Raw genomic sequence first — 72,089 nt, 5'->3', positions numbered from 1 at the left:
TCAAATTCCAGGGGTGCAACTCCCTAAAATAGCCCTTGTTTAATTTATTCATGACGTTGAATTTTTTTATGCAATTCAAATATCATAATCTTCATGTATTTCTTTGTTTCCTTCCCAAGAGCCACAACTTCTAACTAGCAGGGCATTCCAACATTTCACAATTTTATGAAAGCAAAATAGTAATCATTAACCAATGTTATGATTGAAGACTTGATAAACATCCATAATTTATCGCTTATTCTTAAAATAGTAATAAACTTTTTTTTATAAATTTTGGTTGTGTTTGGCAAGATGATGATTGAATCTCACATATATGGAATGTTTCCATCCTGCTTCAATTGAGAAATAAATTAGTGTACGTATTCTTTAACACATTCTTTTCTTAATTAAATACAACTATACTACTACAATAAAACAAGACATCTCTGCACATTATGTGTTTTTCAAAAACTTTATTGTGAAAAACTTCTTGCCATTTATTTTTTGGGGTTAGCTTAGTATCAACTCCAGATTGTAGTTCAGTGTTTCAATCACATGCTTGCCATGCTTTGTAACATCAGCTTTGAAGCAAATTGCATTATTAGGTGCATAGTTATGTGAATAATATATTGTGTTAAATATTATTATCAGGAAAATTGTTAGGTAAAACACCAAAAGCTCTTGTGTTTATGTGTGAAAAGTTCATCTTTCGATGCAAAAGGAGGAGTAAGTGAGGGATGGTCAGAAGTTGGGAGAGTACTTCCTGGAGCATGGCACTAGTGACTCCTTGAGCATACAGGCCTTAAGTAATGACTTGGCTGGTTGGAATAGGTTTGAGCCTATTTGGATACAAGGCTAAAAGTCCTTTTGAGAGTTTCTCTACTGGAAAAAGCTTTATATTTTTAGTAGAGAAACTCTCAAAAGCACTTATACCTTATATCCAAACACGCAATATAACTATTAAGTTCACCAAGACATTAAAGCTTATTTTTCAATGAGGATTCATCTAAAATTGATATGGATTTAGATATTCCTATTAATACCAAAGACTCACGAACCAACTTAATAGCGAAATTTACCAAAGAATCACACCTTAGATTATTTTATATAATAAAAAAATAGGTGTCTAATTATAGTTCCTATCTAGTATCTCTAGGAAATTTGCCAAAATATTACTTAACAAAGAAAAAAATAAAACAATTTTCTTTCTTCTTAATCTTATTTTGTATTGTTCCTCTTATGCCTTACATCAAGTTTGTAACCTATATGAAACTTGTATAATTTAAAACATAAAAACAAAAACAATGGACAACCAATAGAGAATAAAGGGTTATGGGTAGGAGATTGTGGTCTGTCTGAGATGGGAAGTCCAAATTTCACTCTTTATGTAGAATGCTTCTAGGTTTAAGCTTATCATTATCTATGGTAATTTGTTTACTTTTTGTTGTTTCTTATTTTTCTTTAGATTTGAAAGAGAGTTGGTTTGCATACATATATCCTATCAGTTGTACGCTTGTTTAGTTTACGAGCATCAGAATGAAGCTTGATCCTTCATATACTACTCTATGGGCAGGTCATCACTTATGTGTTTGATGTCATGATGGATTTAAATTAAGTGGAGAACTATTTTCAAAAGGTAAATCCCAGTATGTGGAGGCTGGATTTCCCATGCTGCTTGAATCCTTGAATTTCTGCAAGGTTGAGCAGTATTTGAAATGCCCAAAGTGGCCTATACATGTTAAGAGAATGTCATTTCACACTGCTAATTTGAACTTGACCCTAAGGCAATGAATAGGAAAGAACTAGAAGAAAAAGGAACCTTGTGTTAAAAGCTTTTAGTGCACAGTACTAAAGTAGAGGTGGTGGTTTCATCAATGTGGAAGGGTTTCATGATATTTTGAGACAAATATCAAGCATCCATAAGAGAAGATTGAGCAGCTTTGTGGTATAGGCTTAATTTTATGGAATGAGTTCTGGCAAGTCATTTTGAATCCAAACAAGAACTCGAGAAGTTTGAAGGTTGTATGATGACTTATAGGTAAGGTCTTTTGATCTGTTACCATTTTAATGGGACTACTAGATCACAAATATTTACAAAAGTTAAATAAATTTCAAGGGTGAAACTCCACTACAATAGCCCAAATTTAATTTATTCATCACCATGATTTTTTTCATTAGTTTTCTTATATTCTTTTTTTTCTTCCTTCTTAGGATTCACAACTTCAGACCAGTTGGATTCCAACATTGTACAATCTTATGTTGGAAAAATAGTAAGCATTAAGGAATGTTTTGATTTATCACTTGGGAAAATCCACAATTTACCTTTTATTTTTAAAACGATTATAAGATTACTATATATTTTGTGTTTGCAAGATGGAGACTAAATCTTATATATATGAAATGTGTTCATCCTGCTTCAATTGAAAAGTGCATCAAGGTATTGATGCTCTAACACAATCTTTTAGTCGTTCAATACAAACAAACACATTATTATAAATAAGGCCTTTGATGATGCTCCTTTAGGGTAACCGTCATGAAATCTGTAGAATGTGGACAACTTTCCATGATGGTTTTAAAACCGTCATAGAATATGTTGTGTTTTTACAATAAAAGTTTTTTTACGTGAGTTTTATGACGATTTTTTGAAAAATCGTCATAGGTTCCCAAAAAATTGCTTAGAAAGATCAACATCAATGACAATTTTTCTCAAAATCATTGTAGAAGATGGACTTTCTATGACAATTTTTTAGAAAATCATCATTAATGTTGAGTTTCCTATGACGATTTTCTGAGATGGTTTTAACCACCAACTCAACCTGTAATTTAACAAAAAATAAATTCATGTAGTTTAGACCAAAACAAATATAGAAAACAAACCCAAACAGTGCAGAACCAAATTATAAATTAATTAATATCAATAAATATGTCATAAATTATATGTATAATATGAAACATTATCAAACATTGATCAATGCATTATTTTGACATTTTAAAAAGTATCTTGCCCATTTCTTGTGAATTATTGTAATATTCTCCAATTCCAATGATGTTTCATCACTAAACCACTGCAATATATAGTAAACACAATTTAATCACATTAAATAATGAAGTGTAATAATTAAAAGATCAATGTAAACTAGTATATTAATGAGAACAAGCTAATGACATTTTATAATTAAAAGTCTAATAATTGAAACTTGTTAAAGCAAACTAGTATACTATGTTCCATTCATTCTTAAACTGGTCCACATCCAGTGCATGACATAATAACCACACTCATAGCCTCTCGATTGAATATGACTCTAAATTCAATATGAAATACAGTTAAAGGTCATAATTGCATAGTTACAAAATGTCACCCATCAAATTAAAGCATTGATTAAATTACTTGTCTTTACTTCAATCTAGTGAGGTGCAAGTAAACACAATGTATATTGTAAGATCAAAAGATTGATATGTATCCATACTAAGAATTAATAGAGTAAAAGTTTTACAAATTCAAACTTAATTTGGGTCAAAAATAACTAATGTAAATGACAATTTGAAAAGAGTATTATAAAAATGGACAAACAAAATTGAAAAAAACTAGAGTCTTATATTTAGAAATGGAGGGAGTTGAGTGTAACAGAGTGAAAATTAAGATTTTTTGGTTGAAGTGGAATAGAGGATAAATATTTGAATTAATTTGTTTGGCATGTAAGAAAAGAAAAAAAAATAATGAGTAAAAATTCTATATTATTATTTTTATTATATATTGTTAGTATTTATTATTATTATTTTAATTATTTATTTCTATTACATAAATAACATAATTAATATTACGTAATTACTTTTTAATCAACCAATCAAGAGAAGGGGGAAACTAGGAGTGTTAAGAACCGAACCAATAAAAAAATGAGAACCGGCCCAATATGTAAATATTGCTCTAGTTCTTTGTTGATTCAAACATCCACCTTTTTGCACCGTAATATCTCACCTAGAGATAATAAGTTAATAACGTAAACTAAAAAATACATCTACATAACATTCTATTTTAATCTATTCCTTGATTAGCTTATACAATGTGGCAACTTCTTGGAAAACATTTATGGTCACAATGAAGGAGCATAGGCTAACATAATGCTTGAATTCAAGTAATGCAAAAGTCAGATAGCAAGAACATTAATGGTTTTGAGCTATGAAGCACCGACACTGACATGGACACCGGACACCGGACACGACACAGACACGTAAACACCTGTAATGTTGAAAATGTAGGACATAGACACGACTATATATATATATATATAATTAAATAAAATAAAATTACATAAAATTAAATATGAGCAATATGCATAAAAGATCTAAATTGAAAATCAAGATTTATATATTCATCATCATCTCAAAAGAACTTTTCCTATGATAATGAGTTACAAAAAATACTAAGAGACCTCATTATACAATTTGTACGCTTTGTTTTTTTACAAAAAAAAAAATATAAATCAAGATGATGAATTAGCAACTTCAAGTCTTCAAGAATTCCACAAATTAGCAATCATCATTGAAAAATACACCCTCTAACTCTGGTTCATCTAAAGACAAACTAGCAATTTCAAGAATACCACAATCATCAAGTGACCCAAAATCATCTCCTGCTACATCCCACATTTTAGTTTCCTCTTGATGATATTGTGGAGTATTCCTTGAGAGAAGTCGTAGGTTGCTATGAACAAATACTAAATCTTCAGCTCTATGTGGTGCCATCTTGTTTCTCTTTAAAGAATGGATAAATGAATATGTACTCCAATTCCTTTCACAACAAGAAGATGAACAAGGTTGCGCAAGTAGCTTAAGGGCAATCTTTTGAAGTATTGGAGCATTAATGCCATGAACTAGCCACCAAGCTTTTGGATCCATTTGACCTCTATCATTTAAAGAATCAAGATCATCAAAACCTTCTCTTCCATCTGAGAAGTTGGCAAACTTAATATTCACTTTCCTCATTACATCCACATCAAGAAAGAACCTCTTGAAGCATTTTAATCTTTCACGAGTGAGTTCCATGTCTTGATGTGGAGGAACTCGATTAGAATCTTCACTTAACCATTCATGACTATAATATCTACAATTAAAAAGAAATATATACATGATTAAAATATATGTAATTCTAAAAAAATGTAAGTAAAAAAGTATAGAGTCAATTACCTAGGATTTAAAGAACTCTTAGTCCAACGTCAATTAATATGGAGTGCACTATCTCATAAAAGGTTGATCATTCACTCTCCTCTTTTCTCTCATATTGATATATGGCATTCTTCACCTTTTCAATCATTGAATCCCACATCTCATATACTAGATGGAGAGATGAAGCTTTTGTATCCATTCTTCTAAGAACATCATAGATAGGGCTAGTGAAAGAAAGAATATAATCAACCTTATCCCACCATTTATCATCCAACAAAGTATCTTTCACAAATTTAGCCTTTGCAACATCATCTTCCATATAAGAAGACCATTGGTCACTAATGACCATCTCTTGGAGTCCTTTCTTCAATTGCTTGAATCTCTTGAGTATTACAATAGTGGAGGCAAATCTTGTTGGAGAAATGGATAGCAATTTCAATGAATTGAAAATTGATAGTCTCATAGAGTGACTCATGACAAAGTTTTTCACAAACATTGCATCATCCGCAATTTGGGTGATCCAAGAACATTCTTCATAAGCAACATTATTTTTTTCTGTATTCTTGGCTGCACATATGTTCTTCAAAGCAAGATTTAATGTATGGACAACACATGGAGTCCAATATATGGAAGGAAACTCAGCCTCAATTATTAAACCTGCTGCTTTACAAACGGCTGCATTATCCGTCACTATTTGCACAACATTTGAGTGTCCAACCTCCATAATTACCTCCCTCATATGTTTGGCAATGAAATCCTTGTCTTTGATCTCATTTGAACAATCAATGGCCTTTAAAAACATAGGTCCACTCTCCGTGACAGTCATGAAATTAATAAGAGATCTTCTTTGCGGGTCACTCCATCCATCACTAACAATGCTCACACCCTTTTGGCTCCATGCATTTTTAATTGGTTGTAACAAATTCTCCACATGTCTTCTCTCGTTTTGAAGTAATGTTGTCCTTAATTTATTATAACCTGGAGGTTGGTAACCACTTATCTGATTGTTGGCAGCATAAGCAAATGTCTTCCTATAATGAGGATTTCTTGCTAAATGAAAAGACAGTCCCGAAGAGTAAAACATCCTAGCAATTTCATGATCAAGTGTCTCTCTAGCTTGCAAATTAAAGACATTTTCTACAAATGATGTCTTTCTCTTTTTTGGATCAACACCAAGAGTGTTTGTATCCATTTGGTGTTGAGTAGAAATGGAGGCAATGACACAGATTTTGTTTTTGACCTCTTCACCCTCAATGTAGCCTCATTGTCTATCTTCTTCAAATCTATAAGTTTGGCAACTGTTACCTTTTGACAAACTCTAACTCCCTTTCCTGTCATCTTCAAAAAGTGTGTCATCACTCTAGTGTAAGACCCATTAAAGGTAAAATCACAAATATTGCATTTTATCTCATAATTTCCACCTCCAACTACACTTTTTATCTTTGTAACATAGATCCATAAAGGTTTGGTATCATCATCTTGTTCTTTAGCTTGACTAGGACTAGAAGCACTCATCTCTACAACAATTTAAAAAAAAAAATAAAAAATTAATGTAAACAATTTCTAAGTAAAAAACAAACTACAAAAAGCAATTTCAAATCAATGTTGTTCTTGTCTTATTGGCCATGTTGTAGCTTAATTTTATTCAAAACAGGACTATTCAAAATAATTTTAGTTTTTGTAAATTATTTGTTTTATTTTTTATTTTTTAAACAATTTAGATACTTTTTTAGCAAATAATTTTTTTAAGAATAAATAGGAAAATAAAGAAACATTCAAATTCATAGGCATGTGTGAAATGTTTATGAACTGAAACATTCAAAATTTGAATTTACAAAAAAAAGTTAATGTAAAAGTGATCTATTATAATTTTTTCCTCTGTAATATGTATGTTGTTATTTCTTTAATTACTTAGCAAATAATTTTTTTAAGAATAAATAAGAAAATAAAAAAAATTACAAGAAAGGTAAGTTTTTAATGGCATTTGCATAAAAATATTATCACAAGATTTACAATAAAATAAAGAAAAAACTTAGTTTTTAAATTTTTTAGCTCTTGACACAATGTTGCATATTTTCCAACTTCCTAGAATAGTAGCATGACCAACACACTCTGCTTCCCTTCTTGAGAAATCTAGTTACATAATAAACTCATTGGCGATGCATGCAACACTGAAGCCTCGTTTTTGGTCATTTAGGTTAAATTGCAAATAAATCATATTTTGTGCAGCCTGATTAACAAGGCACGCAAAATTGACAAGTATTTAAACTTTCTGCTATTCATTTATTCTCTCTTACATGGCTCTTAAAATATGTAGCATAGTTTAGACATCTAGAAAAGAATAATTAGGAATAGAATAAGCCTATGCAATTATAGGGGCATTTGATTTGGTAGAGCTTCTAGAGAGCTTTGTTGAGCTTATAAATGTGCCTTATGATATGAACGTCTTATAAACTCAATTTATCTTTATTAATAATCTCATTTTATTAAATAAGTGTTTAATCAATTTTTTTTATTAATTTAAACGTCTCCTAAAATCAGTTAATATGGTGTGAGTTTATGTTGATGATGAAGTGAACACAAAAACTGCTGAAATTTGCTTTTTACAATAAAATAAAGAAGCAGTAGAAAAAGAAAGAAAGAGAAACTTGCTTTTTACAATAAAATAAAGAAGTGGGGTACATTCAATGGCCTACCTGCTTTTTACAATAAAATAAAGAGAAACTTGCTTTTTACAATAAAATAAAGAAGTGGAGAAACATGCAACACCCAGCACCCAACGGATAACAGTCAATGGATAACAACAAGAAAGAGAGAGAATGTGTAAAAATTTAAAGAACAAAGTGTAACCACACAGTCCACACTAAACACGGAAGGAAAACGAGAGGCAACAAGAAAAACTAGAGGCAACGAGAAAAAACTAGAGAAGAAATAGGAAGAAAGGGCCTACCTGCACGGGGAAGGAAATGGACACGGCACTGTGCAGCAATGGAGGCGCTTGCGGGAACAACAAGGAGAAAACGCAGAAGAGTTATTCTTTTGGTAAGCATTTTTAAATAAATAATAAAAAAAACCTAAGGCTTAATGGGTTGCGACACACGTGTCTACGTGGTGGGCCGCGTCCAATCGCGCGTGTCTTACTGTTCAACCGTGCCCAGTGACGACAGAGGCGACGGACACCGCGTCGCACCGGAGTCGTATCTGCATGCGTGTCTGGTGCGAGTTCGACGCGGGACACGCCGGTGATGAGCCGCGTCCGTGCTTCTTAGGTTTTGAGTTATACTTTAAAAAATGCTTCAATTTTATGCTAAGAAAAAAAAAAGGAATGAATGAATTGGATTAGAACTCCTAAACACATGCATGCCATAGTTTGGCCTTACACTACTACAAAAAAGACATGTCAATTGGCATATACATATTAGAAAGTAGAAATAGTTTTTAAACACGTGTCTGCCAAAGGTGTAGTAGAAATTTTTTAAAGCTAGTCCAAAAATGTAATAGTTTAATGCCAATTGCCAAGAAATGACTAACCTTTGTTGTGAGTTCTTCTTCAATTAAATGAACAATTATTACTTTGGTTAACTGAATACACGTCAGAAATTTATAATAGAAACAGAAAATAACAAATATGAACATGAGTGATACCTAGTTACAATCCTCACCTTAGGATATGATAATCTTAAAGCAAAATACAGTGGAACCCAATTTCATTAAGTGCTAAATAAGGATCTAGTGATATGGCAAAGTGACATGCAAAACTAACCCTCTTTCCCATCATTTTCTGACAAAAGATACCTTCCTTCTTCTCTAGCAGTTGACAGATTCAGTAGCCACATCTCTCTTGCCTAGACCAAGCAAGAAGAAAAGTTAGGTGACTTAGGTCTATGTAAGAACCATTATCAAGATATCAAAAATATCTACATGTCATCATATATATCAAGTGATCCACAAACTCTGAGAAACCTCATTTTTCTTCTTATGTTTTTATAATACATTAATACTTCCTTCACCATATTTATAACAGAAAAAAGAGATCTTTTTACAAGCATTTTATCCCAATTAAAAACTTGATATTTTTATTATATATTGTTTGGAGCCATTTGACATCTTTAAATAAGATTTACCTCAATTCCTAACTACTTATTCAATGCTTCATTCCACACATATTTGCTGAATAGGCTACAAACTAGTCCACATAGACATGACAGAAGTTACATGCATAGAGAACATGACATTCAGAACCAGACTTCCATTGCACTCAAAATCTACCCCTACGAGCTTAATAAATAAAACATTTTAATTTGGTGCCTCCTTTGTATTTGAGAAATGTTAGGGCGGAGGTCGTGTAGAGATTTATTGCCTCAAGCACTGTTAGGCTCATTACACAAATACAGGCAATAAAAAAAGAACCATTTCTCTAGTAAAAGTAAAAGAAAACATGCATTATATTGCCGCAAAGCAATAAGTGTAGCATCACTAAAATTCTTGATGGCAACATTGTCCTTCCATCCCATTGTCATCTTACCCGTGTCTCCACTGGTAAGTTGTTTTCTAAAGCCATAAGCACTAAACTAACTATTCTTTGCTAGGTTGTTTCCCATTTAAGATTTAAATTACCTTTAAGCAACCAGTTCAAAATTAAACCATCTCATAAAATATATAGTAGTCTACTGGAAAAATAACATGTTGTTCACAACAAAATTTGTTGGTTCAATTGTATAGTTATTAATTATGATACAGTTAACTAATAAGAAATAAGAAAAAGTTTTCTACTAAGTGAGCATCAAGAGGTGGAGGATAGTTGTTAGCAACAGTGTCAATCCAACTAAATATCATATTGTGATAATCATATGGCTTGCCAGCCATGCTTCGAGCATACTCCCATGCTGCAGTGGAGTTAAATTTTGCACGTATTTCTGGATTCAAGGGAAGCAATGCTATCTGTGGATTGGAATCATCCTTAAGAGGCAATTCCCATCATTCTTCCCATGGAACTACCACTATTATTTCTTCACCCTGCACAAAGACACATTATGGTGCTATGATCAATTAAAATAGAACATAGCTTAGTCACCACCCCCAACAACAATGAAACAATTACTTAACTCCCTTTCAACCGGCATTTACATGATTAATGGATAATGTTAAGAGTAAAAAGAAAGAAGATTTATAAAAAAAAAAAAATAATTAATCAGTTCAGTACCTTTTCATTCTCGTACCCTGATTCACCAACCCATAAATTGCCCAATTCATCCTTCAAGCAAATAGCAGTATAACTAGCAAATGAACCAGTCACCCACTTTTTTAACGTCTCAAACCCTCTCCACCTACCCTGAATCTTCGACACGGCTAAGAAGTCCCCTGAATGCCTAACAATTTATAATCCCTAATCTCTCCTACCTAATCCATAATCTTTTTCTTCCTAAACCCCAAAAGACCAAAAAGTAATAATTCGTACTTACCTTGTTTCGTCGTTTGACAGAGAATGTGAGTTCCAGTGAAGCAGAGTGAAGTCACCGCGAGGGCACGCACAAAGGAGAGTGAAGCACCATCACAAGGAACAAGATTGAAGCATCGTCGCAGTGAACAGACTAAAGCGTCGTCGTCGTTGGTGAGTGAGTAAGGGCACGAGCACGAGCAGAGGGTGAGTGAGTGAAGGCACGAGCGTGATGACAATTACTGGAAGATGAGTAAGTAAGATGAGTGCGCCAACCATGAGTTTTTCAAATAACCATCGTTGAACACAGTATTTGACTACAATTTTTAAAACCGTTGATGTCCTTATTTACAAAATTTTCACCGTGTTTTGTTTCTAAGACGGTTTCTAAAAATCGTCGTCAATTTGACGTCATAAAATACACTTTTTGTAGTAGTGATAACTGCAATAAAACTATACATCTCTAAACCTGCTGTCATTTTCTCCAAAGAACAAATAAACTTCAATTCTAATTGGAGAACACTATCAATAGAACCTAAGGAACTATGTTTAAGTTTTTTCCTTCTTAATATTTATGGTAAAAAACTTCTTTTACCATTTTCCCCTAGGTTGGCTTATTTGTGTCAACAAAATGCAATTCAATATGTTTCAATCACATGCTTGATATGCTTCGTAACATGAGAGCATTGAATCAAAATCGCATTAGGAAATGCAAAGTTATACAAATAATATATTGAGGGAAACATTATTGTCAAGGAAACTGTTATTAAAAACACCCAAAGCTCATGTGTTTAGGGGTGCAAAGCTAATCTTCTAGGGCAAAAGGAGAAGGATGTGTAAGGGCAAGGTCTAAATAATGCAGAGTGCTTCGGACTAGAAGAGAGGGAAACTACGCAAAAATCAAGAGAATAAGATTGATCCATGGTGCTGTATGGAGGATAGCACCAACAATTCCCTGAGCTTACGGGCCTTAAGCCAAGACTTGGCTGGTTGGGATATAGGTAATAACTATTAAGTGGACTAAGACATTAAAGCTTCTTATTCTATGAGGATTCATCTAACATTGACAAGGATTTAGACATTACTATTAATACCAAAGGTTCACGAACCAACTTAACCATCACACCATACATGATTTGCAATAATAACAAAAAGTTGTCTAGTTACAGTTCCTGTCTTGTTTCTTTTGGAAAATTGCCAATTAAATTTATCAGGGATGTTGTTATCTTCTTAAATCTTATATTTTATTGTTCCTCCCACGCCCTTCATCAATTTTGTAATCTTTGTAAAACTTGTATGATTTAAAACACAACAACAATGGACAATGAATGGAAAATAGAGGTTATGGGAAGGAGATCGTGGTCAAGGAAAGTACCAATTTCAGTCTTTACCAAGAAACCATTGTTCTTATCATTCTCTATGCTGATTCGGTCAATTGTCTTTGGTCTTACTCTTTTTATTCTCATTTTTCTTTTAATTATGTTCAGAGCTTTGTTATTACTTGTTCTTTCTTCTTTTTTTCTTCTGATTTGTGTTTTATTATATTTTCATTAGTTTCTCATGTCAATGCTTTCACCCAGGATTTGTCCAAATTGAAAGGGATGATCCCAATTCCTAGCCTATACCTCTGTTTTACAGCTCCTATTGAGCATGTCAGCAAGGTATCCTGACACATAATTAAAAAATGCTGACATGCCTCTAACTACTGCTTATTATTTTATTATTGCTCCCATTTGAAATTTTGTTCTTTTTTTATTTTTACTTTTTTGCTGAAAATTTTGCTGCAGGAAACTACAAACTTACTGCACTGTGAGCATCTCTAATGTGTACAGGGAGTGGATTCCATTACACCCATACTGGTTTATCGGGTCTTGTCACTACTGTTCAAAAATTAAAATGAGAATGAACTGGAAGAAAGGGAATCACCAATTCACAAAACTTTTCATGCTTAAGATCAGAGTGGAGGCAGTGTTTTCATCACTAGGGAAGAGTTTCATCGAGTTCAAGAAACAAACATCAAACTTCCGCGAGAGAAGCTTGAACACCTTTGTAGTTTGAGCTTTCAGGCAAATCAATTTTGGATGCAGACAAGATGGAGGGAGGTTTGAAGAATTCACCAGGACTATGGAATTGCTTTATCGGATCTAAATGGCTATCAAGTACATTCAATTCACCCAATGTGGAAGCCTGACGAATTTATGGCCGATGAGACATTTTCCTTGATTCTAGTTCAAATTAATATTCTGGGGAAGACACTGAAGTATCTAAACTTGAGCATTTTCAGTATGCACCATTGGTAGAATGAACAAGGACTTGCAGGCCCACACTTTCTTCCAGGGATCTGAAAGATTTATGAGGGGTGTTCCTTTGTGGTTTTTTTAATGTAACAGGAGAAGTAAAAACCAATGATCAGGAATTTCAAAACAAATAAGAGATGAAATTTTCATGTTTTACTTTGGTGTGGTTCTTCATGTTCTGGTGCTGAAGTTTTCTGGAACCATATCTGCAAGAGAATGTTGCTTTGTCCACGCAACCCTTGTGAACCACTTTGCCGTAAACTGTAGCTGTATGGAATTTCTAATGAAGGGACTCATGGGTATGGTGTTTTTGTTAAGGGGGAAACCATGTGCTTGATCTTTGATGATTTAAGGGTGGGGTTCGCAAAGCTCTCCTGGTAACTCTGTTCAGCAACTTGGCCACAGAAACTTCCACAAGCTGACAGAAAAGTCCCTAAATGTTTCCACTGTTAGTCAATTAAAAATCATTGTTGCTAAGACTTTTTGCAAAAGTTAATAAATTTATCATACATAATGATTTATGATTGAATGATAGTGTAATACTATTTTACACCATCAATCCTTAACTATTTTCTCTTAATTCATTTAGCTAGGCAGTTGCAAACTACCACATAAAAGTTTGTTGATAAATTTGCAATTTTGTATACGTGTAAGTTAATTAGAAATTAGAACATACTTCAATTGAAATGAGCATTTTGTGAAGGAAAGTTCATATTTTACTGAAAATCATTTTTAGGACTTGCATTTCTCTCGTTTATGTTAGCATGTTGAAGCTGATAGGAATGGATTATTCTGTGGTACAACTCTCTGGTAACAGAGTCAGAGATGAATTAAACTAATACCCAGGATATTAGAGAGATCCTAGCCTCTCCCCACTCTCTAGGAGGCCAAACCTTTCCAAATTGATCAAATTCCCTCTTCTCTCAATCCCTGTACTTATTTCTAGACAACATACCTTATCCAAACTATCTCACATAACTAACTAACGCATGTAACTGACAAAAGGCTAACTAATCTATTATGATTAATTACTAACGGGAGTTACCTAACAGAAGCTGATAATCTTCCATAAGCTCCTAATTAGCTAGTAAACTTGGGCATGGGAAAGATCTGCAAAACAAGTGCTAAAAAATGGCGGAAATAGTTTAGGGATGCCTATTCTATCAATGATTAAGGATACCAAATTACAGGAATGAGCACGACAAACATTATAAAAATTTAATATCTCAACCATTTGACTTGTCAATCAACAAGTATTACTCTACACTCAATCTTTTAACATATATCGCAGCATTTAGATTATTCTAAGTCCATGAAATTTTGTTATGTTATGAATATTGTGCTTATACCTGTTTTTATATATAGAGAGAGAGAGAGAGAGACTATGGACATACTAAAGCGGACAGTAACCTCCAAATCTCCTCTCAGCAACGTATTCTAAGGAAATGGAGAATCTAAGCGGGTGTTCACTTTCTCACCAAAACTTAGACCAGAAAATCAAGGCTGGACAAATTACAAATTCCAGTATAAACCTTAAGGTAACAGTGAGAAAATCAAATAAAAAAAAAATACTGTATGCCGAAGCTGAGAGAGATGTTGTTGCTTTTCTATTCAGCTTCCTCACAACACCCCTTGGATCTATCTATTCTAAAGCTTTTAGATGGAATCTTTACTTTGGAGAGTTTGAATAACTTGTACCAAAGTGTGAAGGATCTCAATCCATCATGGTTCACGGGGTCATCATGCACCACTCCGTTTTAAGAAGCAGCCAAGACAGCTTTGTGAAGAAGACACTCCTCGTTACTGGTATAGCAAATCAGTAATTATAAACAATATCTGCTATTCCATTTTCGGATGAAGTGATTCCAATGGAACCTTTAGAGGTAAGATTCAGTCATTCCATGTTGGTTGAAATGATTTCAAAGGAACCAAGTTTGTGAGGAGGCCATCACTATCTGTTGCAAGTGACACCATTGGCAAAAGCTGAATGTTTCATTCGATGATTTGGAGGAGCATGAGCTGAGACTTGGGGAGACAGAGGTAACACTCCATTTCCATTTTTTGCTAATTTTATCTTGTGTTGCAAATCTTCTTTTAAGATTTTAATTATTGTTAACTATTGACTCTGAAGAACTCTGTGCAATGCTTTTACATCAGAAGCAATGACTTTCATTATCTATGCATGATTAGGAACTAAACCTGCTGGGAGCTTCTTTGACTTCCAAAGCTGCTTTGACAGATGACCTGTTCTATATCCTGAAGAAGCAAAAGCTTGACCTTTTTTCAGTTGTTATTAAGAAGCTGAATAATAGAACAGCCATGCATATATTTTTTACTTCTGAAGCACATGCCATCTGATAAGTATATGAGTTATATTACACGAATGGATTGAATGGGGAAGTGAATTTTAAACTCCTTTGCTCTAAGCTAGAAATGATCTCTCTTAGTAAACTGTCAAGGTCAGCAATGCCGAAAAAACCCGCCAAATAGAAATGAACACTGCGATTTCACTATATTAATTAATAAAACTGTACAATAGTGAAAAGAGTACAAGAGAAAACGTGCCACAAAATGCATGTTTCTTTTCATCCTGGTTCATAGTTTTAGTGAACATTATTGCCTTAATATGGACTAAAGCAATAATTACCAACAAGGCCAATTAATTTGAATTGGGAAATAAGTAATAAAACAAAATTATAAAAAGAAAGAAAATTCAAAATAACAGTAATTAGATTTAGATATTAAATTTCGAGAATTTTTTGAACCACTAAACCTAGTGGTGGGAGGGAGTGATGGCCTTCAGCACTATTAAGGTGGGCGATCGCCTAAGGCCTTATATTTAGAGAGACACCAAATTTTTTATTTAATCTATGTAAGTATTAAAAGTTTATATAATATTATAGTTTAATAATGTCTACATGAGCTTCAAGAAATGTTTATATTCAATTGGATTGTAAAATATAAAGAGGGATAAATCATGAATATAAAAGAAAATAATAAAAATTGAAACTTCTCTAAAATATCATATTTCTCGAGATCGATCTTAAGATTGATCTTTGGCGTCTTAAACAAACCAAAAAAATTATGCATTCATAATTATTCAAATATTGTTCATCTTGAATATTTTTTTTAAAAACTCATTAATAATCCATTTATGATCAAGATTTTTTAAAATAATGATAACATGAATAGATAATATTAAAAATTGTTATTAATGATAACGTGAATATTTAATAATTCGTACAATATCATTTAAAATAAAACAAAATTAATTAATCTACCTTGTAATATAGTAGATCGGATTGCAAATAAAATTTTAACATTTAATAAACTCTTTTAAAATAAGTGAAAATGTGACATTTTTTATATTGATTATACACATAATTGATGTAAAATGTAATATTTTTTATATTAGTTATGCATATAATTGATTTAAAAAAGTAATACATGTAAGTTTAGGTGTCTAAACCTAATTCTGAGTAAAAAAATGATACATTTTAACTTTATGAATACAAATAATTTTATATAATCAAATTTTAAATATTTTTATATATATTTAAGGACTAAAAACATATTTTACTTTAATAATTTAGGATTTGATTAATCATGATTTGCTCCATCTCCCGTTTAAAATCAGATTTCATATTACACAAAAGTCGTTACGTAACGCCGTTAATCAGTATCTTTCCATTCATCGACACATGTTGCACTATTACTAATTGGGATCATGACTGACATGGAAATACCAGATCACCTAATAATTTCTCGCCTCAAAGGACAAACTTTTATAAAACAGAAACGTACTCGCGGGAGACAAACATTTTCAAATGTGCTTAAAGAACAAAAAATTTTAGAAAGTAAAAAATTGTTTTTGAAAATATTAAAAAATCAAGGCCTAACTTTCTACTTTTTAATTGCTCCTCTCAACATCAAAATTATAAAAATGCAATGCAAAACAACTTTATAACAAACTCATATTAACAATTAAATTCATCAGTTGTTAAAGTTAAGTCATAATTTGTTTTTTCTTTAACATAAAGAATCGAATTTATGAAGACCATTATTGTCAAAGAGTACTTTCAAACACTTACAATCAAAAGTACTGAATAAAAATATCAATTATTTTCCTTCAAAAAAAATATCAATTATTCCATTCATGATTCATTGATTCTTGGTTTTATCATTGTATATTTTGGTGGATGCTGTTGGTCAGGTGTGGAGGCAATAACACCAAGGGAATGAAGAGAACGTGCGTGCTGGCAATAGCATATTAACAGTAACACTCCTATCTGATTCTCCGCGTTCAACTTTTATTTTCGTTTGGTCCCCACCAAATTCCTATTGGCACCGCCACGCCACCGCATAAGTTATACAATTTTCCACTACAGCGCCGGCACATCACAATGGATACACCCCCAGCATCTTGTTCGATGTTTCAATTAAATGAGAAAAGAAAAAGAATAATTGCATAGGCATGAACATATTATTATACTAGCATATTTTTAGTTTGGAAAATTATACTCGTTCTTTTATTTTTAACATTGTTCTTGTATTTCAAAATTATTTTTTGATTGGGAATTACATAGATCTGATAGCATAGAAATTTGATCAAAATCAATTTATTAAGTATAAATTGGGTAGCCGGATTAATCTTCAGGTATTAATTATTCCGCCTATCAATTTTTTAATAGTGAAAACTGAATTAATCCAATTATTTTATTTTTTTTAGCATATTTTATGAGTAGAGCAATGTTATACTTTATTAGTAAATAAGCAAGTGATTTCTAAGTAAGTAATTAATATGTTAAAATTAAGATTGAATTGTGTGGGTACTATCTGAGTTTGATCCATGACGTAAATAATTTTTTATCAAATTTTATTTATTTTTCGATTGAATTCCATATTAGTCAAAATTCATTTATCCTGCTCAATTCAAGGATTAAGACAAATAATACTTTATTAGTAAATAATAAATGCATAAGCAATGTAAAATAAATTTATACACAATCACAAATTAACATGTATGGTAAATTTACTAACTTTAAAAATACAAAAAAAAAAATTGGGTTAATTATGTGTTATTTGTTGAACTTTTCCTAATTTTCACTCTTAGTCTCCGAATAGAAAATAGGTCACTCTTTGATTGGATTAAGATTTTAAAAGATTATTTTAGCATAAAAAACATTTTGGGAATTTTAAAGATTATGTAAGAATACTATGACTTATCATATTTCTTTACAAGACTTTTATGATAATTTGAATTTTAATGAATTTATATCATAAAAATTTAAAGGATTTAAAAAAAATTTATAGATTTATAAGATTGGAAAGGATTATGTGAATTTTTAAAAATATATTCAAAATTACAAGAGTTAGAAAATAAATAATAAGAACTGGGGAGATTTGGATAAAAAAAAGTAAAATCAATATAATTTTTTAATTTTTTAATAGTTATATTGATTCTAGTTTTATTTCCTCTTATACTAACATTTCTAGCAATAAAATCTTCTCATTCTCATTCTTGGATTTGAATAATAGATTTAAAATTATACGTTGGTTTTCTGATTTTTTTTTTTTTAATTACTACAATTATTTCATGATAAATTTAATGAGATGCTTAAATGGGATGCAATAATAAGCATATACTATAAGAGAATAGTGAGGGTAGAAAATTGGTATAAGGGTTATTAAGTTATGTGAATAATGAAATTGAGGGTGAAAGTCACCAAAATATTGCGATGATAGACAAAGTTATTATAAGGAAAGCATGGTTAGTCTTAATACATAAGACAAACATTAATTTAATTTAAAAAAATAAAGGAAAAAGTGCATAGGGGAGGAGTATATGAACATATATTTTTTATTCTAAGAGAATATGAGAAATATATATATTAGACACCCATGTTGAAGAATATTAAAGAGAGAAGAAGGTATGTGTCATGAGAGAAAAGAAAGTCTAGTAACCAATAAAAAATAATCTAGCAAAATCTTAAGGGTTTTTGTGAGATTGTTTGCTAGATGTTTTATACCAAAAAGTCTGATTAAATCCATCAGAATCTTTCTTAAATAATAATTCATAGAAATTTTTATATTTTTTAATACCAAAGACTTTTTATAAGTTATAAAAAAATCTTAATTAAATACTACCGAATTTTGATATCTTCCTTAAAAAGTCTTAAAAGTCTTAATTAAATATCACAAGACTTATTTATACAATTTTAAAATTCTGATTGAATATCACAAAACATTTTATAAAAAAAATCTTTTGAAATCCTAATCAAATACACCTGCCTTAGTCTCTCATCTTTTTGTTTGTCAATATTTTTAATTCTTACCATCAAATCTTGCGGTTAAATGATGATATTGCATTGGTTTTATTATTCCATTAATCTTAAAATAATTGTACGTTGTTTTACACATAAAAAAATTAATAAATAAATGAAAGAGAAAAGTAATTTTATAAAACTAACTTTATTAAATAGATGAAAGAGAGTAATATTAATATTAGATTAAAAACTAAAATAACATTTATTAGGGATATTGTTGGGAAAAAACAATTAATGTTACATAAAAAATTAAATACAACACTTATTTTTGAATATTTTTTTTTCAAATACGACACTTTATTTTGGGAGAAAATAAGTGTTATTTAATTAAATTTTCTGAGACTTAATTTTTTGGTTGTTAAAAAATTTCATAAATTATTTACCTAAAATGTATATTATGTACTAATAATAACGACATTTATAAATAATTTATTCTAATATTTTCTTGTATGGAAGAGGGGGTTTTAAAAAAGTAGTTTAAAAAAATTATAGATTTAATAATTTTTTGTAAAAAAATATTTTTTCATACAATTAATATTTTATTAAGTGTATTGTACAAGATAAATATTTTTTATAACTGTAATTTTAATTTATAATAAATAAATATTTTTTAAATTTATAAATTATATTTAATTAAAAATTATAATAAATAAAATTTAAATGTATAAGTTATATTTATATTTAAAATAATTAATTTAAATTGTAATAATATAAGGTTATTTATATTTAAAAAATCTACAGTTAAATAAATCAAGTATACAAATAAAGAAAAAAAATAATACTAATTTTATATGATATTGGCATCGTTGTTTCAGCTTTACTGATTGTTGTTTCCGGTATATAATTACATTATATACCTTGAGAGAGAGTTTATCTCTCATAGTAATCATACCTAATTTGAGTGGGAATCATGTTCTTATGAGAATTCCCAATTTCAGAAAATATCATGTAATATGCTCTAAACAAGAAAAAAGAAGGTTGAACGTCTCTTATTGAAAGAGTGATGAAAATGAGAATTTTCGCTCTTCAACTTAGAGATTCTAATTAATAACATAAGAATAAGAATAGATTAAAAATTTCCTCCCAATCGAAAAAAATTAAGTTTTTACCTCCTTTCTTATAAATAATTTTTTTAGGAAACAAGTGCGAAAAGTATTCATAAAATCATGTGTTTTATAAATATTTCGCTTAAATATATTTATAGTCCTCAATTAAGATTTCATGATTGTATAATTTTAATCCTATAAAAAATTAAATATAGATGATAAATATTTTTTTAATTTTTTATTTAATTAAGAAATTAAAAGAATAAAATTTTGTATTAGATATACAAAATTATATTGATGATAAATATTTTTTTAATTTCTTATTTAATATTTTAATAGTGTTTATGAGTAAGACTCATGTTAAAATTAAAAATATATATATCAGTAGTACTACGTGAGAAACATGATAAGGGCACCATTATATGTCAAACAATAAAAAAATATTAATTTATGTTATAATTCACATATTGTAAGATACTGATTATTATCCTAAAAAACAATGTACTGCTCTATGACGGGCGCGAGAGACGTGTGAGTTCAGAGTCCCAAGGAAGATGCCACGCGTCCCACTGGATCTGTCTTGTGTTGTATAGTCTGAACAGTATGCGTGTGTATGTGAGACCCACTACCTTTCTCAAAGGCCTTACTTTTTTGGGTCAATTGTGGGGAGACAGGTACATGTAATCTCTCAATCTCACTCTGAGGATACAATCATCGAGGAACGTTCCAATTTTGCATTGCATTTCTCAAAATAAGAGCATCTCTAATGCGTGCTTATTTCTTAAGTTTAAGGAATGATTTTTTTGAATTTTTCTGCATTAAAACATATGACTTGATAAAATAGGTTCTTTTGTTGTTAAGAATAATTTTTTATATAAAAAATTCTAATATTTGGATTTTTTACAATTTTTTTATTGGAGTAAAATTCTCTATAAATTTTTCATAAATAACGTAATACTGTCGAAATCATAAAAAATGATACGAGAATAAAAAAAGATAATTATAAAAACTCATAAATTTCTGACATTGGGATGCTTTAAACTAAGCTGTAAAGTACGCCAATTCCCGTAACTACCCCGAATCATTTCTCACTCGTTTCGTTTTTGTCGGAGAAATCAATAGTAGTACCAGTATTTCTTTTCTTATTATGAAAGATATCTAAAACATGAATTAAGGAAGAGATTTGATGTGCAGATTAAACAAACGACTTGTATAGCTACAATTCTAAGAAAATGTTTCCTGAATCAAATGAAAGAATAATTTTTTCTTAACTTTGAAGCTTATTTACGAACATTATTTGATTAGATTGAAACTAAATTCAAATATCTTAAATTTTTAAGTCTTTTGAATAAAAAACATAATAACAAAAAGACGAAATCATAATAAAAATTGGTCAGTAAATAAGTATTTCACGCCAAAGTTATGATTACTTAAAAACTTCGAACCATATTTAACACTATGGAGTATTATCGTAGTATTTTTTTTAATTAAAAAAATATCAAATAATTTCTTACAATTAAAATTACTAACATTTTAATCATAATCATAAACATGTATATAACTTATTATAATTATAATTCCTAAATTTTATAACAGACTATCATACAGTAATTTTAGGAATTACTATATCAGTGTTCACATTAAAAATTAAAATGATAATTTAGACATAAATGTGTAAATAGTATTTTATGTTATGTGTTTTTTTTCTTGAGAAATATTCTTTAATATAATTTTTTATTATGGTTAAAATTTAGTGAAATTCATAAAAATGTGCGAGTTTTTCTTCTTGTTTAATGAATTATTATTCCTCATAATTCTATAAATTTAAATAAATTTTAATCAATAACAAAAAATAAACTCAAAATAATTGTATTTTTTTAATAATCTTCTTCCTTTTTATAAGATAAGCATTTAATATGTTTTTATATTTTAAGATATGAAATGTATTAAATTTTCATTTATTTTTTATGAATTGAAAAATATGTTTATAAAAGACATATTAAAGACCATGTAAACCACCCATTTCACTCATGCCAAAGTCATAAAGAATGTGTTTAATATTTTTTGTGATAGCTTCCGCCAGAAGGTAAGTTTAGAGAAGACTAAAGTTTTCTTTTCCAAGAATGTCAACAACACTTTTAAGGACCAAATTGTTGATGAGTTGGGTTTCCAAAGGACATTAGATTTAGGAAAGTAGCTTGGAGTTTCCCTTCATTACCAGAGGGCTTCAAGGGAGCCCTTCAGGTCTCTCATGGATAAGGTCAATCAAAGATTATATAAGCAATTGGAAGGTGTGTAGCCTTTCCTTTGTTGGTCATCTAACATTGGTTAAGTTTGTATAGCAAACCTCCCTTGTGTCTCGCTCGATATGTCACGAGATTGATCAAAAGTATAGGAACCTTGTTTGGGAGATTCATATACTAATAAGAAGGTTCATTGGTTAAATTGGAAGGAGGTGTGGCATCCCAAACTATTTGGGGGTCTTAGTTTGAGGACGTCTAGACATGTTATCATGCTCTACTTATAACATCCCTGATTGTCGACTTCTTGACGACTCACATTCTACGGTACTTCACATGGTGACACTTCACTTAATATCCTTATTGGTCAGAACCATCTGTAGGTAACCCCTTTTCGAGACCTCAACAATCTGCTTCAACTGCTTTAGGATCAATGATTATCCCTACAAACTAATACAAAGTTATAGTCTAAAATAACTTTAAAATTAGATAATAGATTTTTGCACTAAACAAAATCAAACAATAGAAACAATTTTCATGAATAGATCATATTTATCAAAACAAAATTAGATTCAAACTCTAGGTCAATTTAAACACAAAGAGAGCAGAAAAGAACTATAAGACACACATATTTATACTGGTTTGTCTCAACCATAATGACTATGTCTAGTTCTTGGTAAATCATTAAGTTTCACTAACTTCTCAAAGTTACAAGTATTTGTCATTGTCACTTTTGCCTCTACAAACCAAGTTTTACACCAAGCTTAAGAACAACTCAGTATTCTTTGTACCACCAAGTCATTGTTGTCTCTAAACAAATCAAAAGATTCAAAGTTTATTTGCTCACTAACTAAAACTTAATTGTCTTACAGACAAATATGATCTCTAAGCTTTTAGTCTTTTTTCTCAGGATGTTCAAAATGTTTTAAGGGCTTTTGAGCTTTACAAGAATATACAAAAAGCTTTTTATAGAGAGAATTCAAATGTTAGTGTGTAGATTCATTTTCATTTATTCAAAGCTTCTGGTATTTATGGGTCTCTTCTTCAAGTGTCAATTGTCTCTAAATGGATAGATTTATCACTTGAGCTCTTGTCTGAATATTGTGCTCTTGGAGCATTAAATGCATGTTCCCTTCATGCTAGAAAACCACTTTCTTTAACTTTTGTGAAGAACACTTCAACAGGAAAATCACTTTTTTTTTTCAAAGCATGTTTATCATAGTAGCGCGTGTCTTTTCATACTGTTTGACAACTCCAAAGCATTTGGACTTCATGTATTCTTCGTGTGATTAGACATATCCTAGGAGAATGTCTTATAAGACAATTCCTACAAAACGAATCTCAAACACATAATATTAAATGAAGTCTTAAATGCATTCTTAAATGTTGTACATAAGACACAACTTTTAACCTTTTTATTTATTTACATCTAATAAAAATAATTAAGAATTATGATTCATCTTAAGACATAAATGCATTTTGATTTAACAGGGACTACCTTAAAGCTATTGGTCCTTTCCCGAGCCAAAGCATATTAGATTTCTATTGTGGCAGGTTCGTAGGAGGATTCTTCATGTTAATGAGTTGCAGGCAAAGAGGCATGTGACGCAAATTGCAACCTATCCTTTGTGTGGTGTTGTTATTGAAACTATTGCCCATGCCATTCGTGATTGTGGTAGCCAAGGTGGCTAAGGTCTTGTCTTGTGTTTGGGATCTTTGCGCACGAATCTGACTACATGGATTAAGCTAAATATTACAACTTCTAAAAGTTTAAATGGTTTTTACTGGAGGAGCCGGGTCTTGGGGTCGGGGTTACCATTGATTGTATTTGGTAGGGAAGGAATGAGATGGTTCTCAATGACTGTAATATTTTAGTTTAGGAAACTTGTGGGGGTGTTTTGGCCTTAGTTAGAGCTATGCAAAACGTTATTGAGAGGGAGAAAATGCTTAGGTGGAGACTCAGAGATCTAGAGTCTTTCAACATTCTTCATATTGGCCGAAATGCAAACCATGTTGCGAATTCTTTTGCTAGTTACAATATATCTATGTTAGATAATTAGGTTAGTTTTATGTCTATTTATTCCATTGTTGTTTTGCCTTATATGAATGATGTAAACTCTTTAGTTGTGCTGCAAGGGCCGTTTGATATAGTTTTTGGTGGTGGGGTGCTTTTGCCCCCCACCCTCACCCTCCCAATTGAAGAAAAAAAAACCCACCAACTTCATTTTGACAAGACTAGTAGGTTGCTTGTGTTTGGTTGTAATGGATGAAAATAATTAAAAGTGTGATAAATGAAAAGAGATGAAAGAGAAATAAAAAAAAGAATGAGAAGTAAGAGTACTTGAGATATTTTTATCAAAATTTGATCTGGTACTTATAAGAAAGTTAGGATAATTTTTTTTTAATCCCTATAATCATTTGTGTCAAAACATGGATCCATCGTAAGTATTTATTTGAAGAAATTTATTTTCATAAAATTTGTGTATAATTTATTAAAATAAATCATTATAAAATTATATACCATTTTTATAAATTCAATTAAACATTTTAATCTTCAATATAAGTATTTTATATGAACCTTTTATTCCATGCATGTATCTACATATTATTGATTTCCCACTATCATATTGTTAGTTTGGGCAGAGATCGACCCACCTTGAACTTTGTACGGACAGTTTCATGTTCTCACAATTTTTTTTTCATTTTTCTAATATAATATATAATTATATTATTCTTATAATTTGAATATAATGAAAAATTAATCCATAATATAAATACTGTCTTCATGAATATATATATATATATATATATATATATATATATATATATATATATATATATATATATATATATATATATATCATTTTCATAACTTAAAAATGTTTGGATCCTTCACTAAATTTTGATACATCATAAATTTATTTTTATCTTACATTTTTACTTATACCATTATTTTATGTTTTATTCGTAAATTAGCATAAAATAATAGAGTAAATTACACAAACTTTTTATGAGGTTTAAAGAAATTACACATATTAATCTTCTTTTTTAAAATCTAGCTACACATACCTTCCTTGAGGTTTAAGGAAATTACACACATCTCCCTTCCTATATTAAAATCTAAACAAATCCCCCTAAATATACATGACGACGAGACCTGAACTCGTGAGGCTTTTTCGGGACCCACCCCGATTTTGCCGGGAAAAATCCAAGTTGATCAGGATCAGGGTTGAGGTCGGGTTTCTCATACAGCCAAAGTCGGGTTTGGGGTCAGAGACGAGATTATTAATATCCCACCCAAACCCGCTCCGCTAATAATTAATTTACAAAAATATTCTTGCATATATATAACATACTAAAACCTAAAGCCCTAAAACTAATATCAAAACAACTTTCTCAATTCTCACTCTCACTCATCGTCTTACACCAATACAACTTCGTCGTTTCTCCGTTCTCTCTCGATCACTCCTCAAGACCTCAACCATCTCGCACGTCGCACCACCGTGGCCAGTTGGCCAACTGTGTCACACCTTCACAGTGAACAACAATGGTCTTGCATCGTCGCGACTAGCCGAAACCCTTTCGCACCTCGGTCCTCAACTCTTTTACACCTCCCAGGCCAACATTGTCACACCTCCATAGCCAACAACAATGACCCTATGAAAAAATGCATTTTTTTATAGGATTTTATAAGCATGTCAGGGGCGGAGCGGGATGAGGTAGGGAAAATCCGACTCCCGTCAGGGGCGAGGATGGAGGTAAATCTACAGTCCCGTCAGGTTTCGAGGGCAGACACGGGAAAAATGGGGAATTGGGGATGGGGGCGAGATAAGCAAAAACATACCCTGACCTACACCTTTGTCATGCCTACCCCTAAATGTCATCTAATTTGATATATAGTAAAAAGTGACATGAGTATTTTTCCGAAATGTCCTTATCTTTCTCCTTCAAGTATATGATAATTTTGATTTAAAAAAATATATAGATTGCAGGAAACTCAATTAACCTATCATGCCAGTAAACATATAAGCCAAATGAACACCATCATAATGAACAATTATAGTTTTCAAAATCCAAAAGAAATTATCCCAATCAAATCATTAATGATTGAACACACAAAATCACTTGAAGTAACTTTATATCAGTAATAACATTAAATTTAGTTATATTTTAAAAACTTAGGAAAGATGAGTGTGATTTTTTAAAATTTCATGAGAGATTTCTGTAGGTTTTAATAAAAAATATGTGTAATTTTTTTAAATTTCAGAAAAAAAATATTTAATTTACTCCAAAAGTAATAGCTTGCTAATGCTAAGTACAAAGATCAAAATTATGTTTATAAATTATTCGCGCTGTTAATATTCTTATATAACTACCTTACATGCATTAAATGTCAATTAAAAAATATACGTGATTGCTTCCAAATTTCCAAAGCAAAAGATCCTATATTCCTATTCCTATCCTATAATAACAACTTTCTCATTTCTGGTAATTAAAAACAAAAAATAATTAAAACAAAAAACTTCCTCGTTTCTGGCAGGTTGATGATGTGCTGATTATACGGTCGTATAATACCGACACGCATGTAATAAAACGTGAGAAGATTAATCACTCGCATAAACAAAAAAAACAAAGATTAAATCAAGCTAACACCAAACCAGACGTATCCAATGTCAATTCAAAACGATCATTTTCTAAAAATATGATATCAACATTGAGTATAAGAAATAATTACCGTACAGAAAGGGAGTGTATATAGGGTATATTGGGATTATTCAGAAGATAACGACACACTAAACCTTGATTAATGCCACTCATTAAAATAGTTTAAACCGTGAGGACAAGGTCATTAAGTTACTTATTCAATTACGTGAATTGTATACACTAATAGAGTCCGCTTAACTATATATATCAAATTATATCCAAAAATGGAGTTGGCATATTGCCCATCTTTTTTCAGTTTTGTTTATTTGTTCTTCTCTCTTAACTTAGCTAGTGATCATGAACTTTTATTTTCATGCATGTATATCTCTACAGTTTACTTGATTTTCCATTATCTTACGTTTTTGGGTGTACATCATAAAGTGCCACTAGTTACCTTACATTTCAGTGGTGAAGAATGTAAACATAATACATTAACTTTTTTTAGGAGATAATTAACATAACGAGAGTTTCTATGGTGTTGCTAATAGTTTTAGGGGTTTTGATATTTTTTTAAAATCAATCAAATTACATGTTATCTTTTCATTATTTTTTTTAAATTAATCCTTGATTATTATTTTTAAAAATTTTAAAATTGTAATTCTTTTAAATTAAAAAATATGATTAAAGATAACTTTGAACCCTAAGATATTTTTAGTTATTTTCAACATTTTTTTATAAAATAATATTTTGGGATTTAGGGTTTAAAAATTTCTTATTATTATTTCTTAACCATATATTTTATAAAAAAAATATTGAAAGTAACAAATGATTTTAGGATTCAGACTTTTAAGTTATCTTTAATCATATTTTTTAATTTAAAGAAGTTATGATTTTAAATTTTTTAAAAATAATAATCAAGGACTAGTTTGAAAAAATATGAAAAGATGATATGTAATTTGATTGATTAAAAAATTAACATAATCAAAACCCCTCAAATTATTGGGAACACCATGAAACTCTCAAACATAATAACTTGTTAATTTTTTTTTTTAAAAAAAGGCATTCTAAATTATCTTAAAATCCTCAATTTTGATTTTTTTAAAAAAGACATTCTAAGATTATTCTTTGAAACACAATTTTACAAAATCTACGACGACTTTTTGGAATAAAAATCGTCTTAGAATTTTCATTTTTTTAATTTTTTCTTTTTTTGAAATAAAAAATATTCTAAGATAATTCTTTAAAAAATAGTCTTAAAATATTTATATTCTAAGATGGTTTTTGGGAAAACTGTCTTAGAATCTTCATTTTTTTTATTTTAAAAAAACATTCTAAGTTTTTCATAAAATTATCTTAGAAAGTTTATATTTTTAGATGACTTTTGGAAAAATCATTTTAGAATCCTTAATTTTTTAATTTTTCTTTAAAAATATATTTTAAGATGGTACTTGAAAATGACACCCTTCTAAGATGATTGTTTGCATGAAAATTGTTGTAGAATGATAGTTTTTTTAAGATGATTTTCCAAGAACTTTCATAAAAAAAATTGACTTGAAAAACTATCTTGATTTCATAGATGATTCAAAATCATCATTGAATATATTAGAAACTGTCATTAAATATGTTTTTTCCACTAGTGTAATGTTTGGTGTATAGATTTAAATTAATTTTTTTTATGCAACATAAGTATCTTCCACTCAAAACAATCTTATTTCAATAAGGTAAGACCATTATGGATGACATATGCTTATATATAGAGAAAAGATAAAATTATTCTAAAAATATTATAATTAAAGTTACTTTCTGTCAATAAGTTTTTTCAATTATGATTTTACTATAAATTTATCATATATAAATAAAAAACAAAGAGAGAATAAAGTAATATTTTTATAATTATTTATAAAAAAACAAAAAAAATCAAATAAAACTTGATTAAATAAGTTTTCAGTCCGTCAAATCTTTTGTCTGATCTTGTGGTAATCTAGACCCATACCCATTTGTTAAATATGTATGTTTTTAGTTCGTTAAATACAAGAATTTATTTTTTTAGTCTCACAAATTCACAAAATATTTTTTTTGTTGTTTTTGCAGTGAAAAAGAATTACCACAAATTTTGCATTAAAACTGGTAAAAATAAGTTAAGAGAAACTAAAAAAAAGCATTTCACGAGTTTGATGGCTAAAAGTTACAAATTTTAATAACGTGATTAAAAAAGATAACGTAAATTTAAGGGATACAAAAATATATTGAAGTCTATCTATTAAATAGATCACTTTTGTGTTTTGAGTAATTTTTACTACGTCTTTCCATTACAACTGCCATCCTAGTGTCCCTACAATTTTGGACATGAACAATTTTTATAGTGGGCATGGAAACCAAATTCAATCAAATGGTTCGACATCTCCCAAATGGTTATGTATCAATCCCATCATATTACAATAAAAAAAATTCATGGTTAAATTATTTTGAACAGAATTAGTTAAATAATTAAGTAGCCAATTATGTGTTCATTGAAAACTTGATATTTTTCATATCTTATGAATATATTTCATCTTGATCTTTATGAATTAATTTTCATATTATTGTAACTACAAAATGTTTCCCAGTATTTATTTTCTGTAAGGTCGAATTTTTGTCATGCCCTAAAAGTATATGATTCCCCGATTACCGCTCTAAATCCTTCTCCGTTCTTTATTTAGTATATAATCCTAACTTTGATTCATAAATAAAGATCAAGTAATGCTGAGGAGTGAGTATGGGTATCTATCTTCTTCGTTGGATTGATCCAGATGCACCTTAATTAGTTTCACTTTCAAGTCATTCCCCATTATTACAAACCACCAGAAATACAGTTCTCTCAATAATCACGCCATTATATGCTGAATTCGAAAGCTAACTAATAGTTGAAAATTAATAATGTGACAATAATTTAATTATAAAAATTATAAATAATAATTATGTTTAATAAAATTAATTGAAAATTAAAAAATTAATTGAAAGTTGAAAAGCTAACTAATAGTTAAAAATTAGAAGTTGTAAAAATTAATTTATTAAATTATAAATATTTAATAAAATTAACAGACAAAAGTAACTAAAGTAACTAAAACAATGTAAAATAATGAAAAAATAATAAAATTATAATTTATTTAAAAAAGATAATAAGAAAATTAAATAAATACGTTGAGAAACGAAAGAAAGTAGAAAAAGATAAAAATTAACTTTTTAAAGAACATTATTTTAAGTAATATTTAAAAAAATTTAGTAACAAGTTGAAATGGTTTATGGAACATGGTCAATATTTGATATGTAGTATAAAATTAAAAGATATATAATAAAAGTAAAAATTGTGAAATAAAATTGAAAAAATTTATAAAATATTTTCTTACACAATTATCTTGAAGTTCTAATTTTTTAATGAGTTTATTTTTAATATAAAAGATCCTATTAATACTTATTTAAAATTTATATGGTTAGAGCATCTCTCTAATGCAAAAACACAGCTTTAGGTTTTGATTGAATCTCTTGTTATCATATACTCGAATTCCAAACTTAAATGAGTCTCATTTTATTTCTCTTCTCATATAAAAACTCTTATTTGGAATTAGAAAAATATATTTTTAATGATTAAGCAAACGTACGGTAGTTGCGTATAAAACTACTTTTATAGAACTCTCTATGAACTTATTTGTTCCAATAACATTCTCAATTTGCTTAATTTCATTTTCAACTGCATTGGAATTTTTTTTTTTACAGAACTGCGTTGGAATTAAACAAGCTCAAAGGAACAAACTGTAACAAAGAAAAAAGGTCAAAAGAAATTATTAATTATAAGAACAAATTAATCAATAATTACTACCATTATTTTAAAAACTCATTTAATATGATAAAAAGAAATCATCAATTTCCAAAAACAACTTTTTTTATACATAATTACAAAGACTGAATAATTAATTAATTACCATAATTTTCGAAACTAATTTACTAGTACATATCATTACAAAAACAAACAGTCAAACGTTGACCTCATGAACGCAATTAATTAGCCAACAAGTAAAATACTCCTCGTTTTCCAAAATAAACATCGCATTTAATAAAAAAAATTATCCTATAAGTATTGCAATCAACTTTTATATTTAATATTAATTATTTTTTTCACTAATATCTTTAATAAGTAAAAAAATAATTTTAAATATAATAAAATATAACTAATTTTATTTTATTTAATGTTATCATTCCTAAAAACATCTTTTAATAACTATTTTTTATTTATAATAATAAGTTCTAATAAAATATATTTTAAAAATAATTTTATTTTTCACTTGAGATTAAGAAAATTAAATTATGTTAACTAACTTTTTTAATTAATATAAAATTAATTATTTTTTTTCATTTATGAGTTTGGTATCAAAATTAAATGATATTAATTAATTTTTTATGGATATGATTTAATTTTTTTCTTCTATTTTCTGGAAAGAATACGTTTCATTTATTTAATAAGACTCTTCTTGATTTATTTATTAACTTTTCTTAATTTATATAAACTAACATTCAATTACACTTATTTTAGTACGGAAGAATTAATTTATATAACTTTTCTTAATTTTTTTAGCAAGCAAACAAGTAATAATTAATTAATTAGCCAACGGTATAAAACAAGATCCATCGTTGAAAAAGCGGAAAGTAAAAAACAGAGGGCAATCCAGTCATTTTAGCCACCAATGGAAAATGAACCCAAACAAAATCCAAATGGCAAATGAATCCGAACAAGGCCGAATCAGTCACCCAACCCCAATGATGATGTATATAAAGACTAAAGAGACAAAGACATTAGAACGAAAATCAAAGATCCCCCCTCCCCTCAAACCTTTTCAAACCAAAAAAAAAATAATACAAAGCCTCTCTCTGCAAGAACAACACAAACGCAATAAACGCCCCTTCATTTTTCATTATCATTCCCTTAAACCGCAACCTCAAACAACAACAACAAAAGAACAACATTTTGGCATTCCGTTACCTCATCCGACGTCGTTTTGGCATTCCGTTAGCGGCGCCAGTATGTCGTCCGGCGGCCCCACCACGACCTCCTCCAACACCAGCCCAAGGGTCGCCGCGGGCCCCACCACCACTCGCCGTCGCGTCGCCGACAACAACAACAACATCGTAGACGCCGAAAAACAGCAGCAAGTTACCTCAAGCTTCTCCGATTTCTCCGAGGTCGAAGCCGACGAGAATGTCCCCCACCCCCACCCCCTCCACGCCCACGCACACCACCACCATGTGCATCCCGTCACGCGATACCTCCTCCTCCGCGCGCGCATCCTCCTCTGTGTCCCCGAGTCCTTCTTCCAGCGCGTGGAGCACCTCGTCCTCTGGCTCGCCGGCTCCGTCCAAAGCCTCCGGTCTGGAAAACACGTCGGCCGCAAAATCTTCCTCGCCCTCATCTTCATGCTCGTCATGTCGGTCTTCCTCAAGGTTTCATTTCATTTCATTTCTCGCCACAAAGTGTTTTTTCTTTTCTTTTTTCTTTGTTTCCTATTGGAAAAAACTCAAACTCGCACATATGGGATCAGAGTCTATCCTATATTTATTTACAATGATCATCCATCGTGTTATGTACATAGCACCAATCCCAAAAGTTCCTAGATGTAAGAGAGTCTATTTGAAAAAATTGAACTCCCAAATTTGCTAAAAATTAAGCCAAGATAAAATATACAAGTAAAAACAATCGTTTTCTATGAGTTAGATTTTGAGTTTGAGTTAATTGTACGTGTACTTTCTAATATTTTCTTCTCTCGTGATTGCTCTTAAAATGATATCAATGTGATAAAGTCTATTTTATTGTGTTCCTCAAGGTTTCGCTTCTCGGAACGGGCGTTGAGATGAACGGGAAAAGCTTCAAGAGCATCGAGAACGGGCAATTGATACTGCAGCGGTTCAAGGAGGATTGGGCCTCGGCCCAGAGGGTTGTCTCCGAGGCCAGGACCGGAACCGAAACCTCCATGCCCAAACGCGTCCTCGAGAGGTTAACGGTAAGTCGCTCCACAAACACGTTTTTTTTAGCAAAAAGCGCTTTTTCTTACTTTTGTTTTTTTCTTCGCTTCCTTCTCGTGAATGGTCTTGAAAATTCCCTTTCGGGAATCTCGCTTTTTTTAATCTCTTTTACCTTTTTTTACTGGGGTGAAAAAAGGAAAAAAGGAAAAAAGGAAAAAAGTTAGAAAAGGTTAAAAGTTTGCGGAATACCACGGGAAAAAGTTTTGAAGTGTTAATTTCTTTTTCCCGGTGACTGGGTAGAATTTTTGAGTTTTCTGTAATAAAATATTTAACAAAATATTGACATGATACTCTATTATTACACTATCAGGTTTAATTATTTATTTATTATTTGACTTGATTTCTATGAGCTGATAAAAAATATATATTTGATTCTATATCTGCCATAATGCTTACTTTTTAGTCCTTACACATATGAAAACGACTCGTCTTTATATATATATATATATATATATATATATATATATATATATATATACATTTTAAGACACTGCTGTCCAAATTTGCAGGACTGAGATGGATTAAAATGAGCTAAGTGTGTATGCATAGAGACTAATATGTATGACTAAAACACAAAGTTTATGCAGATATAGAGATTAAATGTGTAATTAAATTTTTTACCACAAGAAAAGACCAAATTTAAATTTTGACACTAGGTGATACAATTGTAATTTTTTTTTATATATTATGCTGGGACGATGAGGGTGCTCAGGGGCTAAAATAAAAATGTGTTGGTGAAGGTGTAGTGTGATTTGGTTAATACTTAGACTAATAACTTATTTTCAATCTTATTTGGAATATTTCTTAATTAAAAATTATGAGAATGGCGGAAAGTGGTGAACCATGAACGAGTTTTGACTTTTGAGTGCCAGAATGTGACATACGGAACTGGGAGTGAACGCATTTTCCAAATGTTGACTTGTTCCATCACTTGCATTGCATGTAATGGCTGGCAACTGGAGACACGTGTAACTGTTTTCAATGTTGGGTACTGAGAAGTTGGCTCTGACCGTAACACTGGTGTTTGTTCCATACTCTGTTTTCTCACGCGTTTCGTTTGCTTTTTCTTCTTAATCATGCTTTGGTGTTGAATTGTTTTAATTAAATGTGTTTGAATTGTTTTTACTGCTAAAGGAACTAAAATTCAGGATTACTTTTAACCGATTTGAGTTTTGGGACCGTGCTTAATAATTTTAGATCGTTCAACATTTTTCCTTGTGGCTTTATCTTTGTTTACTTTTTACTTTATTATCATGTTTTATTAATTTGTTATTTTTCTTTTTCAATAGACTCCAGAAATATGGATGAAGCCAAACAGTGACAAATATTACAAATGCGTTTCTCGACCCAGGAATGTAATAAGTATGTGACAATTGAACTTTTAGTCTCAAACTTTCTGAGTAATCAACTTTTGTCTCACTTGTCATTCCTTCTCTTTTTTCTTTCAGGGCTAAAAAAGACAAATGGCTATCTTCTTGTTCATGCAAATGGTGGATTGAATCAAATGAGAACTGGGGTAAGATAAGATCAAATGAAATCTATGATTATGTATATGAATTTCATTTCTAAGTTTCTCGAATGATACTTCTAAGAGTTTTATGGTCTGACATTGTAAAATAATTTTATTATGTCGTCCAATAATATGAATTTTAAGATAATTTTGTAAAAATCAACAAACTTATCATATACTATAGTTTGAGACTAAATGATTGGGAAATAGTTTTACACTATTAGTTAGTCTACTAATGCATAACCTTTTTTCTCTATTTCTATTTGCTAATTCCTAGAATCTTCATCAACTTGCAGATATGTGATATGGTTGCAGTGGCAAAAATAATGAATGCCACCCTTGTGCTTCCCTCTCTTGACCATGATTCATTTTGGACTGATCCAAGGTAAATTTTCCCTTTTTATTTGAGTGGAACATCAATTATTATCACCTCCTGTTACTCTTTTTCCAAAATATAATGTCCCTAATATATTTCAGTGACTTTAAAGATATCTTTGACTGGAGGCACTTCATGAAAGTTTTGAAAGACGACATTGAGATAGTTGAGTACTTGCCGGTCCAATATGCATCATTGAAACCTCTTGTGAAGGCCCCTGTTTCCTGGTCAAAGGTATGGAGCACTAACCAATTCTATCTGACAACATTGAAACAATTTCTATTCTTTTTTAGTGCAACAGTGGCTTAGATGCTTCATTTGCAGGCTAGTTACTACAGAGGTGAGATTCTTCCATTGTTGAAGCGACATAAGGTTGTACAGTTTACTCACACAGATTCCCGGCTCGCCAACAATGGCCTTGCTTCCTCTATGCAGAAGCTGAGGTGCCGTGCCAATTACCATGCTCTCAAGTACACAGCAGAAATTGAAGAGCTTGGAAGGGTTTTGGTGAATAGGCTAAGAAACAATAATGAACCATACATTGCCCTTCATTTAAGGTATTGTCATATGGACTTGACTTTCTTTGTTTACTTTTAAACTGGTAATCCTGTTCGGACAAACTTTTCCATAAACACTAATAAGAGAAGAAAATAAGATAAAATGAATCCAGTTTCTTCCATAAACTAAAATCAAATTATATTTTTCAGTTTTTTGAGGAGTTAGATGATATAGCTTCTATAAAAGTTAAGTGCATAAGTTGACTTTAGTTTGAGAGAAGTTCAACACGTTTTACCTTCTTGTTTTCTTCTATAAGTAATTATGGAGAAGTTTATTATTCAAACAAAACCTTGAAAATATGATAATTCTTATGTTATATTTTGTTTATTTGCAATATAGATATGAGAAAGATATGCTAGCCTTTACTGGCTGCAGTCACAATCTCACTGCTGAGGAGGCTGAGGAGCTAAGGGTTATGAGGTATGAAGTGAAGCATTGGAAGGAAAAAGAGATTGATAGTGTGGATAGAAGATTGCAAGGGGGGTGCCCTATGTCACCTAGAGAGGCAGCTATTTTTCTCAAGGCCATGGGGTACCCTTCCACTACAACAATCTACATTGTTGCAGGACCTATTTATGGTGCCAATAGTTTGGAAGGCTTTCAATCTGAGTTCCCTAATGTCTTTTCTCATTCTACCCTTGCAACTGAGGAGGAGCTAGAACCCTTCAAGCCATATCAAAACCGTCTCGCTGCTTTGGATTATATAGTGGCCCTGGAAAGTGATGTCTTTGTGTATACCTATGATGGTAACATGGCCAAGGCAGTGCAGGGTCATAGGAGGTTTGAAGGGTTTCAGAAAACCATCAATCCTGACAGGTTAGTTCACAAAATACAAATCACTTCCTGAATTTTTTAATGTCATGTTAAGAGAGAAAAGGGGGGAAATTGTTAAGAGGGATCTCATGGTAAATAATATCTCTGAGAATATGGTCTTTATCTAAGTCAAGTGACCTTCTATGTGATCCATGTAGTTGACCTCACTTAATGGGAAAATGTTTTGTTATTGTTAAGAGAGAAAAAGACACAATACAAGATTGACAGAACAGAACCTACACAAATAATTGTAGGACATACAATAATTGTTTAGTCTTTCTCTCTCATAAAATGACCAAAAACTAAAATGGGGATCCTAATCCTTATTATTTTTTTTTTTTGTCTTTTGGGTTAATTGTTGGCATTGTACATGCTACTGATGTGTAATCTGTTTCATTGCTTTTCAGATCGAATTTTGTTAAGCTGATTGATCAATTCGACAAGGGTGCCTTATCTTGGGAAGCATTTGCTACTGAGGTTAAGAATTCACATTCCAATAGGCTAGGCGCACCTTATCTTAGACAAGTAGGAGAGTCACCGAGAACGGAGGAGAATTTTTACGCCAATCCCTTTCCTGATTGTGTGTGCAACAAGTCTCAGGAGGAAATCACAAGCCAGAAACTAGACCATCATCGGTTTGGTATTGGAGCACAAAGATAGTGTGTAGTGTCTTTGGTTTTGTCACATATTTTAGGCTAAACAGTGGAGTTTCATCATGCATTATGGCATTCCCTTAAAGTTAAAGGAAGAGCTCATTGGGGTTGTGTGGTGGAAATGTGCTTCCTTGTTTTCCAGCCTGGTTGATGAGGCTGCTGAAGAATCAATGGGGCCCTTGCGGGGCTCTCATTTCATTCAAAATATGAGTTTCAGTTTAGGCATACAAAAAGGGAAAGAATAGAAGGCTTCGTGTATAATCAAAAGGCCCAATCACCATACCACAGGTTAGATTATACTGGTGGGGATATTGAATTTGACAATACTACCCCTTTGGATTTGAGAATTATAACTGTTGAAACCATTAGATTCATTGATTCTTTTTTGAAGGAAGATTGCCAAATGGAGCATGTTTCCAATTTTTGGATTGAACAGTTGCTGGTTGATACATAGGAATATTGTTTATACGTTTACAATATAGATGTCTTGTTTATATGTTTATATTTATGTTGTACACGTCTGCCTTTAATTGCAGACTACCGAGTGTAGAAATATTGATGATTTAGTTAATTTTATAAATATTTTTTTATTGTTTTCATTATCTTGTTTGATAAGCAAAGGAAGGTCAAAGACCCATATCTCAAATTTTCATGGACAAAATAGATGAAATTCTTACTATTATAAAATGAAACGCGTGTGCTATTCTCGAAGACAGCTAATGAAACTTTTTTCAAGATGTATGCTGCTACTTTGAATTGAGAGATTTGAGTATATTCGTATTCTAAAGAATTTCTTAGAACGCAATTCAAAATTTATGATCACCTTTGTTTTGCACTGTTAAGCTCTGTTTAGAGATAGGAAATAGAGATCAAGTTATTCCGAGACTAAATTTTAGTAAATTTAATTCTTTACGATTACTCAAAAACAAATTTTATTAATTCAATTATTAAACTATTAAAATTCTAATTGAATAAATGAAGCTTATAAAAAAATTGTTAAATTTCAATACTATTGTTTATAAGATTGCATACTTACAAATGTTCGATATATCTAAAATTTATTGTGCGTGGTTGTTGAGATGATATTACAAATATAAAAGAATACTATAATTGATAAAATATTATTCTATTAGTAACTTTACTTAAATCTCATTATCAATTCAAAAAGTTTCAATACTAATTACAAATATAAAATAATACTTTAATTGATAAAATATTGTTCTATTAGTAACTTTACAAAAATCTCGTTACTAATTCGAAAAGTTTCAGTACTAATTAGAAAAAATAAAGTTAAAATATAATTAGATTGAATTAATAATTAGAAGAGAAAGAAAATATTGATTTAATTTTATATGGTATGAAAATTCAAAAAGATGACTTTTTTTAGTAGACATGTAACATAATTTTTTTTACATGCTATTGAAATAAAGTATTCATCGGAAGAGGTGAGTAATCTCTATTGATGACCGGGAATACACACAAGATAAATATTTCTCTCCTAACATATTTATTTTATATTCAAAGATAAGATTCGAGTTCTAAACAAGACATATATCATAACTTTAAGATAGATGTATGTTGCCAAATTAGTAAGACATAGTTGCTCGATAGGACCAGGTTCTATTTTTGTAAAACACATCTTTTGGTAAATGTGAAAATTAAACTGTGACTAAATCTTAAATCGATAATTAATTCCAAAGTTGGTCTAAAGAATGGAAGTTATTTTGAAAGTCCACCCAGAACTAAGCCATAATTATGATGATTAGAAAAACAAAAAGATAGATGTATGACTATGAGAGGAGAATACAATTAAATATTTATAATTTATATTTTTAAATATTTATCTAAATTTAAAGATATTCATTCAATTTATAGGATTGACCCAGTGATTTAAAACCTTATTACATTTAAAACCTTTCTTTATGCAAAATTTGAAATTCCCAAATCATTTTCAACCTTTCACTTATCTTACCATTATTTACTAAGCTACTCTAAATTAACCTATGAAATTCCTTTGTCCTATTTTTTGTTTGCCAATGAAATTGCCAGTAGTTGAAAGGGTAAATGAAAAGGAAAATCTAATCTCACGCTTTACCTATACTTGACACCCTTCTTTTTCAATGTAATCTTGACCTTGAATCAATCCCTCGTGAAAGAGGAAAAAGGGTGACAAGAAAAGTGAAAGTGAAGTTAGAAAGAGGAGTCTTGAATTGATGTATTCTATCTTGAAAATTTGTTTTGGTAGGTTTTGGATAGTTTATTTTTAGTCTTTCTGATATTGAGATATAGTTTCTTGCCAGATAGTGCAAAATATATATTTAAAAAAAGGTGATACATATTATCTGTTTTTTAAGAGGATACATATTATCTTTTAAAAAAATGCTTTTTATGTCCAATCAATCTGCGGTATTTTAAGTGTATATATGTTTGGATAAGTATTTATAAACTTGATTTAAAATAATATTAATTTTGATTAAAAGTTAATTTGAAGTTAAATAATTTATGTTTAGAAATGTTTGTTTTATTTAAAAGTTATCTATATTTTTTCCTTTTATTTCATTAATCAAACACAATTAGTTATTTAAATTCATTTTCAAAATTTTACCGGTAAGTCAAGATAACTTTTTAATATTAAGCACACACTGATCTAGGTTGTTCCATCTTAATGAGAGATTTTAAATTTGAGCACCGATTATGTAATTGTGTTAAATACTTAAAGGAAAATTTTTGATTCTCATACTAATTCTATCCACTCAAAAAAATAAAAAATACTTGTGATTTAGAAAGAAAATAAAACATCAATCTTTTAAAATTTAAACAAATCAAACACCACGTGTACTTGAATCATAGTGAGTAAATCATTATTTGACCTAACCAAAGAGTATTTTTTTTCACTTCTTCGAAAACCAAAATTTATGACTCAAAATTATTTTAAATATAACTAAGTTATGATTTTATCAAACATTTTATTTATGGATAAAATTTAGTTTAAACTCTCTAAACTAAAATTTTAGATATGCAAACTTCTATAATCTAAACATGAAGGTTGACGAGGTAATTGTGGATAACTTCAAGCTGAAGTTAAATAATAAGTCAATCATAAGCGGAAAATACCAAAAATTGACTAGTTGACATGGTCCAAGTCCAATCAAGAATTGTTGAATTATCACAAACGCATAAACTTTTTAATTTTTTTTTTACTAAACAATTGGAGTATACTTGAAATAGCGAGTCAGTCAATATGGAAGGTAAAGTAGCAAAGAAGTATAATATTGTTGGAGCAAAATTTTCTTAAGAGAAAATGCCAAGTTAGTCGTAAGATTTCGAGTATACAGTGGGAAGTGCACTTTGTTTTCTTCTGTTCTATTCATGGAAAAGTTTTTTTTTTCTCGATTTATTGTTAGGCCTTGAGCACTATTTTTAGTCCTCAAGCACTATGTTTTAACTTTTAATATTTTATTTTTATCATTTTTAACTTTAATATTAGGAAAGAAAATGGAGTTTGTCCAAGAAACGACATTTGAAAAGGAAATAACATTTTTTTTCGTGTACTCAATCAACTTTTTTGGTGTACTGGAAAGAACATAGTTTAGTGTTAAGTGAACTCTAGTTTTATTTTATTTTTACAAGACTACGATATTTATAAAGTATTTTAAGTTCTGACTAATTTTAAGAGTTGAACTGATTTATTTTTTTGAAAAAAGTAAATTTCTTACATTATTTTTAATTTCTATATAAAAGACTAAAAAACAAAAAGAAAACATTTTTTAACAACTAATATGCATTGATTTTGAACTTGGATCATTCTACTAAATTCCTCTGCAAAAGTATTTCTAAAACAATTCTAATTTGATTTATAAAAAGATGGATTAATTACACTTTTGGTGTCTCACAATTTAGCTATTATAATTGTGTCATTTTAATCTCCAAAGTATCAACTATACTTATTGAGTCTCTTAGATACCAAAAATGTGTGATTTTAGTCATCAAATTTTAATTGCATCAATTGAATCATTTACAATTGTATGATTTTAGTCACTTGTTACAATTTTGCAGCAATAATTTCTCAAATTTAAAAATTATGCAATTGAAACTAATTTTTTTGGACAAAATCCCACAATTATGATACCCGAGAGACTAAAATGAGAGACTAAAATGACACAATTATGATATTTATCTAGGACACCTAATTAGCATAATTAAAATATGAGATTAAAAGTGCATATTTACTATACCTGAGATACTTGGCACAACTAAAATTTAAGAAACCAAAATCATATAATTACAATACTTAGAATATAAAAGTGTAATTAAACCTAAAAAGATCAAGAGGTTAGGAGATAAAAAGAAGAGCTAACTACCCATAGGATTCATAGTACCCATAGCATCAAGAGGTTAGGAGATAAAAAGAAGAGCTAACTACCCATAAGATCCAAAGGACGTTTTAGCTCCATGCTTCTTTTTTATTCTGTTGCTTTGTGTTATCTATTAGACCATTAGTCCAAGACAAACAAATGAGCAACGAAAATCAGACGATTACTTCGTGCACTTCTCTAATTGCTTCCTGGACCTAATCCGGAAGCTTATAAAGGTGCAGGAAGCAAAAGTGGAGGTGCAGAAACTAACTCCCCGGAAATTATGTGGACTATTTTGGGAATTGCAGCCCAAGTGAACTAGAAAAGGCCGGAAAAAAAAAGTGCTTGTGTGAATAAACAAATGTTTAGAAAACTCATGGACCAAAAAATATGTATTTCAAAAACTCAAGTTATTATATGCATGTCGCACCAAGACCAACAAAATAAGAGTGAATGAAGATAAAGTGAAGAGTTAAATTTGTAGCTTAGCATAACTGTGATCAATCTAGTCAAACATACCACCCCATTGCCTAGCGAATAACCCACTAAGATAGGACTAGTGGGAAATTTGGATCGTTTGTATGGAATTTTAGGTTCTATTTCCATTGTCATCATTGTAAAAAAACAAACATTTAATTCCTCCAGTTTCGTTTCTGTCCCTTCGGGCCCAGTATGCTTGAGTTTGCATTGTCACAGAACAATTACTAAAAGCACTGCCAAACACAAAATGGACAAATTAAATTCTCCAGTACAATTTCGGGCATACTTGTTTCATTTTAGGAATCAGTTTCTCACAGCTTACAAGTCATCATGTAAAATCTCTGACAAATTATTTAAGGATCCTAACTTTGTTAGGTAGTTCAAGATCAATTCTATCAAAATCGATTTCATTCAACTTTAAAATAAAAAGGTAGGTAATCGTGGACTTTTGCATGTATAGAATGAAGCTGCATAAGAACTAAAGCAGAAGGTAAACAATGAAGAAGGGAAGAGTATTACAAATACAAACTGCAACCCCATTACAAGAATAGTGTACATTTGAATATTACCTACAAAATTTTCAATTGGCATCCGCCTCCTGCTCATAGTGGTATTGGATGACATGAGTTGGAGCCAAACAAAACAACCAAACAACTCTTGCAATCTGATAGCATTCGTCTGCTCCCATTTTATATAAAACACTTGCAGAGAAGATCCAAATAAATAATCAAACAATAACTGCCAACTAATGCCTCAAGGCCCTGCTAGGCTCTATTGAAGTTACAGATACAATTTTTATCACCACAATGAAGGCACATAAACTTGTTCTTTGAGATTCTGAGTAGCACTTTCGGTAGGGAAACCTCTAACTGCACCAATAGTCCATTGGGATATAATTCCTGCTGCAACAGCAAAGCGTAGCTGTCTCTCCAAAACATCTTGATTTTCAAACATTTCAGGGCAAGTGGTTAGTTTTCTTAAAATGGCAGCCACAACAGCATCACCTGAGCCAGTTCTATCACAAGTATATGGTGTTATGAGCACATCTTCAGTTCCCACCACAGACCCGTCGAAAGAAGGGGTATAGTAGTGAATTCTAAGTGTTCCATCAGTCACAAACAGGAATTTAAGTCGATCATGCCACAAAGGCGAGACTTCTTCAGCAGTGTAATGGTAATACTCCTGTCGATTCTTGGTTTGTTCATAACTTTCAGCAAAGTATTGTGGCCTATAATTTCTATTCCTCTCGTAATATTCTTCATCTAGAAGGAATTCTAACTCACTTCTTGAAACTTCAATGATGTCTGCTTCATTCCATGCTTTTTTTATTATTTCTCTTGTCTCATCACGTGATCTCCAAAGAGGTAATGGCAGATTTAAATCAAAAAATACAAGGCCACCAAACTTCTTAGTCCACTTAATTGCCCTGAATAATGTTGATTCCATTGAGGGGCATGTTAGAATTTCTGAATTGAAATGGAAAATCCTAGCCTGCAATATTGCACACAAGAGAAGTCACAACAAATTCAGTTTACACTTAACACAGCAAACATGTCCATGGTGAAGAGTCTTCCTCTTACAGTAGAAAAAGATTACCATCTCCATCGATGTAGTTATGCCACCAAACCTAACAGATAAAATTTCCCTGCCCCATAGATTTTATAAAAGATAACATAAAAAATAGGGTGTGTGGTTTGAATGGAAACAGAAGTAATATAACCAGAAAAAAATCAAAATTGACAATTTATTCAACTATGGCACATGTTGTAAACTTTGTTGATCTTCACTCTTTGCCCATCAACAATTTCTTTCTTCTTTCTCCATCTTAAATTTTTATACTTCTCACACTAAGCAGATCTTAAATTTTCATCAATCCTTGTTTGCACCTTAAATGACAAAGCAATCACCCCCAACAAATTACATCATCAAAATTAATTGCTATGTTCATTGCCTTTTCATCCACAGCACAGCAGATTCAAAAAGATCACTCACAATAAACACCTGGTGCCTCCATACACAGTTCAATGAAAAATATTCGCTGCATTAACAAGTCCATACATAGTTCCTAAAAGCATTTTCAAGTCCTAAAAATATGCAGCTGCACAACATGAAAAACCCCACAAACAAACCCACTATTAATGAAAATCAAGAAGTCTTTATACCAAAGTTCATATCCTACTAATCCCTGCTGGAATTTTTATGGCCAGAATTATCAAAATCACTCCCAACAAACCCACTACTAATGAAAATCAAGTTCATTCAAAAATAAGTTTTGCAATAGTGATTCTACCAATGATGAATACTTGCAGACCCCGCATTAAACTAATGAACCAAAGAGTTGCAACCCAACTTAAAAGCAAGTGCATGCTTGTTTTGGTATAAACAATTGCTTTCTTCATTTTTCTAAAATCTCTTCCGAGACATGACTAAAAAAATGGTTTTTTTTAAAAATCTCAAATCATTCTAGTTCAAACTCGTTATAATACCTCACATCAAACTAAATAACCAAAGAGTTACAACCCAACTTAAAAACAAGTGTATGTTTGTTACAATTTAAATAACTTTTTTTATTCATTTTTGAAATGCTCTTCTAAGATGTAACTATTTTTTTTTCACTCTCGGAATATGCTAATTCAAACTCGTTATGAATAATCATTACATGAGCCTGACATCAAACTAATGAACCAAATAGTTGCAACCCGAACTGAAAGCAAGTGATGCTTGTTTTAGCTTATATAATTGTTTCTTCCTGCTTCTCAAAAACATACAAGTTGCATTGTGACCTAAAGAAAAGCTTTTCACAAACTAATTATCACCACTACCTTTCCCTGGAATGAGCTAATCCAAACAGGCATTCCCTCCATTACTTTCTGGCTCATATTTAAGGTATTCACAAATTAAATAAAAAAACCTAAAATTGGTGGCCAAATATACTAAAGTTTTTGTGAAACAAATTTAACAATTAGTTTAAGTTGTCCTGTGGCAAAAGCATAGCCAGGTATACTAGAAACAAATATACCATAGTCTTTCCAATTCCACTCTTTACAATTACTTAGAAATTATTCAAAATCCCAAAATGGCCTAGGTTTCACTTCCTATTCAGTGAATCCCACTACAGTAGTGTTAGGTCTTGCGCTCAATCTATAGAAAGAAACTGAATTCTCTTGTCTCTCTCAATCTCTCTCCCCCTCTCTCTCTGCTCTCTCTTTAAAAGAAATGAAAACAACCACATAACTTCTACTTTATTTTAAATAGTTTAATACGCATGCATTGTCAGTGTAAAAGTTTGTAACCAACTAATCAGATATCACCTTTGACATAACTCTTAAGGTAATTATAACAAAAGTAACAAACTTACCATCCATGACAGCTAATCCAAATATTTGTTCATTTATAAAACCCTAATACTTGACCATAATAAGCGTGTTCCCAAGTCCTAACATTTCTCAAAACCATCAATCCAACAACACACTACTAGTGACTAACTAACCAGGCCTAAACATAAAACAACAAAATTTTAATTACTCATTTGATCCTTGATCCCTATACCTCAACATTCAACAATCTATACGATTTTAGCCCCTACATCTAGAAATTAATCATTTTAGCCCCTGCATTTAGAAACTACCAGTCATAGTCCGTACAAATAGAAATTACTCGTTGAAGTCCCTACTTATACTTTCTAACTCGTGTTGGTTCCTACACATACACCTCTTAACCTGTTTTAGTCTTTAAAATTTTAGACAACTATGAACTATGAAAAAAAGACTAAAACCAATAATGTTTAAATGTAGGGACTAGAACATAAAGATTATGCATGTATAGAAACAACCAAACGAGTAATTAAACCGACAAATACCTCTTTCAAAACGGCAAGGTTGAGTTCAGTTGCAAGAAGCGAATCCTCTGCGGCCTCCCTAACCGTCTCCATCTTCATCCTCCCCTCCTCAAACCTAACCTTCATGTACGCGCACCCCGTCCTGCGCCCGGGATCAATCCTCACTCCTCTCGTCTGCACCCTCTCCTCGTTCATCATCAGCACCATCTCTTCTCCGAAATCGTCGTCCCCGACCTTACCCAGGAAGGCCGCCCGCCCCCCGAGACGCGTGTGTGCCACCGCCACGTTGGACGGCGGGCCACCCGGCGCGCGTGCGAACTCGGGGGGCTTCCACTGCAGCATCTTCCACTCGGAGTAGATGTCCGGGTGCATCGGGTAGTCCTGCACCCGCACCGCCGGGATGAACTCCCTCCGTGCCGCGCCGAAGCAGCATATCAAGGGAGGGTCCGAGTAGGGGAAGTCCACGCCGTCGTCGTAGTCGTACACTTCATCTTCTTCTTTTTTCGGGTCTGCGTCTTGGGGGGGAGGAGTGTCGTTTGAGGGTGGTGTTTGTGTTTCGGGTTTCTTCTTGCGGCCGCGTCGTTTTGGGATTGGGGATTCAACGGTGGAGGCTCTGAGAGCGGTTTTGCGGTGGAAGGAGGGGCTTTTGGGTGGGGGTGGAGAGTGGAAGGTTTTGGATTGGAGGTGGGGGAAGGGAGGAAGAAGAAGGTGGTGGTGGTGAAGTGACGCCATTTTTGGGTGTGGATCAGTGGGAAGGGTTTATCGCGGGCTTTTGCTTTCTGAAGGATGTTATCGGGTCAGAGGTGTAGTTCAAAATGAAAATCATATTGCGCCTTATCCGAATCGGGTCAGAAAGGGCTAATTTTTGTTAAGAGAAATGTTAGTAAAATTGACAATTTTGTAGATCTTAAGTTATTTTTAAGAATAAATAGTAAAAATGGTCCAAAAGGTGATGCATTGATAAAGTTGATTCTTGAAAGATTAAAAATAGTTTTTAAATGTATAAAAAGTTTGATAAATTAATCTTGCGATAAATTTTGTCATTAAATTACGATGTTCAAAAATCAATTAGATAATAAATTATTTTTGGATGAATAATTTGTTATTAAGTTACAAAATTTAAGGATTAATTTGTTATTAAATTATTTGTAGGATTAATTTTTCACTTTTTGTACATTTAGGTACTAAATTTGAATTTTCATTTTTCAGACACTAATTTACCAAACGAATTTGTTAATTTATTCTATTTTTAATTATTCTATCTCTTGATTTCATGTTAGATTCAATTTTTTAAGTAAAATATTAAATTCAAGTTTTATAAATAAGAAAACATAATTAAAAGAATAAATCTCATTAAAGGTGATTAATTAGAACAATACTCAATAGTAATATTATGAATAAAAAAAATATTATAGGTTGATTTTTTTTTTCTTTTTTCATTTGTTATCATTTAAGGGGAGGATAATATCCCAATTGAAAGCAAGAGTTTTGAGACTCGCAACATTTATAAAGAAATGGATTTACTATATGTTTAGTCTCTGAACTTTAGAATTTTTATTTTTAGTTACTAATATTTTTTGTCCAAAGTAAGAAAAAAAAAAAGAACTAAAAACAAGAATAAAAAAGATAATGGATGATGACACGTCAAACATAAATTCAGAAACTAAAAATATAAATTCTAAAAACTCAGGAACTAAACTGATAATAAAATCCAAACGAATTTACATTTATTTTGTCTCAAAGAGTTTATAACTTGTCAAATGAGACACCTTATCCTACTCTAGGGAACCAATCTCTTGGAATTCATGATTTAAATATATGCCAAGAGAAATACTCATATTATATTTAGTGTTTCACCAAATATTAAACAAGATTACCTCTAAATAAAAATACTTATATAACTTGCTGTCAATAAATACTTAAGATAAACTTAAAAAAAGTTTTGTTAGCCCTAGTAAACTTCTTCTAAATACGCCCAAAATTAATTTTATAAAAGAAATTGAAAAAATATTTTTGTTAAACGAAAATTGGTGGGAATTACTTTTGTCAAATGATACTTACTACAAAATTGACTTTTAAAATTCAAAATATCACTCAAATATGTAAATTTTTGTTTCAGAGGATCGCTCAAATATGTAAGTTACTGCTTGTTTTATTTTTTATTTTTTTGGTATTTTGCAAGTTGCTGCTATTAAGTTGACGTGCAACTTACTTTATTGAGAAAGAAAGATAGAGTGCGGGGTGTTTCAGCTATTGCTGCGTAGGCTTCTGATCCAACGGGTATCTTCAGTTTATCATGCTGACGTGTTAGCTACGGCCGTTCTGCATCTTTAGATGACTCTTCGGAGAGTCCTAGGATTGTCTTCTAGAGATTTCTTTCTTAATAGCGGGTTTTCAGACTCGAGACCTCGCAGGTCGTTGTTTTTTCCTTCTCTGGTGAGAAACTCATCCCGATTCTTCTTCTTCTTCTGTTTTTTTTTCCCTAAAAAACTTAAATCTTTTGTGGCTTCTTAGTTTGATTAACTTCTTGGTTAGATTGCGATGGTTTAACTGTTAGTATTTATTAGGGTCCATACTGTTATTGTTCTACTTACTGAGATTACAATTTTATATGTTTTGGTTTGCATGCGAGTTTGGGTTGTGCCATCGGTTAACTGAGTGTTGATAACCTCGCATGATTTCGTTGATTTGCTTCTGAGAAAGAGAAATGTCTTAAACCACTGTTTAGTTATTTCTAGAGGGGAAAAAAACTTGTGTTGAAACTTGAAAGTAAAATTTACGGATCCTGTTTCTTTTTTTTTTTTTAAAAGCATTTACTACTGATCGTTTCACTTTGATTACCATTGAAGAATGTTGTGGGGATTGATTTATCTGAATTGATCTGTTTTACACGTTATACTCTAAATATTGAAAGCCTTTGTGATTTATACATGAAAAAATGAACTTCTTATTCGTAATTGATTTGGTTTGAGGATCAGGAATGCTACTAAGAAACTGTGTTATGCAACTTCCTAAAGGAATTCAAGATAACCATAACTTACTGTGATTCCTTTGTCTCATCCTTCTCAATGTTCTCATCTTGCCATATATTATTTTTAATCGGCATGTCATGCTGAAGTTTTTCAGTGATTATTTTATGACTTGGAGTAGAACCTTGTACCTTTGTAGACTAGAAACGCCAGCTTTACATTTCTAATTGGATTGTGTTTTGTGGTGATTTTAACTCTGGAAGAAACAAAATTCACTATAATGATTTTTTTTCCATACATGGGGATTGGTGTTCTGTTGTCTGGGGTCCTTATTGTTCTCCATGTTTTGCTTAAGTAGCTGGGATTTGTTCATATGAAATTTGGTTGTTCTATTTCTGATTTGTGAATTGTGGTATTGATATTATTAAAAATCACTGTAATTATTACTCCTAACAAATTTGGAAGGTGTGAGACACTCAAGAAAAATAGCTTTCATTTTATTAGACTTTTCTGGGTTCTTTGTAAAATGAGCATATGTTGGCAAGTAACTTGCTATAGTCTTTGAAGATCAGTTTTAGGATAGGAATGTTAATTCTAGTTAGAATGTTAAATTAATTTGGGTTTGCATCCCCATTTAGCCGGTCTAGTCAGGATAGGCTAAATACATGAAATTTATTGCAATCCGATATTTGAGGGACAGAGAAGATTGCAGAGGGAAGGGACACCTTGATAAAATCTCTTTGTTACCCTCCAGAATTTTACATACATTTGTCAATTCTGTGTAGAATGTCACCCTAGTTTGGGTTTGCATGCTCATCTAGTCAGGATAGACAAATATGGCATGCCTTAAGTTTGGTTTTGGCTTTATTGATCAATATTCCATGGAGTCAAAGCATTGGTAGTTCAAAGTTCAAACCAGGTAGAAAGATAGCCTCTATTGATAGTAGTGACCTTAGAATTTGTTTGTGCATAACTGTTTTCATTCCCTATTGATATTTGATTTTCTTTAACTAATTCTTGTTTGAAAAGTAAAGTGGAACTTATGAAGAAGCTTTCCTCTGAGCACTAAGATGCACACCCTTTGTGTTTCTAGCAGAAGATGGGGTTCTGGACTCTGCTAGAAGGTTTTCTGCTCTTTGCAAATGCATTGGCAATTTTGAATGAGGACCGGTTCCTTGCTCGAAGAGGATGGACATTGGCAGAAATGACAGGACCACAAAGGAATTCTCTTAAAGGGCAAGTAATAGGGCTTATATATGCCTGTCAATTCTTGAGACTTCCCCTTATTCTCTTCAATGTTATCACCATAATTGTGAAGCTGTTCTCTGGATAGCTTAAAAAGAGTGGTATCATGCTTTATGCTTTGTTCTGTGTATGATATGTAAATTTTATGTTCGTGAACAAGTTGCAATTCTACAAATTCAATTCAGAGGCATAATGAACAGAGTACACCAGTTGTATTAGTTTTTTTATTGAATGTGTCCTCTGTCTTGATTATCATTCTTAATTCCCTTTGTATTTGTAATTTCTTTTGGTCTATTAACGTATACATATATAACTATGCTAACACAGTTTAAACACGAGTATGATATTTTCACACCTATTTTTAACACACGTGGAAGGATGCAAGAGTAGTTGTGAAAACAATTTGAATGTGCATTTCAAAAACAAGTCACCAGAATTCACCCTCCCAAACAGCGTTTTGTCATTGGAGAAAAATTTTGCTTCTATCAAATTTGTATCTTAAAGCGCAATAACGATCACCAAAATCATAACCAAGCAGACAACAAAACATGAACAAAAACCTGGCACATCAAAAACATTCATTATGTGTATTTAATTTAAACATAACAAGAAGAAGCAGCACTACAACAACTTCTTAACAACAATAAAACTTAACATCATGCAGAAGTAACAGAAAGCACTGAAATCTGTATATCATTATTCATTAAGTAACACCCTTCGAGTTCATTCGACTGGGATCATAACCTCGTTGGTCCTGAACGCAGGAATTGTCCAAGGAGGGTTGTACCTCCCCAACAAGAAATCTCCAACAACCTTAAACCCATCTTTCTCCAAACTCTCCCTCAGCTTCTCCACCCTCTCCCTCACCACCTGCTCCGACGCCACTCCTCCGAACTTCACCACCCCATACTTCCTCAAACCCTCTTCTCTGATCACAACCCTCTCATCGGTCGGCTTAGGCGCCTCCTCGGCCTTCCCATACACAGCAGGCAAAACAAACTGCATAGTCACCATCTTGTTCCTCTTCCCTTCTTCACCTTCACCGCCACCCTCCTTCGTCACAACTGGAGCGGTCATAGCAATCTTCTCACCATCACTGCCACCACCACCAACACTGTCCTTTGTTATGACCGGTGCAGTCATGGCAATCTTTTCAGGCTTGGTGTTCTGGGGCTTCCCCACAGCGCCAATGTAATTGGCCAAAATCATAAAGCCACCATCTTTGTTTCCCTTGAACTGTGAAGGGTCATATGTGACTTCAGCCACTACTGATGGTGCATACTTACGGATTTCGTACTCACTTGTGGATTTGATCACTTCATATTTTGCTGTCTCAACGGTTATTTTTCCAAAGACTAAACCCATCAAGGACAAAGAACGGAAATGGGTGTGCTGGGACTTTGGAGATAGCAACGAGTGATTTGGATGATGATGAGGTATGGATCGTATATATAGAGACTTGCATTTTATGGAGGCGTTTGTAATCTTGAATACTCGTGGAAGCTACATGTCTCTGTTTATATGCGAAGGGGTTAGCATCTTTGGAACTTTGCTCCGCAAAATTAATGGCTGTGATTCTGCCACGATGCAGTGCGATTGTGGACACCGTTTCTCCGCGAGCTCGTTGATTTGGGTTTTGCCGTCTTTTCTTGGTTAGGAATTTCTTTTGGGTTACTAGTCTTTATATAAGTGCAACACCAAAGAAAATCCATTGTCAACACCAAAAAAAAAAAAAAGTGTCTCTATATATGAGCAATGCACGATTTTTTTGTTGGCTGTAGATTATAATGTTTATTTAACTTATATATTATATTTTTGTAATTAAATAATATTTATAGAAATTCAAGAAATATTTTTTTAATATTTATATTTCTATAAATATTCAATTATTTAACTTGACTATTATTAATGGGATAAAATATATATTATATTTTTTAGTTAAAAAGTTAAATTGCTTAACTGAATTGTTTTTAATGATATATATATATATATATATATATATATATATATATATATATATATATATATATATATATATGATATTTTTTTGCCATTTACATATAATTCACTTAATTGCACATTTTACCATTTAACTTTTGTGCATTTTACCAATGTTAACATTCACTAAAAATTTACTATTTTTTGCAAAGTAACATGTTTTTTCACTAACATGATAATTAAACACATAAAAATTAAAAATTTAAGTGATAAAATTTACAAAATAATGATAATTCAGTGGTAAAATATTCAATTAAACCTAAATATTAAAGTCAAAAACAATTTCAATTGATTACATAAAATATTATTTTAATCATACAGGAAGTAAAAAATTAAAAATTACTTTTCATGCTCCTTTAAATTCATAGTGAAAATAAATTTATCATTTATTTTATTCATGATTACCACTATTTATCAAATTTATTTCATTTGAACAATCATATCACCAACATAATTCACTTATTCAATTAGAATTTTATCATAAATAAATTTCTTCAAACTATAAACATAATTTTTATCTTATTAACTTTTTACTTATCTCAATGTTTAAAAATATTGCTCCTTCCGTCCCATAATAATTGTTGTGTAAGAAGAACATATTTATTCCAAAATAATTGTCATTTCAGTTTTCAATATAACATTGACTATATTTTCCCACTTGTATTCCTTATAATATTAATTATATATGCAACAAAAACAAAAAAAAAATTAATTATGATAATGTTAATTTTGTAAAATTGTTATTCTATTTCATCTATTTATTATATTTTATTGGTGAAATAATTTAGGATGACAATTCTAATGGGTATCAAACTTTTCATGAATGCATGAATGTAAAATAACTATTTAATAAATGCATGAATTTAAATATTCATTAATGATACTATCAAAACAAATTACCTCCCCAAAAATAATAATAAATGCGTATTTAATATAATTTATTAAATAAATAAAAATAAAATAAGTAATTAATAAATACAGAAATTCAAATACTCAATTAACCCATTGATTAGGGTACCTTTATTTTGGGCAACAACTTGTCAATACTACTCCATATTCACACATGATAACAAAAATAATTCACACCACATGGAGAGTGTGAGATGGGTAAATGAAAAAAAGATTAAACCAAAAAAAAAATATGATAAATACACTAAGTGATGTGATAATAAAAGAAAAAACAATAAGGAGTAAATATTAAGTAAATATAAAGTCAGATAAGATTACTATTAATGCTAAAGTTGTGGGTTGACCTTTAATATAATTACATGTTTTTAGAACTTAAACTTGGCTTGTGGGGGGATATTTAATGTGATGTAGAAGGGGATTTTGTCTTACTATAGTATGTGACATGACTTGCATGGCACATCATGTGCTTATTAATAAAATTATTTCTTTGCTGATAAAAGAAGAAAAACTAGTGAAGTTATGTGTCAATTAATCTACACTTTTTTGTGATGTATGTATATATATTATTTATATACAACAAAATCTCATTATATACCACAGAATATAAAGACTAGTTGTATGGACTTAGTAGCTTTGGTTTTACTGTGAAAAAAAGAAAATTGGATGCCCAAACCAAAGTTAGTCTCAACAAAATATGATGTGTCATCTTTGCTTTATATTTTGTAGGCCTCTTAGAAGCAATTTTTCATGCACCTCACCCAGTAATTAGACATGGTCAAATTTTCTCTTTCATTAAATATGAACCTTTTTCCTTGACATAGTCTCATTGATGGCATTGTATGTAAGCAAATAGCCTTTAGGGGCACGTGAAGTGAATTTTAATGTGAATATCAATGTTCTTTATCCATCCAATCTAGATATTAAAAAGGTTAGTTGTTGAAAGCAAATAGCCATTAAAGTCACTTCATTTAACTAAGTAAATTATCATTTATGGTTCCTATCTACTATCACTATGTTGTTATTCTTATTCTAATGTGATAAATTTGTAGTAGCATATCTTCCTTGATCAATACTATGAAGTGATTAAACATTTAAAGACTTGAGTTTGCTGCAATACCTATGTTGGTCTTCCAAACATCATAGGTTCACCAACATATTGCATGGAGATCCACATCTTCTCCACTATCACAATGGTCAAAACATCATGACTCTATCTCCACAAATATAATCACAATACAAGTGGAACTTCTGTAGAACCTCTTCAAAGTTCACCTCCTCAGTTAACCATCACATAGAGATCACCTCTCTCAAACAATGTGTCATCCACAATACAATTATGCCTCATTCCTACCATTCTTGCATGACTAAGCAAAAAAGGATTCCTGCTTCCCTTTTTTTGTTTCTCACAATGAAACAAAATCATAGTCAAAATTCTCAACACAAAGAAACATGTGCATCATGCACTTCAATCCTTCATGAACCAAATTCATGCTCCTTTCAATTTATCAAATCTTATCAAGATCCTTGCTCACTCTGAAGTCTCATGCTTGTTTTAGTTATTAGCTCTCAGTCTCTAATCAAGGGTCATAATATTTTATTCAAAGTCCAAGTGTTCAACATCACCCATACATATTAGGTACTTATCAATTATCATTCCATGTTATTATAAAGTTCACACTCTTTTCAATACTTAATTCACTACTTTCTATAATGAATAATACTACCTTTATTCCTTATTACTTATTATAAGAAACAAGTAATAGTGTATTATGCACTATAACTTGTTTCTTATAAAAAGGAACATAGGTGGTATTAATTATTAGAAATTATTCTAATTCTATAAACGTACTCAATTAGAGTCCATTTATTCCCTCACAAGAATTCAAGATTCTTGTTCCCCAAAACAAAAAATCATCACACAAATTACATGCACAAACAATTTCTACCACTTATTGTTCGAGGATCCCATTCCTCCCTCTCTCGAATTCAACGGTGATAAATAGAACATTTATGTATAACAATAATTGAATCTCAAGCATAACCATTCAATAATCACAATAGGGTTTTGAGGTCCTCTTTTTAAGGTAGAAAACTCAATCTCAAGCTCAAATATTCAAATTACCACTTACAAAGTAATTATATTAATTAAATTTTATTTTTACACATAAGCTGAATTTTTACCTAAATAATTATTTAATGTATCAAATCAAACTCCAAATTCAGAAAAGTTATATGGATACTCCTTACCATGGATATTTCATTAAGTAAACATTTATTCTAACTTAAAAACAATATTTTAGAATTTTTAAAAATATTCAATCTACTCTATTTTTCTATATAAAAATTTATAGAAAACATTTCAACATGTCATACCACATATATTTTTCCCAACACCAAAGATTGCAAAAAATGACATTTTTATATTTAAATATTACAGTTGTCTAAAGACATAATTTTCACAAGAAAATTTCAAATAAATGTCAAATCAATTTTAAATTTTTTGGAAAAATTACAAAACACTCCAACAGTATGGTCATCCAATGACAGATAAAAGGTTCTTAAAACAGTTTTCAAATAAACACTTGGTGTAAAATGGTAATAGAAAGTGCAATAAGAATGCTTAATAAACTTGTATGGAGAGAAGTAAAAACATTTGGTTTATACCGATTCGCTCAACTTGAGCTATGCCCAGTTCTCTTTTACTCACTAGTAAAGGGTTTCATTAATCAAAACTTGATTACAAAACAAGTATTCTAACATGTCACTATTGGCTTTACAAGTATTCTTAACGCCACTTTTGGTATCTTCTTAGACTACCCTTAAAATCTAAGAACCCATGTATTGTTTAACACTAAGCTACTCCTGGCTTTCACAAACAAATGTTTGAATGAATACAAGTATTCTTAACACTAAAAGAGTGAATATATAGTTAAACACAAATACAGAACAACTTTGCTTCACAAAGGATAAACAAATGAAAACAATGTATATCGTCTAGTGATTTTAGCAGATTTTTGCTTCACGTATTCTCTTATGCTCTTGTTCTATCTTTTTCTCTTTTTTTTTCGTGAGTTGCTTTGTTGAGGGAGACATCCTTTTATAGACTTTAGTAAAGTATTTGTTCTGAGATCAGCATCAATGTGACATCCTCTACCTCGATATACATATTTATATAATAAAAACATGGAAATGCAAAATTACATAAAAGAGATTTTATTTTCTAAACATAAAAGAGTTCGCGTGGGTAAAAGGTTCCAATCCATGTTAATCATCAAATTAAAAACTTATCAAATAAGGGTATGAAAACATCTCCGACCCAAAACAATATCGTCCAATTTTGTTTTACAAAAGGAAAACAAGTTAAACAACGGAACAAAATAAAGTAACATGTTTAGAACATTATACAAATAATATAGAAACACATACTCCAATGCCATATCCTATCAGAGCGTTGTGTCCTAATATCCTCTAGCATGAGGTTCTTTAAAGTCATTCACTTAATCATCTGCTCCTACGAACACAATGTTTGAGATCATCACAGGATCCAAACACAAACATCACACAAGGAGTGCATTATCACATTCCTAAACAAATAGAGATAAAAATGAAGCACACACACATATATAATATAATATAAGTATAGCAAGCTCAACTTAGCATAATTCACATAATTTTATCACTCATTGCGTAACATCGCTTGTTTCAATGATTTAATCACGAAATCACATTCCACACTTTCACATTAATCACATGTTTAGAACAACACATCTCAAGTACAACACAACATCTCACACTCGCACAATTCATTACCCACCATCACGTAACAAGTCACAATGATCATTACACAAGAATTATGCAATAGATACATTAAGACTCAATCCTATATGCAATGTGGTACCATGTCAGTAAAAAACCTCGTCGGGCGCCTAAGAGTACATGACAAGATAGACCACACACTGGTAAGTCAAGTCACTTTCACTAGGTAACATCATAGGGAGACCATTTAGGGCCACACTATTTTCAGAGAATGCTCCTACCATGTGGGATCAGCACATGCTTAAAGGAGCACTCAAATCGGGTGTATTTACCCCCAAGGCCTAGACTCTGAAGAGTCCGACAGGACCTCTCCCTCCTGATTTAGGTCCAACCCAAAAAATATTTTAACACAAACTCTATCTATGAACTATACAAAACACACAACTCCTCAATTATTCTCAAAATAATTTTAACTTGTCGCTCCTTAAAGTGATTCAACTCGTTGGATTCTCCCAGTGGATCCCATCACAATACTCATCACATATTAACTCATTTCCTTTAAAGGGTCTTACAATCATGTGATTCTACGGTTCATAGCTCACAACTCAATACCCATAGCATCTCAACACACATGTGATCTCACAATTTAACATATACTCAACTTGTCACTTACACACAGTTCATCGCACTTTCATAATCCCAAGACATCATGTTATCATGCCTCATGCATCATATACATATCACACAGTAATAATATTAATATGTATGTTCATATGACTAATCATCTCATTAAAACAGGCATTTAAAATCATATATGTGCCACTAGAGTTTGAACTATGCAATACACACAACTACTCAATTGTTTTCAATATCATTTCAACTCGCCGGGTTCCCATAGTGGATCCTATCATAATACTCGTTGTGCATTAACTCGTCCCCCTTAAAGGATCTTACAGATGCGTGATTGTACAATTTATAGCTCACAACTCAATGCCATCACTTTACACTTCACAATAACATGTATAATCAAACCTTCTCACTAACACATTATCACTTCCCATACATCATACAATAGTAATATTCAAACATTTAAGGCATATGATCATTCACTTATTCATTCATTTAATAGCAACCACATGTACATGTATAATAAACAAGTATATCCTTACATTTCCTCTTAAGTTACTACGACCTTTATAGAGAAAAATTACAAGTACAGGGGATATACCAATCCTATTAAGTTCATACTTATCTTTTTTGAAATCTAAGACATTTATCTACAACTCTTATGTTTATCACAACAATCGTTTTGACCATTAACTATGTCTAAACCAAAGGTAAACATTGGATCATTGCTTAATCCTGACAGCTCGACCTTTGCTCAGTACTTTGACTCTCTAGGGGGCTATACGAATCCGAATTGGGTGAAACCAACGAAATTTGTTAGCTAACATCCAGGACTACAACTTTTGTGAAGACCAAAAAACCTAATTCAATCATTTTCTTAGCCATTTTTAGGCTAAAAGTTAACTCACGTTGTCAGGAAAATAGCACAGGCTTAAAACAACTGATTTTCACTAAGCACGGGCATGCTCTCATCAAGCACGGTCATACTTCACGAAAAACCTCCATTTCGTGAAGCAAAAGAGACATAATTCAAACCTCAAAAAACACCCAAATTCAAAATGAATAACACAGAACATGTGATGACATCATGGGGAACAAAACCCCTTAATCAATTTCAACAAAATATGCAAGAATAAAAAATTCCCAAATTTCTAGGTTTCTAACATTAAAAGCCAAACAGTCAATTAAACCATCCAATTTGCATCAGGGCATCAATTGACTTATCAAACATGATCAATTTGTAGTTATCATTGTACAAACAAAATTAAAACACCCCAAAATTAACCCCAATTTGATCCTCTAAGGATCCATACACATATTCACTCTAACCCCAATTGCGATAAACTCATCCCTTACCTCTAGGCGGGCTCACGTGTGTAGTCCGGTAGTGATAGCGGCGTCTCTAGCGATTCCCTAAGTAGGGGTAGGTAAATGGGCTTAGGTCCATGGACTGACCTGCGAGGCCTGCGATCCGTGCGATTAACGGATCAATTTTTTTAAACAGACCATGGTTATGTTGTATTTTTAGGCCCGCCTCGCTCAACCCATGGGCTGTGCGGGTTTGGTCCGCGGGGTTCATGGGTTACTCGTAAGCCCGCTTAATCCATTTAAGAATCTCACATCCCATCTACAGCAACAATCTTGTTTTATTTGTGTGACCCACATTAGGTTTGATTTTCTCTCTTTCACTTTAAGGACCACTGGACCAATACCGCAACTTTTATTTCTTCTTCTCTTCACGGACTCATGGTTCCAGGCTAACAACACTTCTTCTCATCCTTTTCTCCTCACGGTTGAAGCAAAACATTTCTTCTCCACATGCACTCACGTGACGCGCGCAATCATACGACTCTTTCCCTTTCAAGGAAAACATAACACGACTCATGCTCACGTGGTCACGTGACACACCACAACGGCACAACCTCGACCCACCACCGCGCCACCATGCAAAGTACATCTTTTCTCTCTCTAGAATTTGTTTTTATCCTATTTTTGTTGGGGCTTTTTTTTTTCCGAAATTGGGGCTGATTCATTGTTGTTGTACTCTTAAAATAAAAGAAAAATGTGAAAAATCTATAACTGTTGATCTGTTGCTCACACCTCTTTTTTTTTATTTCAACCCTCGACTTCATGGCTTCATTCCCTTTGTTGGCACTGTTTCCCTTTCAAGGTTCGTTGCTTTCATACTCACCTTTTTTCCTTTTTTCTCTTCCTTTCTCTGTTGTTTGTGATGTTATCCTATCCTATTCACTTTCCTGCTTTTAATATTTGTGATTCATGGCAAAATATGTTCTTTTAATAAATCACAGTATGATCAATTTTCTTCAAAATTGAGAATAATAACATTCAATTTTATTCCAGCATTGAGCATGTATAGTTGTTCATAGTCTATGTAAAATATCACTAGTAGAGATACAAAATACAAACGCATGCCCCTACTACTACACTTCCTTTCTTTCAAGTACTTTCTTCTTCAATTCTATGACTCCTTTCTCAATTCTGTTGCAGAGATACTTTTGTTTTCACAAACTTACTACACCCATCACACTTCACTTGTCAATTATTTATTTCCTTTCTATTTCTACAATATTACATAGAGATCAACTGAATTATACTTAGTTGATTCTTTAATATGTTCTCTTAGAATTTAGGGTGGAAAAACAATTTGTATTTTGTATCTCTATTACTAGTGATATTTTCATTTATATAATTGGAAATTTTACATAGTATTGTGGAAACAATTTGTATTTTGTATCTCTATTACTAGTGATTCTTTAATTATTATTATATGATAAAATCATGGGATAAGGGAATGAACCACAAAACTCTTGATCTACAAGTTATAAACATGATGAATTGAGTTTTTGTGTGATTTATTTGAATTTAGAATTGAGTTCATTTAATTTTATTATTTCAGATTTTAAATATGGATTCTTTTGAAGTTAATGTTGATGAGAATGACAATAAGAGTATTGATGTGGATGTGCATGAAAATGTTATTCATGAAGATGAACCTATTGAGTCTAAAATGTCAAAAAAGAGGGCTAGAAATTATTCATCACATGTGTGGAATTTTTTTTGAGAAACCTGTTATACATAATGATGGAAAAGTGAGGAGTAAATGCAAATATTGTTTGAAAAATTGTGTGGGTAGTGACAATAAGAATGAGACTTCAACCTTACAACATCATATGGGGAAATGTGATGTATATTTGAAGACGCGTTCTAATAGTGATGTTGGAAATATTATTCTCGATCATGCTGGGAGATTAAGAAATAAAAAAATAAATCAAAGTGCGGTACGCGAGATGATATCTATGATGATTATTGAGCATGATCTTCCATTCTCTATTGTTGAACATAGAAGGTTTAAAGAATTATTACAATATTTGAATCCTGATGTGAAGGTACCCTCTAGGCGTGTTGCTACCATGAATGCGAACAATCTGTATGATTCTGAAAAGAAAAAAATGAAATGCATGTTGTCTAAAGTCCCTAGTAGAATAAGCTTGACATCTGATGTGTGGACATCTTGTATTTTCAAGGGTTATATTTCATTAACTACACATTATGTTGATGCAAATTGGAAGTTGAATAGTATAATGCTTAATTTTTCTCATTTTCCTCCTCCACACTCAGGGCATGAGATGGCTAAAGTGATATATGGTTTTTTGGAAGAATGGGGGATTGAGCAGAAATTTTTTTCATTAACTCTATATAATGCTTCTTCCAATGATAAAATGCAAGACTATTTGAAGGAAAGACTTCTTTTGCATACTAATGGTTTAGTAAGTGGTGGTGAATTTTCTCATATCCGATGTTGTGCTCACATTTTAATCCTTATTGTTCAAGAAGGGTTGAAAGTAGTCGGTCCTGCTATAAACAAAATTAGAGAAATCATTAAGTATGTTAAGGGATCAGAGGGTAGAATGAAAGATTTTAAAGCTTGTGTTGCAAAAGTTGGTGGTATTCATACAAATATGGGTTTGCGCTTAGATGTCATTACTAGGTGGAATTCTACTTTTCTGATGCTTGAGAGTGCCCTTGTATATCGACGTGCTTTTTGTAGTCTTGCATTTGATGATAGGAACTATTCAAGTTGTCATACTAATGAAGAATGGGAGAGAGGACAAAAAATGTATGATTTTTTGCGTCCTTTTTTTCAAATCACAAAGTTGATATTTGGTTCCTCTTACCCAACATCTAATTTGTATTTCATGCAAGTGTGGAAAAATGAATGTTTATTGCTTCAAAATTTGAGTAATCAAGATTAGTTGATTAGAACAATGACAATTGATATGAAAACAAAGTTTGTTAAATATTGGAGTGATTATAGCAATGTGTTTTCCTTTGGGTGCATTCTAGATCCACGCTTTAAAATCAAACTTTTGAAGTATTGTTATTCAAAACTTGGTCTTGATCCAATATCTTGTCAAGCAAAGTTAAAAGTTGTGGAGCACAAGTTGTATACTTTATATAATGAGTATGTTCAAATGTATTCCAAAGAAACAAAAAGTAATGTTGGTTTAAGTCAAGGTTCATCACAAGAGACTATGGCTACTACTAGTACTATTAGTATTGCTCAAGTTGATGTTATGGATGTAAGTCAAGGTTTCTCTTAATTTTTTTTAACTACCAATCATTTATTCTTATTTACTTTGACTAACTATTTTTTATTTTTGTGGAATTAATGTAGGAGTTTATACAATTTGAAGATGAAGATATGTCGCAAGTGGGTAAATCTCAACTAGATACATATTTGGAAAAGGCAAATCTTTCAAATAAATATCATCCCAATCTTGATGTTTTGCAATATTGGAAGGACAATCAAGCTCGGTTTCCAGATCTTTCATTATTGGCTTGTGATATTTTAAGCATCCAAATTACAATGGTGGCTTCCGAATCAACATTTAGTATTGGCTCATGGGTGCTTAACAAATATCGAACTAGGCTTCTTGCTGACAACGTGCAAGCCTTGATATGTACTAAAAATTGGTTACTAGGATTTGATATGCAAGGTAAATAATGTGTAATAATTATTGTCTTTTAATCACTTAAATTGAGTTTATTCTAATATTTATTATTATTTTGAAATTTAGGAAAAGAAGATGAAGATGTGGAGATGGAGAAGGCTCAAGCTACTTCAAATATGGAATCATTTGTTGTTGGAGATGTTTAAGTTTCATATTTTAGATTTATTGCTTGGATTTTATTTTATTAATACATTATTTATTTTATTGATGTAATTGACTAATTGTTGAGATTTTATTTACATTTGTGTTGAACTTAATTTGATTGTGTTGCATTTTTGTTAAAATTGAAATTCTTTTAAAACTAGGCCCACGGACGGGCCTATTTGACCCGTGGGGTCTGCGGGGCGGGGGTGGACCAATTTATTTGGTCCGTGTAAGAATGCGGGGTGGGCTGGCCCGGTCCGTTGCCAATGCGGGCTTGTATGGGCGGGCTTAATGCACGGCGGGCCGACCCATTTACCCACCCCTATCCCTAAGATTCCTCAAGTTTTTTCTCTGGTTGGTCTGCTAGGATTTTCAAGCGTTAGAGAGAAGAAGAAAGGATTGGAGCCTCAGGACCTTCATTTATTTCTCTACAGGTATTATTTCACAAATCTCTACGGTGAAAATGTGTGAAAATGATTTTTGAAGGTGGTGTCCAAGAAAACGTTAAATGAGCTTGGAGCCATCGCCTCTACACCATATCTCAAGATGAAATTCCCAACGTTGACAGTAGAAATTGTAACTATCAAGGCAAACCAGAAGCAAACTCAACAGTGCTACGCTGAAAGCTTAAAGGTGGCACCCTTTCTTCCTGTTCGAGAGTCCAGCAAGCCTTATCCCACATCTACTGGTAGCAATCAAGTCATAAGCGTGGGCGAAGAATCTCCAATAAGGACCTTAGTCGCCTACAAAGCAACTAGGAGATATCAAGATGGCATCTTTGATGTAGATCCACATGACAACACCATCGACAAAGGCCCAAAACCAATCGGAGAACTTGTCAAGTTACAACTCAGACCCAAACTTGGGCAGTGCATGCAGCTTAGTAGGGACCTCAATAGCCATGAGTATAGACGCATAACTAATGTCCTACAAAGGAACTCAAATTTGTTAGGAATCCATCCTAGCGTCATATGTCATAAATTGGCCATTTGTCCCCAAGTCAAACCAGTGTCACAGAAGAATAAGAAGATGGGAGAAGAGCAGCGCAAGGCAGTTAGAGAGGAGGTGGATAAGCTACTCAAGGCCTAGTTTATCAAAGAAGTCAGGCACTCTACCTATCTAGCCAATGTCATCATGGTCAAAAAAGCTAATGGAAAATGGCGTATGTGCATTGACTACATCGACGTCAACAAAGCATGCCCCAAGGATGCATATCCTATGTCCAGATCGGCAGGCTAGTCGAAAATGCTTTCGGGTTCCAAGTACTGAGTTTATTGGATGCCTATTCAAGATACAATCAAATCAGAATGCACGCCCCAAACGAAGAGAAAACAACATTCATAACTGAAGAAACTAATTTTTGCTGCAGGGTCATGCCCTTTGGCCTGAAAAATGCAGATGCCACATACCAAAGACTAATGAACCGGATCTTCAAACAACAGATAGGTCAAAATGTCGAGGTTTATGTGGATGATATGGTCATTAAATCTCACAATGTAGCCCAACATGTAGCAGATCTAGAAGAGGTGTTTGGAGAAATTCGCAAGTATGACATGCGCCTCAATTCAGAAAAAGGCACTTTTGGGGTTGGCGATGGAAAGTTCTTGGGTTTCATGATTACACATCGAGGAATAGAAGCCAACCCTGAAAAATGCACGACCATACTAGAGATGCACAACCGAACCAATGTCAAAGAAGTCCAAAAGCTAAATGGCAGACTAGCGTCTTTGTCCAGGTTCCTCCCAAAAATGACAGAGAAGGCGAGGTAATTCTACAAGCTACTCAGGAAGACTGAGCCATTCTTGTGAGCAAGCTTTCTTAGCCTTCAAGAAGAAAATTGCATCACTGCTAGTCCTAAGTCAACCCAAGTCAGGGGTACCTCTCCTTCTATACATCTTAGTCACGTAAGAGGCCATCGGTTATGCCCTTGTCTAGGAAGAGGGAAGACACCAAATTCCTGTCTACTTTGCTAGCAAAATCCTTCATAACACGGAGAAGCAGTACCAGATGATATAAAAGGTAGCACTGACACTCATAACCTTGGTCCGATGCCTCAGGCCGTATTTCCAGAGCCACTAGGTCATTGTTAAAAGAGATCATCCTATCAAGCGGGTGTTGAAAAAGCCTTAACCTTCTAAAAGAATGGTAGCATGGTCCATAGAACTATCAGAATTTGACATCCAATATGAAACATAAGGTCCTATGATGACCAAGTTCATAGCAAACTTCATAGCGGAGTTTGTTGCCAATGCCTAAGCCACCTTTGACTGGTGGAATTTGTATGTGGATGGTGTGCCTAACATCAAAGGAAGCGAGGTAGGTATCATCCTTGAAGGGCCTATCAATGTTACTTTAGAGCAAGCTCTCAAGCTCAATTTCAAAGCATAAAAAAATCAGGCCGAATATGAGGCACTTATAGCAGGCTTAAAGCTAGCAAAATAAGTTGGAGCCAAGAAGTTAAGGTGCTACACTGACTCATAGCTTGTCCAAGGGCAAGTTACAAACAAATATCAAGCCAATGAGGCAGTACTGCTTAAGTACTATCATGTTGCAAAAACCCTCAATAATGACTTTGATTGCTTTGAGCATCTCAAGACCATCATCTAGGAGACACTCCAAGCTCCAACTATGGACACCAAGGAGGTCATGGCAGAAGAAGAGGAGGAACCATATTGGATGACCCCCTTTAAGAATTTCTTAATTCGGGGGGTGTTGCTACAACCTCCATAGCTTGAGCTCCTTTTGGCCTTTCGCCATGTGGGGGATAGACATACTGGGACCATTGCTGAAAAGCCCAGGAGCTATCAAGTTCTTATTAGTCGTCATCGACTATTTCACTAAGTGGATTGAGGCTAGGCCATTACGAGAAATTTCAGCCACCGAGGTAGAAAAGTTCACCTGGAAACACCTAATATACAGATATGGTCTCCCTTATTGATGCAATCCTACCCCCTAAGGGTATTGGATAGAAGACTCCAAGAGGCTTGGGCTAGAGCTACTAAAGAAGGCCCTAGGGTTCTCATGAACCTTAGGGTAGATTTTTGAGACCATGGGTCAAGGTTGGATCCACTCTTCTTTGTAAATATTAGAATAGGTTTTCCATTCTTTTGGGCCTTGTATTTTGGCCATTCTAGTAGTATAGGGTTTTAGCCTTGTATTTCAGGGCATTTTGAGTAGTCTTTGTAGTAGGGACTTTTTTTTTGTATTTTCATGTATTTTTGGAATGGGGGTGAGCTTAACTATTATATGGGGTGTGTAGCTAAGCTCTAGCTTCTCATCTCAAGGAGGTGAGCTTAGCTATTAGAGACGTGTGCATAGCTAAGCTCTAGCTTCTTTAGGAATCTTCTCAAGGAATCTTCTCAAGGAATCTTCTCAAGGAATCTTCTCAAGGAGGTGAGCTTAGTTATTAGAGAGGTGTATGTAGCTAAGCTCTAGCTTCTCAAGGAATTTTTTCTCAAAGAAGCTTCTCAAGGAAGCTACCTAGTCTATAAATAGAAGCATGTGTAACACTTGTGGTAACTTTGATGAATGAGAGTCTTGTGAGACACAACTCAAAGTTCAACTTCTCTCCCTTTTTCTTCCTTCAATTTCGTGCTCCCCCCCCCCCCCCCCTCTCTCTTTCTCTCCCTCTTTCTTTTCCTCCATTGAAGCATCCTCTCCAAGCTTCTTATCCAAGGCTCATCTTGGTGGTGAAGCTCCTTCTTCCATGGCTTATTCCCTAGTGGATGGCACCTCCTCTCACCTCTTCTCCTTTGTCTTTCGCTGCATCTCCATGGTGAAAAATCACCATTAAAGGACCTCATTGAAGCTCAAAGATCCAGCCTCCATAGAAGCCCCACAAGCAAGCTTCCATCAAGTGGTAATCAGAGCACAAGAGCTTCAAGTAGGTGCTCCTTAAACCTCCATTAATTTTTTGCTTTACCTTCTCTTCCATTGTTTTTTCTTCATTTTTTCTCCATGTATCTCCTCAAATGTCTTGTGCTAAATGTTGTTAACATGATTCTTTAGAGTTTTCACCGATTAAACTTGCTATAGAAGCTAGATTTTATTTTCTATGGTTCAAATTTCTTGTTCTTGTTCTTGAACCATGAATTTTGTTGAGTTTAGGTTCCTTTGAGTTTTGTCTTGTTATTTTTTGTGGCTGAAACCTATACCATAAAATTCTTACAAAAATATTAAAGTAGAAGAAAACCTCAAAAATCTAGAGTGACTTGTTCACTCATGATTTCTTATGTTGTGCTGAATTTCATTTTCTTGTTTCTTTGTCTAACTCATTTTCTCATGAGTGTATGAAATTCTTTTAGCCTATTATTTGATTTGAGTCAAATATTTCATGTTAATTAGTTCTTAACATGTTCATGCAAAATTATTAGAGAGTCTTTGATTGTGAACCTTTTCTTGAACTTTTAGGTTTCCTTATGATTGTGTCTATTGTGAATTTGAGTTTTGGTGATTGAATTGCTGGCTGAAATGTTGATCCTAAGTGAATATTGAACTCCTAAAATTGTGGTAAACAATCCTAGTGAGTTCAACATACATAGGAAGGTTGAAAGTAAGCCCAAGGCAATCAATATACCATGCTTAAAAAACAAAATCGCTGGTGCTGGCAGCTTGGACATACAAACTTGTAAAAATTACTGAGAATTGGTTACTTCTAATTTTGAGCTGAAATTTTTACTGAATTTTCTAGACATCTGGAAAAAAGTTAGAAAAAGAGAAAAAAGTGATTTGGATAAAAGGAAAAAATACGAAAAATCACACAAGTTGGCAGGAAAATCAGTATCCATGAAAAAAAATGAAAGGGAAGTGTGCTTGTTGTTTTGGCTCAAAATTTATTCTATAATTGGTGCCAATGTTATACCAATCTTAGTTCCAAAATTTCAATTTAAAATTAGTGTGAAGACAAGTGCCAAAGCTAGAGGTTTTTTGAGTTTTTTTTTTCAGTTTTTTTACTCTACTCTAGAGCCATTCTAAGTTTCTCTTTGAGTCCTAGCTTTCAGTTTTTTCAGTTTTTTTACTCTACTCTAGTCCTTTTCATTGCTTTAATTGTTGAATAATCCTTGAAAAATTGTCTTGTTAAAACTCCATTGGTTTAGCTTTCATTTCATTTTTTTTTGTCTTTGGTTATTGCTTGTCTCTTTTTTTTCCTTGTTTGTGAGTTGCCATATAGGGAATTGGAAAGAAGGATTGGTGCCATCCCTTGAAGAATTTGAGTCAAGAAGCAAAGGTCCAACCACCTTAAGAGCTATTGGAATAAGAAGCACTCCAAATTGAGTGAATCACCAAAGAGAGAACAACCACCAAAATTGAAGACCGTTTTGTAATTTTGTAATTTGCAATTTACTTACCTTCATTGCTTTCAAGTTTTGTAACAAAAAGGCCTTTCATTTGAAGTGTGTTGGGAGCCTCCAATAGGTTACCAAACTTCCATTTGTGGGTAATAATTTTATGCAATTTTTCCTGAGGATAGTGAGTGTTTTGTTGGGAACCTTGAATGTGGTCATCCAAACACTCTTAGGATTCGCCTAGCTTACATTTCTTGCTTACTTTCATAGCTTATTTCCTTTACCTTCCATTGTCAAACCGCCTAGATAACTTTCCTTTTACCAATTAGTTTTTTTTACCTTATCTTTCACACCTCTTTTAGTGTTTATCTTGGCTAGTTTCAACCATAGTTTCTTTTACCTTTTGTTTTCAAACCTCCAACAAGAAAGAACCACAACTTAGGAACTAACATGAGTCATCATTCATCTAGTGTTAATGGCGAGGGTACTAGTCATAAAGACCCTTTATCTAGAATCTTAGATGAGTTGAGTTCCCTCAAGTTATGGCAAGAAAAACAAGAGAAAAAAGAAAAAGGAAAAAAAAGAGTGGAAGAAATAAGTCAAGATGAAAGAAAGAAAATAAGAGAGGAAGAAAGAAGAAAAATAATGAAAGAAATGAAAAGAGAAAAACATGTCTCCTATAGTAGTCATAACTCTTGCAAGAGCCTAAGTGAAGAACTTCGTGACTATTATGAAGGAAGGCATAGGGCACATCTTAGACCTCACTCCCATAGGAGAGAAAAGGAAAGAAAGCCTAAAGAGTCTAACATTAACCTCCCATACTTCCATGGGAAGGACAATGTAGAGGCTAACTTAGATTGGGAAATAAGGGTAGAGCAACAACTTAAAAAGAAGTCTACTTCAAAATCTTATGGCTCTCACTCTTATCCAAAGAAAGACCAAGGCCAAGGCATCCTAGGGGTGACACCTTCTAAGACCAAAGATGATAAGGGGAAGACAATAGAAAAACAACCCCTTAAGGCTAATATGCAAGAGAAGACTAGCTCCATGAAGTGCTTTAAATGTCTTGGAAGAGGACACATTACTTCTAAATGCCCCACCAAGAAAACCATGATTAGGAGGGGCCAAGACATTTATAGTAGCCAAGATGAGGCTACTACTTCATCTTCCTCTAGTGAAAGTGAAGAAGCAAAAGAGGAAGAATCTAGTGAAGAAATCTACCCCCAAGAAGAAGGACAACCTTTAATGGTTAAGGAGGGGTGTAAGGAGGTAAGTGTCTCCTCCAAGAGGTTAGTTAAGAAGGAAAGTCATTTTGAAATAAAGACAATTATTAAAGAAACTTCCCCTCTTAGACAACCTCCACATCTTCTCCTTTGTAAAAAGACACTTGTTAACACTGCCACACCTCTTGGGCTTGAGGTTATTCCTCAAGTAAAGGAGTTGTTGGATGAATGTTTGGTTCATAAGAGCTTAAATCCTTGTGCTTTGTTGGTGCCCAAAATATGTATTATTAGGCACCAAATCCCTACAATAAGTGATATGATGAATGTGTTGAGTGTTGCAACCCTCTTTTGTAAAATTAGTCATGCACCCAACGTCTTCATGATTCATGTACATAGGGACTCATTAGGTAGGTTTGTTCTTATTTTTGGTTTTAATACAAACTTAGGTGCTCATATGGGACACCTTAGGTTTGTCGTATTTTTTTGTAGGAATAATCAACATAAAAATACAGAAAAAGGTACGCTTTATTGCATTACTTTCCTTAATTTTTTAAATAGTGATCAAGGGGTTCCCACGGACCCTAAGAGAATAAAGGTCATTTCTGATTGGCCCACTCCACCAAGTATAAGGGAAATCTGGGGCTGCCATGACTTAAAAAACTTTTACAAAAGGTTTGTCCCATATTTTTCTATACTTGTAGCACCACTCATTGAATTGGTGAGGAACCATGTTCCCTCATGGGAAGATGTCCATGAAAGGGGTTTTCAGACCTTACCCTACTGTAACATACCCAACACCACTAATACATATGTTTTTATTCTTTTTACAGGTGTTGAGGGAAGGAGCCCAGAGTATAAAGAACCTCGGGATTTGAGGTCAAATCCTTTCCAAGGTGGAGTACCACTTGATGGAAGCTTGCTTGTGGGGCTTCTATGGAGGCTGGATCTTTGAGCTTCAATGAGGTCCTTTAATGGTGATTTTCCACCATGGAGATGCAGCGGAAGACAAAGGAGAAGAGGTGAGAGGAGGCGCCATCCACTAGGGAATAAGCCATGGAAGAAGGAGCTTCACCACCAAGATGAGCCTTGGATAAGAAGCTTGGAGAGGATGCTTCAATGGAGGAAAAGAAAGAGAGAGAGAAAGAGAGAGGGGGGGGGGGGGAGCACGAAATTGAAGGAAGAAAAAGGGAGAGAAGTTGAACTTTGAGTTGTGTCTCACAAGACTCTCATTCATCAAAGTTACCACAAGTGTTACACATGCTTCTATTCATAGACTAGGTAGCTTCCTTGAGAAGCTTCTTTGAGAAAACTTCCTTGAGAAGCTAGAGCTTAGCTACATACACCCCTCTAATAACTAAGCTCACCTCCTTGAGAAGATTCCTAAAGAAGCTAGAGCTTAGCTACACACACCTCTCTAATAGCTAAGCTCACCTCCTTGAGATGAGAAGCTAGAGCTTAGCTACACACCCCCTATATGAAAATACAAAAAAAAAGTCCCTACTACAAAGACTACATAAAATGCCCTGAAATACAAGGCTAAAACCCTATACTACTAGAATGGCCAAAATACAAGGCCCAAAAGATGAGAAAACCTATTCTAATATTTACAAAGAAGAGTGGATCCAACCTTGACCCATGGTCTAAAAAATCTACCCTAAGGTTCATGAGAATCCTAGGGCCTTCTTTAGTAGCTCTAGCCCAATCCTCTTGGATTCTTCTATCCAATACCCTTAGGGGGTAGGATTGCATCACTTATGCCATCCTCACTGACAATGATACTCAATTCAAAGCTCCAGCTTATGAAGAATTCTTGACAAGGCTAGGTGTCAAGCACCTCGTGATTTCTGTCAAATACCCCTAGACCAACAGTCAGGCGGAGGCAGCCAATAGGGTTATCCTTAAAGCCCTGCGCACAAGACTTGACTCGTCCAAAGGTCTATGGAAGGAGGAACTCCCCAGCATACTTTGGGCTTATCACCGTTCACCCTAGATGACGACCAATGAAACCCTTTTTCGACTTACATATGACACGGGCGCCATGATCCTTGTCGAAGTCGGGGAACCATCGATAAGAAGGTTGTTTTTCCAGGCACAACAAAATGAATAAAATATGAAGGTGGAACTAGAGATGAAGAATAAAGTCCAAGAGATGGCCAGAATCAAGGAAGAGGCCACCAAGCTCTAAGCATCAAGAATATATAACACCAAGGTCCAGCCTCAAGCATTTCAGCTTGGCAACCTAGTATGGTGTTGGATCAAGTGGCCTCAGAATAATTAAGAAGGAGGGGTTCAATTAATTATTAATGAACCTTTACTAATTAAAAATCTATCCTTCTTAATGTTACTAAAATAAATTAGGCTTTTACTATAATGTTAAGAAAGTAAAGAACAAAAATATAAACTTAACCAAAAGTAAAAGCGATAATTAAAGTGCACAACGGAAAATAAAGAGTGTAGGGAAGAAGAAGATAAACACAAGAGTTTTATACTGGTTCGGCAACAACCCGTGCCTACATCCAGTCCCTAAGTGACCCGCGGTCCTTGAGATTTCTTTTCAACCTTGTAAAATCCTTTACAAGCAAAGATCCACAAGGGATGTACCCTCCCTTGTTCTCTTTGAACAACCAAGTGGATGTACCCTCCACTTGAACTGATCCACAAGAGATGTACCCTCTCTTGTTCTCAGTCACAACAACCCAAGTAGATGTACCCTCTACTTGTACCACAAAGGATGTACCCTCAAATGTGTTAAGACAAAGTTCTCAGGCGATTAGTCCTTTGAAACTTTGTGAAGGAGAAACAAAAGATATCTCAGGCAGTTAGTCCTTTGAAATCTTTTGTTTATAGGAAAGGGAAGAATCAAAAGAATTCTCAGACTGTGTCATTTTGAATTCTTTGACAAGGGAGAAGGGAGACACAAAAGAATTCAGGCGGTTAGTCCTTTGTTCTTTTGGAAAAGGGAGAAAAGATACAGAAAAATAATTTAGGCGGTGAGTCCTTGGCAAATTCTTTTTGGCAAAGGGAGAAGAGAATGAAAAAGATGAATAACACACTTTTGTTTTCTGTGAAAGAACAAAGTTTGGAAACTAGAAAACTCAAAAATCTTTTGGCAAAGGAAGAAGAAGAAGAAGTTC

General features: G+C 32.4%; 5 protein-coding genes and 1 long non-coding RNA gene across 9 annotated transcripts; 2 read left to right on the top strand and 4 right to left on the bottom strand.

Annotated features, from left to right (window-relative positions):
- Positions 1–5,230: 5,230 nt before the first annotated feature.
- On the bottom strand, positions 5,231–6,334 carry LOC114369991. The gene has a single exon (XM_028327311.1). The coding sequence runs from the start codon at positions 6,332–6,334 to the stop codon at positions 5,231–5,233; it is 1,104 nt and encodes a 367-aa protein (XP_028183112.1).
- A 3,443-nt stretch (positions 6,335–9,777) lies between these two features.
- On the bottom strand, positions 9,778–10,932 carry LOC114405002. The gene is made up of 2 exons (XR_003665162.1): positions 10,605–10,932; positions 9,778–10,158 (listed from the first exon to the last, which is right to left on the bottom strand). It is a non-coding gene; the product is annotated as an uncharacterized LOC114405002 (long non-coding RNA).
- Positions 10,933–31,955: 21,023 nt separating this feature from the next.
- LOC114415413 (O-fucosyltransferase 19-like) lies at positions 31,956–37,692 on the top strand. The gene is made up of 9 exons (XM_028380090.1): positions 31,956–32,604; positions 32,985–33,161; positions 34,473–34,545; positions 34,632–34,699; positions 34,990–35,078; positions 35,171–35,303; positions 35,394–35,626; positions 35,967–36,443; positions 36,848–37,692. The coding sequence occupies exons 1-9, from the start codon at positions 32,188–32,190 to the stop codon at positions 37,098–37,100; spliced, it is 1,920 nt and encodes a 639-aa protein (XP_028235891.1). The 5' UTR covers positions 31,956–32,187; the 3' UTR covers positions 37,101–37,692.
- Positions 37,693–42,383: 4,691 nt separating this feature from the next.
- On the bottom strand, positions 42,384–46,582 carry LOC114415405 (fructokinase-like 1, chloroplastic). The gene is made up of 2 exons (XM_028380081.1): positions 45,788–46,582; positions 42,384–43,419 (listed from the first exon to the last, which is right to left on the bottom strand). The coding sequence occupies exons 1-2, from the start codon at positions 46,496–46,498 to the stop codon at positions 42,727–42,729; spliced, it is 1,404 nt and encodes a 467-aa protein (XP_028235882.1). The 5' UTR covers positions 46,499–46,582; the 3' UTR covers positions 42,384–42,726.
- Positions 46,583–48,071: 1,489 nt separating this feature from the next.
- LOC114415384 (immediate early response 3-interacting protein 1-like) lies at positions 48,072–50,242 on the top strand. Of its 4 annotated transcripts, none has more exons than XM_028380044.1 (2): positions 48,072–48,202; positions 49,829–50,242. In XM_028380044.1, the coding sequence occupies exons 1-2, from the start codon at positions 48,101–48,103 to the stop codon at positions 50,066–50,068; spliced, it is 342 nt and encodes a 113-aa protein (XP_028235845.1). In that variant the 5' UTR covers positions 48,072–48,100; the 3' UTR covers positions 50,069–50,242. The 4 variants fall into 4 exon arrangements, with proteins under 4 accessions (XP_028235845.1, XP_028235852.1, XP_028235861.1 ...); XM_028380051.1 differs by having other exon boundaries at positions 48,086–48,202; positions 49,832–50,242; XM_028380060.1 differs by having other exon boundaries at positions 48,132–48,202; positions 49,765–50,242.
- A 287-nt stretch (positions 50,243–50,529) lies between these two features.
- LOC114415376 (heme-binding protein 1-like) lies at positions 50,530–51,488 on the bottom strand. Its single transcript, XM_028380031.1, has one exon. It carries the CDS (start codon positions 51,343–51,345, stop codon positions 50,704–50,706), a length of 642 nt encoding a protein of 213 aa, XP_028235832.1. The 5' UTR covers positions 51,346–51,488; the 3' UTR covers positions 50,530–50,703.
- Between the last annotated feature and the right edge of the window lie 20,601 nt (positions 51,489–72,089).

The sequence above is a fragment of the Glycine soja genome, chromosome 1, assembly GCF_004193775.1.
Source record: "Glycine soja cultivar W05 chromosome 1, ASM419377v2, whole genome shotgun sequence".
In the NCBI taxonomy this organism is placed as follows: domain Eukaryota; kingdom Viridiplantae; phylum Streptophyta; class Magnoliopsida; order Fabales; family Fabaceae; genus Glycine; species Glycine soja.
Note: the sequence above shows the minus strand (reverse complement) of the source record. Positions and strands in the feature narration are given on the sequence as shown.

What these genes read in the sequence shown, in the direction of transcription:
- LOC114369991 (XM_028327311.1), bottom strand. Translation starts at nt 6,334, where the DNA reads ATGGATACAAACACTCTTGGTGTTGATCCAAAAAAGAGAAAGACATCA.
- LOC114415413 (XM_028380090.1), top strand. Translation starts at nt 32,188, where the DNA reads ATGTCGTCCGGCGGCCCCACCACGACCTCCTCCAACACCAGCCCAAGG. An exon ending in TACATTGCCCTTCATTTAAG is followed by an intron (nt 35,627 to 35,966) that starts GTATTGTCATAT and finishes TTTGCAATATAG; the next exon opens with ATATGAGAAAGATATGCTAG. An exon ending in AAAACCATCAATCCTGACAG is followed by an intron (nt 36,444 to 36,847) that starts GTTAGTTCACAA and finishes ATTGCTTTTCAG; the next exon opens with ATCGAATTTTGTTAAGCTGA.
- LOC114415405 (XM_028380081.1), bottom strand. Translation starts at nt 46,498, where the DNA reads ATGGCGTCACTTCACCACCACCACCTTCTTCTTCCTCCCTTCCCCCAC. An exon ending in ACCTTGCCGTTTTGAAAGAG is followed by an intron (nt 43,420 to 45,787) that starts GTATTTGTCGGT and finishes GCAATATTGCAG; the next exon opens with GCTAGGATTTTCCATTTCAA.
- LOC114415384 (XM_028380044.1), top strand. Translation starts at nt 48,101, where the DNA reads ATGACTCTTCGGAGAGTCCTAGGATTGTCTTCTAGAGATTTCTTTCTT. An exon ending in CGTTGTTTTTTCCTTCTCTG is followed by an intron (nt 48,203 to 49,828) that starts GTGAGAAACTCA and finishes TTGTGTTTCTAG; the next exon opens with CAGAAGATGGGGTTCTGGAC.
- LOC114415376 (XM_028380031.1), bottom strand. Translation starts at nt 51,345, where the DNA reads ATGGGTTTAGTCTTTGGAAAAATAACCGTTGAGACAGCAAAATATGAA.